General features: G+C 40.3%; 4 protein-coding genes and 1 pseudogene across 7 annotated transcripts; 3 read left to right on the forward strand and 2 right to left on the reverse strand.

Annotated features, from left to right (window-relative positions):
- The first annotated feature begins 6,640 nt into the window (after positions 1-6,640).
- Positions 6,641-11,825, forward strand: LOC146553546 (alanine aminotransferase 1-like). The gene is made up of 7 exons (XM_085253303.1): positions 6,641-6,783; positions 8,455-8,698; positions 8,805-9,114; positions 10,597-10,768; positions 10,882-11,037; positions 11,150-11,262; positions 11,452-11,825. The coding sequence occupies exons 3-7, from the start codon at positions 8,906-8,908 to the stop codon at positions 11,540-11,542; spliced, it is 741 nt and encodes a 246-aa protein (XP_085109429.1). The 5' UTR covers positions 6,641-6,783; positions 8,455-8,698; positions 8,805-8,905; the 3' UTR covers positions 11,543-11,825.
- dhx30 (DEAH (Asp-Glu-Ala-His) box helicase 30) lies at positions 11,553-18,109 on the reverse strand. The gene is made up of 19 exons (XM_085253296.1): positions 17,917-18,109; positions 17,585-17,721; positions 17,374-17,484; positions 17,032-17,286; positions 16,792-16,941; positions 16,560-16,712; positions 16,005-16,472; positions 15,038-15,421; positions 14,873-14,942; positions 14,668-14,772; positions 14,393-14,568; positions 14,113-14,319; positions 13,932-14,013; positions 13,602-13,795; positions 13,361-13,520; positions 13,098-13,255; positions 12,785-12,888; positions 12,563-12,702; positions 11,553-12,259 (listed from the first exon to the last, which is right to left on the reverse strand). Exons 1-19 carry the CDS (start codon positions 18,086-18,088, stop codon positions 12,012-12,014), a joined length of 3,474 nt encoding a protein of 1,157 aa, XP_085109422.1. The 5' UTR covers positions 18,089-18,109; the 3' UTR covers positions 11,553-12,011.
- A 785-nt stretch (positions 18,110-18,894) lies between these two features.
- Positions 18,895-19,699, forward strand: LOC146553548 (chymotrypsin-like elastase family member 3B; annotated as a pseudogene).
- An 843-nt stretch (positions 19,700-20,542) lies between these two features.
- Positions 20,543-27,869, reverse strand: wrnip1 (WRN helicase interacting protein 1). The gene is made up of 7 exons (XM_085253757.1): positions 27,175-27,869; positions 25,634-25,828; positions 24,596-24,834; positions 23,885-24,102; positions 22,487-22,642; positions 21,447-21,526; positions 20,543-21,341 (listed from the first exon to the last, which is right to left on the reverse strand). The coding sequence occupies exons 1-7, from the start codon at positions 27,814-27,816 to the stop codon at positions 21,060-21,062; spliced, it is 1,812 nt and encodes a 603-aa protein (XP_085109883.1). The 5' UTR covers positions 27,817-27,869; the 3' UTR covers positions 20,543-21,059.
- A 1,780-nt stretch (positions 27,870-29,649) lies between these two features.
- Positions 29,650-47,399, forward strand: mylk4a (myosin light chain kinase family, member 4a). 4 transcript variants are annotated; one of them, XM_085253756.1, is made up of 15 exons: positions 29,650-29,919; positions 40,556-40,693; positions 40,922-41,018; positions 41,326-41,758; positions 42,100-42,422; positions 43,177-43,282; positions 43,789-43,882; positions 44,147-44,256; positions 44,452-44,593; positions 44,703-44,773; positions 44,882-45,010; positions 45,085-45,237; positions 45,340-45,418; positions 45,602-45,656; positions 45,991-47,399. In XM_085253756.1, the coding sequence occupies exons 1-14, from the start codon at positions 29,770-29,772 to the stop codon at positions 45,653-45,655; spliced, it is 2,079 nt and encodes a 692-aa protein (XP_085109882.1). In that variant the 5' UTR covers positions 29,650-29,769; the 3' UTR covers position 45,656; positions 45,991-47,399. The 4 variants fall into 4 exon arrangements, with proteins under 4 accessions (XP_085109882.1, XP_085109879.1, XP_085109880.1 ...); XM_085253753.1 differs by lacking the exon at positions 29,650-29,919 and adding an exon at positions 33,650-38,286; XM_085253754.1 differs by lacking the exon at positions 29,650-29,919 and adding an exon at positions 33,652-38,286 and having other exon boundaries at positions 42,103-42,422.
- The last annotated feature ends 24,028 nt before the right edge of the window (positions 47,400-71,427 follow it).

A 71,427-nucleotide genomic window follows, 5' to 3' on the forward strand; every position in this document is an offset into this window, starting at 1 on the left:
TCCCAGTAGGCTATAAGTTATTTAAGCTTTATGGATGGTAAGACATGGATGTTAACACCCTTTACTAACCCCTTATTAATCCCAGAGTTGGGAAATTCACATTGTTGTAGCAGCATAACAAAGGGTTGAACCTAGTGCAAAACATATAACTTGTTCCAGTTTCTTTGGTTGGATCTATGAAAAATACCAAACATAACATGGTTTGATAGACAAAAAAAAAGAGAGAGTGAAATACTTTTGTACCAGTAAGGTGATTCCCAAAGAGCTGTTAGTCAAAAACCTGACATATCTCGAAACTGTGTGCCTAAAAACAATTTAGGAAACTGGACAAATGGAGGAAAAAAAGAGTGTCGGGCCTAAAAACTATCTAAAACAGTTGAACAGAATCTGAAAGTTATGCCCTTATAAAAATAGGAAACAATCCAGCAAAGACCTAATACAGGACCTGAGACATGCATCTGGGCCTTCAGCTAAATTCATGCTGTTCACTGAAACCTCATCGGATATGGTCTCAGTGGAGGAGTGGCTGTCAAGAAGCCATTGTTAATGAAGGGAAAGATGTTTTCTCCTCTTTGTGGCTGAGGTATGCCACATTTCACATGAACTGATCTGATGGAGTAATGAATCCAAACTGAAACGTGTAGTTCAAATTATCAACGTATACAGAGAAAATCAGTGAAGATGTACAACAGTGAGTGTCTACAGCCATCTGTAAAACACAGTGGAGGATGTTTTGGGTTTTGTCTGGGGTCCGCATTTCAGCCAGTGGGAATCATGTCAAAATTGATAGAATTATTAATGCAGAACAGTACCACCAGATTTTGATCATCCATGAAACACTATTTCTAAAACATCTGATTTCCAAGGGTTTCGTTTTTCAGCATGGCAGTGATCCCAAATACACTGCCAATGCAGTAAAAGCATACCACACAATGGAGCACTGACAGTCATGGATCAGCCTGCCAAGAGCCCGGACCTCAACATTTATTGAAGCAGTGTGGGATCATCTTGACTTAGAACAGAACAAAAAGGAAGCCAACATTCAAAGAAGAGCTTTGGATGTTCTTCAAGAAGGAAGAACTATTCCTTAAGACTACTTAAAGAAATGATCAGAAAGCTTGGCTAAGAGATGTCAGACTGTGCTGAAGAATAAAGGTGGTCAAACACAATATCGACTTTCAAGCACATTTGAACTATAAAAGCTCAATTTTACCTTGTATTCTGTATTTCCATGTATATTTTCACATTTCAATAAATTGATGCACTTATTTTTTCATTTTGTGAGCAAAATATAAAGAAATGAGGGTGGATCAAAACTTCTGCGTGGTACTGCAAACGTAGATGAACGTACAAGCACTGATAACCTTGAACAGCAGAGAGGGAGAGTCTTTCTTAGACATTTTCTTCTAAGGAAAGTATTAACCTCCTTCTAACCTTTGTGCCATAATGAAAGCTGTTCAATGGCACATACCACATGGCACATAAGTTGTTTATTCCTATTTATGGAGATCTAAATAAATACATAAATAAATAAATAAAAACAAATCATAATTATTTGTTTAAAACTTCTCTCTAAATAAGACTGACAGATCGCACACAGAGGCACTAAGAGAAGATACTTTAATGGGCTCTGTCATGCATGGTCATGACCAAAAGTTTATACACAATGCAGAAGTAAAGCATCGAATTGTGCACTGGAGTCAATTCAAGAAGTCTGTCCTTCCAGCACAGGGTCTGTTAATAAGGCACATATTGCCTAATTCTGTGCACATCTGACTAAAAAACAAGTCCTTTGGTAAATGATTCTTCTCACATCAAGCCGTGAAGGAAGAAAAGACTCAGCTCACCTCCTCCACACTTCTGTTGGTCTGAACAAAGTAAAGAAGGTTACAGTAATATCTGCGTAGCAGGACATCCATCCAAACATGTGGAACATGAAGCAGTTAGAGTATGGAGCCCTGGCAAAACGAGCAAACCAGATCAAGAACGAGCTCAGACAGGCAAGAAAAACTATGTTTACACAGAGTTGTAATAAAGGAAGCATAAACCAGAGTTAGTCATGCTGTCTTTGTTGTAATATCTTTAACCTTTGCTTTCAATTCCTCTTCTACAGGGAGTAAGAAGACCCTACAAAGAAGTGATCGATGTCTTCCAGGGTGATTTACACAAGGCAGGAATGAAACCTCTGACATTTGTCAGACAGGTAAACTTGGACCTTTACACACTGTGTAAACTCATTACGTTTCCTTTGAGTAAGGATTGCCCGTGTTGCGCTTTTTCACAGGTTCTTGCAGCGTGTGTTTACCCGCCGCTTATCAACAGCAGCAATCTGCCACTTGATGTAAGACAGAGGGCCCAGGAGGAGCTGGGGAGATGTGTTGGAGGGAGTGTAGGTGAGGGCAACGTATGCGGTCTAATGACGTGGAAAAAAATGAAAATGCTTGTAGTGCAGGACCCCCAAGGTGGAGCGCATAAACTCCACCTACCACAGTAGTAGTTGTCACACAATAAAGATTGTGTGACAACTACTACTGTGGTTTCGGCCCTTGGCTCCGGACACAGGCACCCCATCTCGCTGCCACACCTTCCCAGCTAGCTTTCCCTGACAAAAAGCAGACACACAGTCAATTGATGCACCTGCGCACCTATTCTCCCCGCCTCAGCACCGCCCCATGAGCTCACTGTGACGTTTTCTCCGCTGCAGCAGGCCAGAGACCATGCCCCTGCCAAAAGGCTTTATCTGCAGTAACCGTGTGGTGGCAGAAATAGCAAAAGACTAAAAACCCCAAAACAGGGCAGATGGCATCAAAACTATCTACAGATACAGATCTAGAGAGCTTCAACTGGTAAAAATGGAACTGGAGAATACCTTTAAGGTTCTTAGGGTTACTACAATCAAACAAGTCAAATCAAACTTTATTGTCAGTTCTGCAATGTACAGGACATACACAGCACTGAAATGCGTTTCGCCCACTGTGTGCAATAGAAAAAAAAATCTAAATTCAATTCAAATCTAAAATAAAATAAGATAGCTGTTTATGTATAAAAAATGAGGTTTGCAAGAATTCTTTTAAAAAAGTTTTTTAATTCATAAAGTTGGGTGAGAATATCTTACTTTCAGTGATTCACTTAAAACAACAGTAACAGGTCTCCACAGATTACAAATAAACTGCGCAGAAATACTGTCATACTCTGGCTTCCATGTTTATCATATACATAAAAGTCTCTATACAGGAAGCATATGTAATAATAGAAGTGTTTAATAAACTATAGGCTCATATAGACAAACATTATAAATACAATGAAATGTATATGTCTTATAAAACATTTTTAAAAAGCCATTTTATGAATTCAAATCTAGGCAGAAATACAAATACAAAAAGTCTGCTTTGTTTTGCCAGATCAAGTTGTAGGTGTGTTTTATAATAATAATAATAATAATAATGGATTGCATTTATATAGCGCTTTTCGAGACCCTCAAAGCGCTTTACAATTCCACTATTCATTCACTCTCACATTCATACACTGGTGGAGGCAGCTACAGTTGTAGCCACAGCTGCCCTGGGGCAGACTGACAGAAGCGAGGCTGCCATATCGCACATCGGCCCCTCTGGCCATCACCAGTAGGCGGTAGGTGAAGTGTCTTGCCCAAGGACACACAGTGTTGGGAAGGTTACTTTTAAAATGTATTCCATTACAGATTACAGATTACATGCCCCAAAATGTATTCTGTAACGTATTCCGTTACGTTACTCAATGAGAGTAACGTATTCTGAATACTTTGGATTACTTAATACATGCTGTTTACAACTACGTGAATGTACTATTGCTGTGATTTATTACTGTTACTGAAGGTTCGCGGCTCTGAACCGTAGTAAAGAGACCTCTGGCTAATACGTCAGGTTTGTGTCGGCTCGTAGCCGAAAAATAGCTTTACTTTGTTGTCTGGGTCAACTTTGCTTGCGAGAGACAGAGAGAGGCGTTGAAAGGCTGCTCCAACGGAACTTGTTGTTTTTGGAGGAAAACACGAACACGGTGTACAGTCGAGTCTTAATAGCTTACTTACAACTGGGCTCGTCAGGCACTCTTCTTGGCTGCAGTGGTTGTTATTATATTTACATGCTTCCAACTCCCGTTTTTCCTCAATGACAACTCGTACTTTTCCTTTTTCTCCCTCCCTCGCTCACAGACACATAACGTGTATGGCAGTCCATTCTCCCTGCAGCACGGACTACACTGCCCATGATGCTACATTCTTTAGAGCTATACAGGGAGTGCAGAATTATTAGGAAAGTGGTATTTTTGAGGAATAATGTTATTATTGAACAACAACCATGTTCTCAATGAACCCAAAAAACTCATTAATATCAAAGCTGAATGTTTTTGGAAGTAGTTTTTAGTTTGTTTTTAGTTTCAGCTATTTTAGGGGGATATCTGTGTGTGCAGGTGACTATTACTGTGCATAATTATTAGGCAACTTAACAAAAAACAAATATATACCAATTTCAATTATTTATTTTTACCAGTGAAACCAATATAACATCTCCACATTCACAAATATACATTTCTGACATTCGAAAACAAAACAAAAACAAATCAGCGACCAATATAGCCACCTTTCTTTGCAAGGACACTCAAAAGCCTGCCATCCATGGATTCTATCAGTGTTTTGATCTGTTCACCATCAACATTGCGTGCAGCAGCAACCACAGCCTCCCAGACACTGTTCAGAGAGGTGTACTGTTTTCCCTCCTTGTAAATCTCACATTTGATGATGGACCACAGGTTCTCAATGGGGTTCAGATCAGGTGAACAAGGTGGCCATGTCATTAGTTTTTCTTCTTTTATACCCTTTCTTGCCAGCCACGCTGTGGAGTACTTGGACGCGTGTGATGGAGCATTGTCCTGCATGAAAATCATGTTTTTCTTGAAGGATGCAGACTTCTTCCTGTACCACTGCTTGAAGAAGGTGTCTTCCAGAAACTGGCAGTAGGACTGGGAGTTGAGCTTGACTCCATCCTCAACCCGAAAAGGCCCCACAAGCTCATCTTTGATGATACCAGCCCAAACCAGTACTCCACCTCCACCTTGCTGGCGTCTGAGTCGGACTGGAGCTCTCTGCCCTTTACCAATCCAGCCACGGGCCCATCCATCTGGCCCATCAAGACTCACTCTCATTTCATCAGTCCATAAAACCTTAGAAAAATCAGTCTTGAGATATTTCTTGGCCCAGTCTTAACGTTTCAGCTTGTGTGTCTTGTTCAGTGGTGGTCGTCTTTCAGCCTTTCTTACCTTGTCCATGTCTCTGAGTATTGCACACCTTGTGCTTTTGGGCACTTCAGTAATGTTGCAGCTCTGAAATATGGCCAAACTGGTGGCAAGTGGCATCTTGGCAGCTGCACGCTTGACTTTTCTCAGTTCATGGGCAGTTATTTTGCGCCTTGGTTTTTCCACACACTTCTTGCGACCCTGTTGACTATTTTGAATGAAACGCTTGATTGTTCGATGATCACGCTTCAGAAGCTTTGCAATTTTGAGACTGCTGCATCCCTCTGCAAGATATCTCACTATTTTTGACTTTTCTGAGCCTGTCAAGTCCTTCTTTTGACCCATTTTGCCAAAGGAAAGGATGTTGCCTAATAATTATGCACACCTGATATAGGGTGTTGATGTCATTAGACCACACCCCTTCTCATTACAGAGATGCACATCACCTAATATGCTTAATTGGTAGTAGGCTTTCAATCCTATACAGCTTGGAGTAAGACAACATGCATGAAGAGGAAGATGTGGACAAAATACTCATTTGCCTAATAATTCTCCACTCCCTGTACCTGTAGCATTCTGCCTATTAGCTTAGCACAACAACAAAAAGGCGCTCTCTCACCCAGGAAACAGCAGAGAGAGCGTCACCCTGTAACCATGGCAACCGTAACGCTGCCGCCTGGAACAACAGAACATAGCTGTCAAACAAAACCCAAACAGTCCTGACCCGCCACAATATGAAATAGGGAAGTACCGCCGTGTAATCCATTTATTTCAACAAAGTAACTGTATTCTAAATACCACCTTTTTAAACGGTAACGGAATATAGTTACTCATATTTTGTATTTTAAATACGTAACGGCGGTACATGTATTCCGTTACTCCCCAACACTGAGGACACAACAACCGAGACTGTCCAAGCTGGGGCTCGAACCGGCAACCTTCCGATTACAAGACAAACTGCCAACTCTTGAGCCACGATCGCCCCCAATGTATGTGAGTTAAAGTCTGTTTTCAATCTCTTCAGGTTCATATTCTGCTGCACCTGGGATACCAGAAATCATCCACAGCATCTCTGAATTCATAAAGAGACGAGACTCTGGCATCTATGCTTATTATATACATAAAAGTCTCTATACGAGAAGCAGGAAGCAATAATAAAAAAGAAAAATTATTCCAATATAGTGTTTAATGAACTATAGGCTCATATAGACAAACATTATAAATACAATGAAATGTATATGTCTTATAAAATGGTTTAAAAAAGCCATTTTATGAATTCAAATCTAGGCAGAAATAATAATACCGAAAGTCTGCTTTGTTTTGCAGGATCAAGTTGTTGGTGTGTTTTATGTGAGTTAAAGTCTGTTTTCAATCTCTTCAGGTTCATATTCTGCTGCACCTGGCATACCAGAAATCATCCACAGCATCTCTGAATTCATAAAGAGACGAGACGGAGGAATTCCATCTCACCCCGAGAACATTTACATCAGCCCTGGCTCACAGTGGTCAATCTCGGTAACTCCATGATTACCGACATCCTGCATACATGTTCAATTCAATTCAATTCAATTTTATTTATATAGCGCCAAATCACAACATAAGTTGCCTCAAGGCGCTTCATAGATACAGAGAAAAACCCAACAATCATATGACCCCCTATGAGCAAGCACTTTGGCAACAGTGGGAAGGAAAAACTCCCTTTTAACAGGAAGAAACCTCCGGCAGAACCAGGCTCAGGGAGGGGCGGCCATCTGCTGCGACCGGTTGGGGTGAGAGAAGGAAGACAGGATAAAAGACATGCTGTGGAAGAGAGACAGAGGTTAATAACAGATATGATTCAATGCAGAGAGGTCTGTTAATACATAGTGAGCGAGAAAGGTGAATGGAAAGGAAAAACTCAATGCATCATGGGAATCTCCCAGCAGCCTACGTCTATTGCAGCATAACTAAGGGAGGATTCAGGGTCACCTGGTCCAGCCCTAACTATATGCTTTAGCAAAAAGGAAAGTTTTAAGCCTAATCTTAAAAGTAGAGATAGTGTCTGTCTCCCGAATCCAAACTGGAAGCTGGTTCCACAGAAGAGGGGCCTGAAAACTGAAGGCTCTCCCTCCCATTCTACTTTTAAATACTCTAGGAACAGCAAGTAGGCCTGCAGAGTGAGAGCGAAGTGCTCTAATAGGGTGATATGGTGCTACAAGGTCATTAAGATAAGATGGGGCCTGATTACTGTATGTGAGGAGCAGGATTTTGAATTCAATTCTGGATTTAACAGGAAGCCAATGAAGGGAAGCCAAAACAAGAGAAATATGCTCTCTCTTTCTAGTCCCTGTCAGGACTCTTGCTGCAGCATTTTGGATTAACTGAAGGCTTTTCAGTGAGTTTTTTGGACTTCCTGATAATAATGAATTACAGTAGTCCAGCCTGGAAGTACTAAATGCATGAACTAGTTTTTCAGCGTCACTCTGAGACAGGATATTTCTAATTTTAGAGATGTTGCGCAAATGGAAGAACGCAGTCTTACATATTTGTTTAATATGTGCGTTGAAGGACATATCTTGGTCAAAAATGACTCCAAGGTTCCTCACAGCGTTACTGGAGGCCAAGGTAATGCCATCCAGAGTAAGAATCTGGTTAGATACCATATTTCTAAGCTTTTCAGGGCCGAGTACAATAACCTCAGTTTTATCTGAATTAAGAAGCAGAAAGTTAGCGGCCATCCAGGTCTTTATGTCTTTAAGACATTCCTGCAGTTTAACTAATTGGTGTGTGTTATCTGGCTTCATGGACAGATAGAGCTGGGTGTCATCTGCATAGCAGTGAAAATGTATGCTATGTCTTCTAATGATGCTGCCTAAGGGAAGCGTGTATAATGTAAACAGAATTGGTCCTAGCACTGAACCCTGTGGAACTCCATAATTAACCTCAGTGTGTGAAGAGGACTCTCCATTTACATGCACAAATTGGAGTCTATTAGATAGATATGATACAAAACACTGCAGTGCAGTACCTGTAATACCTACAGCATGTTCTAATCGCTCTAATAGGATATTATGGTCAACAGTATTGAACGCTGCACTAAGGTCTACCAGGACAAGCACAGAGATGAGTTCACTGTCAGAGGCCATAAGGCCATGTGTATGTGCTTTCTAATGGATCATCACAATCTCTCTTTTCTGTGCTTTCTAGAACATTCTCAGTGTCTTAGTGAACCGTGAGGCTTCACCAAGAACAGGTGTGTTGATTCCAGTGCCATGCCACAACAAAACCGTGTTGTCCATAACGCAGTTGGGTGCAGTCGCCGTCCCTTATTACCTGAGTGAGGAGCAGGGATGGGCGCTGCAGGTGGAAGAGCTGCAGCGAGCGCACGAATCTGCAAAGGGAGTCTGTAATCCTGTGGCTCTGTACGTCATCAACCCTGGAAATCCAGCAGGTATTTATTCCAGCCAGTGTGGGGATCATCTACTGTAAGTGTTTGTTCTTTGTGTTACAGGATGAATATTATACCCTTACTTGTTTTTATGCCACACTGCCTGTAGGTTATGTTCAGAGTCAAAAATCAGTGCTAGAGGTGATCCGGTTTGCTTGGGAAAAGAGGCTCTTTCTTCTGGTTGATGAGGTGGAGAAGCTATTATCATCCATGCAAGCATATTTTAAAAACCAAATGCATCTGTATAAAGGAACTTATGGATGTTTACATGTTGCATTGCAGCTCTATCAGGACTGTGTTTATGGGGAAAACTGTGAGTTTGTCTCCTACAAAAGGGCTGTGAGCGAGATGGGGCCTCCTTTCTCAGGCACAGTGGAGCTGGCGTCCTTTCACTCAGTGTCCAAAGGCTTCTCGGGAGAGTATGTGTTCAGTCCAGATATGTATCTGGTTTGTAATGGATGATTCTCACAAAGCTTGAGGCAAAAATTTAACTGAAATTTAAAGAAATAAAGCAGTCAAATAAGCAATCTCACTACAAGATCAAAAAGATGAAGACGTTAGTTTGCTCACTGATACTTATAAGTGCTATTGTGCATTATTTGCACAACTACAAAGATGATCAGGATTTTTAAAAACTTATACACCAAACTTCTCAAGTTTGTTAACTGCATTACAAATATTATTTCTCTGTATTGTTGAGTTTTAAGAAATCTTATCTTGAAAAACACAAATGTGACATAAGCTACTCTCTACAGTTTATGCTTTTTTCAGAAGAGAAATCTGAACACTGGATATACTAGTGAAAAAAAAAAACAAGTTCTGAGGAGATTTTTGGGTACCTTAGCGTCACTGCGTGAGATACACCCTAGTCAGGCTGGCAGGCTGTTATTGGACCAGCACAGAGAGACAGTCATTTATAAACACATTCACACTTAAAGTCACCAATTAACCTAACATGCAATCTTTGGACTCTGAAAGGTTGCCAGATAACCTGGACAAATCCCACATATGCACAGGGAGAGACTCCAGCTGGTCAGCAGGTTTGACCCCTGAACCTCCTTGCAGCCAAGTTAATATGCTAACCAGTGCAATGGTTACCCTGATACTGGCGGCAGTTAGTGGCACCTCGCAGCCTTCTAGTAGATACACCTATGATGTAATTTAAAACTCCTACATCAGTTTGTTCTCGAGTTATCACATTCACAAACTTGGGTGCCCATGTTGTCTGTCAGTCTTTTATGGCTGTCAGGTAAAATCTTCCAAAGTTGATTGCATTGCACAACTTGCATCGTGACAATTACACTTTTGTGTTTAACATATATTTTCGGTGTTAATTGTAGAAATGTCTTTTTGAAATTCATGCAAATTAGTGCCAAGTGTGCTAAAATAGCTTTGGACATTTTCTTTAGACTGGTATGAACAAAGAGATCATTGACCAGAGTCTCATTGTAAGTTTAAACACTTCTTATACAAGCTAAAATGCGGAACTTAAAAGTATCACAGGTGTAGCAGTGATATTTTTAAGAGTGCAAGCAGGGTGGAGAGGATAGGGATGCATTTCATGGCAAGAGTGAAAAGGAAGGTTGTGTGTCCAGTATATCCACTATCCTTCCTCTGCACATGTCCAAACCATCTTGGTCTCAAACTATGTCTCCAACCTGCTCAACCTGAGCTTTGATGTACCAGTCCCCTTGAGCTGGCAGGCAAGAAGTAAAGAAGAAATCTTCATAGGATGTCGTAAAGAAGGGCGTGCAGAGGGTTGGTAGGAATAGTGTGAAATGAAAAAAACAAAACAATGAAATTCAGTGATAAACTGGTCATCCACTGAGAGTGATCATGAGAAGCAAAGCTCCAGAACAGCTACATTTTTGTTGTTTCTACATGCAAGTCTCTTTCATTAGGTGTGGTCTCCGTGCTGGATATGTCGAGCTGGTAAATCTGGATCCTGCTGTCATGAAATACATCCACACACTGTTCTCCAAAGATTGTGCACCAGTTTTAGGTCAGATTGCCCTGGATCTGATGACGGACCCTCCAAAGCCAGGAGACCCCTCGTACCTGCTCTATAAACAGGTTGGACCTGAGAACTGTACTCTTGTTTAGCTGAGGATGACCAACTACATGTAGCGCTGTAGCTGTTTTTGATAAAGAATTTGCCATTTTCTACAAGCTGATGTCTTCTGCAGGAAATTGAGCAGATCAGGACTGTGCTGGTTCATAGCGTGAAGAAAGTCCACGAGGTTGTCAACAGCCTACCGGGATTCAGCTGCCCACCCATTGAAGGAGGATTGTTTGCGTTCCCCAGACTGCACCTCACACCAAAAGCTATTCAGAAAGCCAAGGTTACAGCAGAAATGCAAGAGGATGTAGTACATAATCTGTGTTGAAGCCCTTTGAACTTTCTCCTGGTTCATTTTCCTGAAATGTGTTTGTTGTTTTCCTTGGATATTTCAGGAATTAGGACTGCAGCCAGACACATTCTACTGTACGAGACTGCTAGAAGAAGGTGGAGTGTTTACCGGTCCTGGTTGGGAGTACGGACAAAAGGAGGGCACCTACCACATCAGGTACAACACAAGTCGGGCACTCTTCAAAGTACATCATTAGGAAATTATAGATATTATATAAAGCAATTTTATTTTTGGTATAAAACAAAAAATAATTTCTATTGTTAAAAGAAGTCTGTGTTTAGACTGCAGATGGATTCATTTCATGGTCCAAGTCTCAAAGTCTTTTTTTTTTTTTTGTCTCTGCAGATTTTGCATCGCGGTCCCTCAGGACGTCATGGAGGAATTACTGAGACGCCTGAGCAGCTTCCACATGACATTTATGAAGGATTTTTCTTAAAGACAAAGTTCCCATTGGAGTCTCTTTTTTCTGTAATCCCATAACTCTATATAGAAAATCAAACCAATTTTTGAAACAGCGATGTTGATTTTAATAAATATGACATTTATTGCATACAATCTTTGGTCAGCCATCTTTTGTCACTACCCATTAGAGTAAGATACAGCTTCAGCTTTTCAGAAAGCAACTAACCATCTATTACAAGTTCCAAATTCAAATGAGGCCTTACATCAGCAATCATTAAAAATTAAATAAAAAAAAAAAAAAAAAAAAAAAAAAAAAATAGTAGTGTGTTCTTTAAAGAGTTCCTGATAAATTCCGTGCTTTCACAATGGAATCCAGCACTAAAATAGGGGGGGGAAAAAAAAAAAAAGAAAAAAAGAAAAGAAAAAAAGTGATGTCAAAACAGCAAATCATTAGCCACTTAATCTGTCTGAGCCAGCAGACATGTAGAAAACCCTCAGTCTTATCAATCCACCTCACTGTCACTGCTGTGAACAAGAGGGTTTGAATCTGTATTGTTCAGCAGCTGTACTAGTAAAGAGATGAGCTTTCCATCTTGAGAAGCGTTTGTGTTACTGGGGCTGTTGAGGTTTCGGTGCAGCATGGTCTGAATGGAAGTGCGTAGCTCCCAGAGCAGCTCCCACGTCTCAACCTGCAGCTCACAGCGCACCAGAGATCGTCCAGAAAATGATACTTCTATTTTGTCGCCATGCACTGGTCACAAGAAAAAGAAGAGTAGTATTCAAGTCTGCTAATGCAGAGGGATGATTTCATTTTTGGTGCTTGTCTAAAATGCAAACTACAAACATGTAGACAGACTTGCACAGTTGAAATAATTTCATTTTTACTGTAGCACTCCATAACATTCCAAAAGCATTAGTCAGCACTTGAACACATCTAAACCAACAAGATTTTCAGCTGATCAGAGACGTGCACAAACAACGGACTTCAGTCAGATTACCATCCTCCAACCTGTGCTACAAATGCATTCTTTAGGGAGAGCAGAAAACATCTTACCCATCTCTGTGATATCGCAGTCTGTAAGCAGCAACAGAGCGAGTGGATGGACTGTAGAAGAGTCTCTGATGAAAACATTCCCGTTGGACTTGATGGCACTGAAGAATGTCAACCACCGACTAGGGAGGTCTTCTTTCCCACTACAATATAAAATGAAAACAAACTTTACATGCACATCAAGTCTGTTTGTGATGCAACTCAATATTTAGGGCATGCTCTGACCGGTTCACTGAGGAGCGGTGAAGCAGCACTGGCCCACTGAGTGTTCGCAAAGAAATGCTGTTGGGACGAAAGCGTCCTCCTTTAGTCACAACACCTTTCTTCACCTAAAAACAAAAGAACAAAACAAACCAGGTCTAATTTAAATGCAATGCAATGTCAGATTCAACACAAACACCTATACAGCTTTAACCTAGAAAAGCTCAAGTAGATTTATAGAACCGTTACATCACTGTTATGAGTTAATTATGAGTCCCTGGGGGGGATTATAGCAGGATATAGGCAATGAAAGTCAGTCTGGGTAGCTGCCATGTACCTGAATGAGGTTGGGATACAGCCCAGCCAGCAGCACAGCTTTAAGCAGCTCATCCTGGTTGCTGTGCTCATTGTAGAGAGAGGTGTAACGCTGGCAGTCACTGGGATGAGAAACAAGCCCGGCGTCATGCAGATTATCACTGAACTGCGATATAAGACCTGCAATAGGATCAGATGACAGAAATATTTGAATTTAGCAAAAAACAAGAGGGCAGGGATTTTTAACTTCCAAAAGTGGACTGAGACAGGGTGTAAAAGACTGACCGTTTATAAAACGAAGGCTGGCCTTGGACAGGGTGTGTCTCTCCAGAAAGTCATCCCTGTCCTCTCGGTTGCCGTCGTGCTGAACTTTCCTCCAGCCCAGAACAGCTCTACTGACCACCAGATAGTCACTGTAGCTTGAGCCACTCAGAGCCTCTTTGGCCTGAACAAACAAAGCAGACGACTCAGTAACAGCTTAGCAAACAAAAATATGGCAAAATTTATTATGGTGAAGACATCTCACCTTGTTGACTAGTGCTCTGTTCTGCAAGCTGTTGTGGAAAGGGTCTCTAGTGAGACAGGCAGCTACAGACAACATAGGCATAACACATCTAAACATGCTACTCAGGACTAATATTTTGCCCAGCCGTGGGTCACATGACATGCAGGCGACACGATCCCCTAATGGAGTCAGTGTTTCGGTCCTGTCCAGGACTCCTGCAAAACAAAAGTGCATCAAAATGACGAGTAAAGACAAGTAAAGACGAGTAAAGACGAGCAAAGACGAGTAAAGACGAGCAAAGACGAGCAAAGACGAGTAAAGACGAGTAAAGACGAGTAAAGACGCGCTTACCTATATCTTGTAGATTACGGACAGCGTCTCTCACAGACTCTGGCTCTGGGCTGTCCAATACTTGGGATAAGAAATCTACAGCCTACAAGCACCAAAAATGATAAGCCATTAATAAATATAAAATAGAAGAAAAATGTAAATACAGATACAAGAAAGAACAGGGAAAAAATTATTCCTGTACCTTTGAGTTTGGACTGTGGATTTTAGCCTGCACTACTAAACTCTCAAGTGGGATGCGCAGGATCTCAGGGATGGGAAAGGGAGGCATGGATTCCAGCTGTTTTCTTGAGAAAAGGTGGTAGGACTGTCCCGGCTGACACCGGCCTGCTCTCCCTTTTCTTTGTGTAACATTTGAACGGGAAATCCAAACTGTATCCAGACAGGACACCTGGGGCGAAATAAATAAATGAGATTACTTTTGCTGACATTTTCCTGGAATAAAATCAAATGTCAATACTAACCTTAGTCCTTGGGTCATAATTCTGTTCTTTGTGAGTTCCTGCATCCACCACGTGAACAATGTCATCTATTGTAACTGAGGTCTCAGCAATGTTTGTGGCCAGGACAATCTTTCTTTGTCCCACTTGGGGGCGCTGGAACACAGCCTGCTGGTCAGCCACTGATAAACTTGAGTGCACTAAAAGAAAAGCAGAACCAATTATAAACTGGTTATAGGTGGGGAACCTTTTTCCAGAGGCCTCCTTTTTGGCCTCTGGAAATCCATCGCCTTACTTACAGGGCAGGATCATCTGGGAGCCAGAGGAGAAGCGCGGTTTTTCCTCGAGCTTCTCTTGAACAGCCTTTATGTCCTGCCATCCCGGGAGGAAACACAGCACTGCACCTGAAGAACGAGGGGAGAGGAGTTGTTGTAAAATATGACTCTGCCCAAAATTTCAAACACTATTATTTAAAGTGAATTAACAGCTTGGTAAAATAGGCACCTGGTTCTCCACATCTGTCAATGTGTTCGATGACATCAGCGACTAAATCGAGATCCGGTGTGGCATCGTTCTAAACAAGAAGAAGACGCAGAGCAACTCATCAGTTTGGAAAAAAAAGAAAAAGAAAATGTGTGAAAAAAAAAATGTGGCAGATGTGAGTTCCACCTCTTTGTCCGTCTTCGCCCTTTCTGGGACCTGAGACCGACGCCCCATCTCTTTTAGTACATCTTCCAGGTACTTGTCTCGTACTGGGTGCATGAACCCTGGCACCTTTACGATCGGGCAGCCGCCAAAGTACTGTGCCAGCCTCTGGTTGTCCCCAGTGGCACTCATGAGAACGACCCTCAGGTCAGGGTTCTCATTCAGGCTTGTGCGCAGCAGAGCCAGCAGCAGGTCTGTGTTTATGTCTCTCTCGTGGACCTCGTCAACCACCACGTGGCTGATTCCCTTCAGGGTTGGGTTTGACTGCAGCTTCCTCAGCAGGACACCCACTGTGAGGAAGAGCAACGCTCCTCCACTGTGCTCTGGGAGTCGGCTCTCGAGTCTCACCTACAGGAGAAAGATAATACAAATATTATGCATTACTATGGAAAAGATTACTCAACCCTTCATATCCTTGCGATGCTACCAGCCACAATTCAAGGGTTCAGTTACAAAACCAATGTGGTAGAATGAGAAAACTGCCAGTTTATTTTATTCTACTTTTTACTCTTTATGTCAGAAAATAGTTAAAAACAATAGATATGAGGAAGGCCCTCAAAAATTAGAACTTTAATATAAATCTGTAGTCATTGCATGAGCTGCAACGCTCAAGTTTTCTAGAGAGAGGTGCAGGCAGATCAAACATTTTACTGTAATCTAGATAGCTTCATAAAATCAAAAATAACAAAAACACCTATGACATAATTTTATGTCCCGGTGATGACTGAAATTAAAGTTAGAGCACTTTGTTGTGTGAGCCCTAAAACAGCTTTGCCGAGAGGAATTTCAAATACGTTTACTGAATAAAAAGTTTTAAAAGCACAAGACGAAGTTTTGAAGTTGTGCAAATACATTTCTCTTATTAGAGAAATCAAAACAAATCGTTTTGTGTTCAACTAAGATATTGTATAATCTATGCAGCTGTCCTAACCTGATATCCTACAGACTGTTTCAGAGCTGGACCCATCTCCTGAGCAACACGGTGGGCCACCGACACAGCACTGATCCGGCGAGGCTGGGTTACCAAGATGTTGCACTCAGCCCCGCTGCCCCCTCTCACGCGATCCTCCAGCAGAAAACGAGGGACCCGAGTTGTCTTGCCACATCCTGTTTCTCCAGCAATCACAACTACCCTGGAGGCCTGCACAGCTGAGATCACACGCTGACGGTGGGCGTCGACCGGGAGCTCGAGGCTCAGTTCGGGGTTCGCTCTGTTCCATCTCTCCTGCAGGTGGATGCTGAGCTGCTGAGCCTCAGATTCAGAAAGAGGCCTGTACGGCCTGCCTGTGATGGCATCTGTTATAAAATCCTCCTCTTCCTCATCATTCCGGTTTATTGTCTGCTGTTCTTTTGCCTCTTCCTCTTCCCATAGTTTCTGTACCTCTGTTGTCACTGGGTACTGTTAGAAAAATGCGCAAACTCAGAAACTTACATTTTTGTCAAAACTCAGTCAAACACCACTAATCCTCCTTGTACCAAGACTCACCTGGGTGAGGTACTCTCTCACGCTTTGCTCCAGATATTTTGGAATCTCCAATGGAAGTGGGCGCCTCTCCCTCTCTCCAGCCTCCCTCACCTTTTCTCGATGATACTTGGCATGTGTCAGTGGGTTGTTGTCCTTATCCAGCAGCTCCAATTCCTGTAACCAGCAGGTGAGATGCATATATTAAGTACAATCTTGACTTGTTAAGATACAGTAGTTCTCGACAAATACTCACCTTTAGCTTCATGCAGGCAAGTGCAGCAGCTCTCGCCTCTGCTGCCGCCCGGCTGCCTGCTTTGGCTGTGAATGTCATCTCCTCGGGCCAGAGCAGAGTCAGTTCACACGTCTTTAGCTTCCCTCCTGTTGTTCTGAACTGCAGTAGCTCCTGCAGTAATAAGTCACATGGTAGCTTACAATGCACATTGAGTTTAAAGAGGATAGATTGTTACCGCCCAAAACAAAGTGAACTACAAACCCAGATATTGTTGGACGATGTGGCCACCTGGATAACCCTATTCAACAGAGATTTAGGTTGTGGAAACAAGGAAAGAGCTTCTGACACATTGGAGTCATCCTCTTTAGCAGGTGCCCGGTCATTTGCTCTGCCTCTGTAGATATCACCTGTCCAGGAATTATCCTCATTATCATGAAGAGGTGTATGCAGCCCTCCTCTCCCTCGGCCAGCTCTCCTCCTGGGGAGCTGGTTGTTTGGCCCTATCACACCCATTTCCTGTAAACAAACACAATCAAAGAACGGTGAGAGGGGAGAAAGAGACATATCATATACTGCAAACTCACATGCTGGTTTTCAGCTTACTCTGAGCTTCTGACAAGCGGCAGCTGCTGCAAATTGCTCTGCCTCGCTCTTCTTTGAGCCGTAACCCTCCTCTTCTATCTTGCAGGGCCACTGCAGCGTGACAGTGGCCTTCTACAGAGGAGCCACAACACAAAGCTTAACACCATCAACGGATTTTGTCACATGTACAGTGAAAGCAATAATGCTGTCTCGCTCTGACTTTAGCGCTGACCTTAACACCAGCATGTTCCATGCAACTGTACTGGATGAGCTGAGAGAGGTCGCTGACTCCCAGTGACCGTGAGATGGTGTTGTGCAGGAGGCTTTTAGGATCTGGAAACTCCTTCAGGAGGTGGCGTCTGCTATCGACTAAATAGTAAATATAATAAAAATTGTAAAAGGTGACTGTCGGCAGTGGATACATGGGAGTCCAAATATGAGATAAAAGAAGCAAGACTGCGAAATACAAGCACAAACCAAAACCTTTTAAATGACGTGCCCTTGAGTTTTTAGCGCCGCTGCTGGCGAGCTGTCACCCGTTAGCTAACCGGCATCTTCACTCACCTCGTTTACTCTGGAAATAAGATGTCGCATTCATCTGAAAGCTTGGAGATTTGGTCCCATACCACCGCATTTCTTTACTCAAGTCAGACGCCGTTTTACAGCCACTGTGAACGCATTTGCCAATGTTGCATAGCGCTCTCAAACGCACGAGTAAAACACCGGGTAGCGCCATCTTTAAATTAAAGTTTCTTCTTCGGCTCCTCTACAAGCTGTTTTCATGAAACGCCCTCTTGTGGCAGGGAGTATAACTGCATCTTTTAGAGTGCCTCGTAAAAACATGAGCAGATCAGAATAAGAATCAGAAAAACTTTATTAATCCCAGAGGGAAATTGAGTTGTCATAGCAGCAGATATACAACAAACATCAAGCACTCATACAAAATGAGTGTAGAAACGGCGATATTAATAAATAAACATTAAGACATATAGATAAATATAGAGATATAGGTATAAATATAAATATACATATAAATATAATAGGACAAGTATGTGTGAAAATATATGTTGTGGTGCACAAAAGTGACCCACGGGGATAAATTAAAGAGTCTGATAGCAACAGGAAGGAACAACCTCCTGTAACGTTCCCTCAGATAGCAAAGTTGAAGGAACCCATTACTGAAACTGCTCTTCAGATTGTCCAGTGTGTTATGGAGGCGTGGGAGTCATTGTCCATGATTGCCAGCAGTCTTGCCAGCATTCTGTCACTGTTCACCTCCTCCAGGGTGGCGAGCTTCATGCCAAAAACAGACTCTGCCTTCCAGATGAGTTTGTACAGTCTGTTTGTGTCCTTTGCCTTGATGCCTGGACTCCAGCATGCTACAGCAAAGAAGACGGTTCTTGCAACAGCAGACTGATAAAACATATAGAGCATCTTGCTGCTAACACTGAAGGATCTGAGCCTTGTGAATGTGATTTCTGATCCAAATCAATCAAAGTTTTCCTTTACTTTCAGGTTTCTTTGCGGTCCTTCTAACCCACTTGTGGAGGGACAATAATTGCACCTAACTGGGTCTTGACAGCAGCACACTGCATCACACGAGAGCGAATTTGTTCTTGGTGTTTTCGTGGCCAGATCACATATAAGCAGCTGTTTTGAATACTAAAAAAAAGTGTCATGAAGATGAACTGAAAGCCTTTTTCGTTTCAATTCCAGTTTCTACACATACAGGGTGGTTCTTGCTGAGCATGACATGAACAAAGAGGAGGGACCTGAATAGTTCATTATCATTGAAAAATTCATACACCCCAAATGGAACTGTGTGTCGTGTGGATATGGTGTTGCTTTCTACTCTTTAACTTGTAGGAAAACAATGACACAGTCTATTTTTTTCCTCATCCTTGTTCACAGGAATGACATTGCCCTACTAAAACTGGAGAAGAGAACCACTATCAGGGATGAGGTTCAGCTGGCTTGCCTGATGCTACTCTCACCCACAACCAGCCCTGCTACATCACAGGGTGGGGTCGTCTCTACAGTAAGACCCACTGCTATTGTCAAGTGTGGCACATCTTTGTTAAATTCTAAATACTCAGTTATTATGCATTCGATTTGATTGGTGTTGTGATCTTTAGCCCCCTGCTACACCACAGCAGGTGGTGGATCACAGCGTCTGCAGTTAAAGTGACTGGTGGGGTGGTTCAGTAAAGACAACAATGGTCTGTGCAGGAGGTGAAAGCAAGTCAGCATGCCATGTGAAAAACAACAACAGAACTTTGTTATATTTTTGCAAAATAAACTGTTCAGTGTATGTGTTACGGTTCAGGGTGACTCTGGAGGCCAGTAGTGGTTTTAACCTTTGAACTCCCCCATGGATGCCATTTTTGCCTGGCCTCTTTCTTATTATTGAATCATGAACTCTGACCTTAACTGAGGCAAGTGAAGCCTGCTGTTTTTTAGATGTTGTCCTGCGTTCATTTGTGATCTGGATGAGGTGCTGATGTATTCTTGGGAGTAATTTTGGTAGGCTGTCTACTCTCTGGAGTCCCAAAGCCTTAGATGTGACGTAACCTTTACAGACAGATAGATGTCATCCACTTGTATCAATCTGGAAACTTAACAGTTTCTCATTTGTTCTCGAGTTTCTTTAGATCGTGGCATGATCTTTAAGCATACTTCACTTTGTTATACAGGTTCTGTTAAAGTAATCTTTTTGATTCAACAGGCCTGGCAGTAATCAGGTCAGTGTGTGGTTAGTGAAATTGAACTCTGTTTTCTAAGTTAATTCATAATTTAAGTGGGCCATTTACCTTTTCACACAGGGCCAGGTAGGGTTGTATAGCTTTATTCCCTTAAATTATTTAAAAACTGCATTCTGTATTTACCTGGGTTATCTTTATCTGACATTAAATTTTGTTTTATCTGGAATATTTCATATTCATATTTCATATGTGAAAAAGAACAAATCAGGAAGTCGATGACAGGAATCTGTTTCACTGCCCTGTAAAGAAAATTCTCTCCGAGACAGGTACAAACTCTGGTGATGTTTCTTTGCAGACAACGGCCCAAAACTGATTTAGACTTCATAACATGTGAAGAAACTGAACATTAAAGTGTATAATAAAATGTTTGTATTATGTCTGACTTGCATTTCCTTTAAGCATCTACACATTATAAGAAACATGCAGGATTGAACAGATAAGGAAATGCATTTATTCATTTTAAACAATATATACATGTTTTACAAAGATAAATCCAAACATGGACAGTTTTAAAAAGTCTGAATTAGCATTATGAAAATACAAAGGTGAGTTGGGTGTATTTAGTTACTGTGTCATTGATCTATTTGTATAACTACAAAGCAAATGTAAAAACTATAACATGAGAAATGACCGTTTATAGAATGAGTGCAGTTTTTTATTATTTTTTTCTAACCTTTGTAATTAACAAGTTTGTGACACAAACAAAAAATCTTAACTGCCAGCGTAAATACACAGCTTATATAATAAGCCTTAACTGGTCCTTGTAGCAGCCTCAGTTTTAAAGAACATGACAGCAGTGGTTTTCAAACTGTGGTTCAGTGTGTCAGTACAGCAGGGTAGCTGGACAACTACAGAATAATATGCAGTGAAGCAGAGCTGAGTGGATATAACTTATGTGGAGAAAATAAATTTGCTGTGTTTACTTTTGTGTTTTTACAAAAGTACTCATGAGTCTGAGGGCTTCCAGGTGAAGAAGTTGATTCCTTGCAGCTCCTCAGGTAAGTACTCCTGCTCTACGGGGTCGCTGAAGGCTGGGTTGTATTTGTAGCCTTTCGAGTATCCCAGCTGTTTCATAAGCCTGGTTGGGGCATTGCGGAGGTGCAAGGGGACGGGAGGCAGGGGACCTTTGTGGCTTCTCAAACAGGTCTTCACATTATCATAGGCCTTGTAGATCGAAACAGACTTGGGTGCTCGTGCCAGATAGACCACACACTGAGCGAGGATCACCTGTTGATCAGCAGATGAAACAAAAGGAAGAAAACTGAGGTGAAGACAACTTTAGGGTTGACAAGACAGGAGACTTCCAGTCACTGATTGGTCCACTGAGCTTACCTCACATTCAGGCATCCCAATGAAATGACAGGCTTGGAAGGCAGAAACAGCCTGAGTAAGAGCGGCGGGATCTGCCATACCTGAAAGACAAGAAGGATGCAACGCTGCAGAATAAGAAGCACTTTTTAAAAAAACATTATGACTACTTTGTCAAGCTTCCTCTCTCTCTCTGGCATTTCAGTCCAGTCAGTAGTTTCTGAACTATTTTCGCAGACAGCGATTTATAGAAGTGTTCCTGAGCTCGTGCTGTGGTTTCCATGACAACGGCGTGCCCGGTTTTAATGCAGCATCACGGGAATCTGATGTTGATTTTCAGCCTTCTCCATTATGCACAGAGATTTCTTTAATCATCAATCTTTTGATAATGTTATGTACTATAGATGATGAGATATTTAAAGTCTTTGTTACATTGAGGAAAATTAGTTCATTTTTTTAACAATTTGTAGATGCAGTTTTTGGCAGATTGCTGAACCTCTGCGCTTTACTTCTGAGAAACTCTCTGCTTCTCTAAGATGCTTTTTTATATCTAATCTTGTTGCTGTAATATTGCCAATTACACTAATTAGTTGCAACATGTTCCTCCAGCTGTTTCTTTGTAGTACCTCTTACTTTTCCAGCCTTTTGTTGCCATGTCCCAACTTTTCTGAGACATATTGTTGCCACCAAATTCAAAATTGCCTTATTTTGTCTTAAAATTGTACAATAAAAAAGTATAAATGGCTCTACTGACATAATAAAGCCAAATGTGGTTAGGATTGTAGAGAAGAAAAACTGGAAAAAAGTGTAAGAAGCCTTTAACTTAGGGATGAACTGATAATGTTTAAAAAAATTATTGGGCTGATAGCAGTGCCCGTATCTTTTTTTTTCTGTGTGTATTTTGATTTTCTTGCTATTTATTAACCCTTTGTGCCAGGGGAAAAAAAAAAAAGGTCAATACACACCGGACGATTGCAGCTGGAAAATTCTAAAATATATAAATATATATATATATATATATATATATATAGAGGTGAGATAATGCAATAATTAAATTCACCTACCCACATCTTCACTGGCAAAGCGGACCAATCTGCGAGCCACGTAGAGCGGATCCTCGCCACCCTCAAGCATACGGCCCAGCCAGTATAGAGACGCATTCTCATGGGAGCCTCTCATAGACTTATGTAACGCTGATATGCAGTTGTAATGCTCTTCACCTTTAAGTAACACACACACACACACACACACACACACACACACACACACACACACACACACACGCGCACACGCGCACACACGCGCACACACGCACACACACACGAAATGTTTCAAACAGATAAGAAGATTTTTCTTCAGGTGGCATTCCATCAGCAATTTTCAAACCAAGAGATTGAAGGACATTACATACTGAAAAAAACGACCTTATCTAAAAAAACAAAGACTGATCAGGCAAAAATAGATGAATACCGTCTCCATTAAAGTCATTAGTCAAGCTGAATGATGGCTTCATCTCCCAGTGAAGCAGGGAACAGTAAATCTCCATCTTTTGGGACAGCTGCGTGTTGTGTAACAGGACAGTGTGGAGGACTAATGAGTCTGAGGAGTTCTGTGCATGATGAGCAAAGGTGATAAGAACAGCTAAAACTACAGCAGACTAAAAAAAAAGCACTGATTATAGGTAAACGCGGGCCTTATAAGTTATTGTAATGAGCAAAAACATTAAAATATCAGTTAGCTATGAATGCAATAAAAAAAAAAAGTCTCAAAGCGCTTCGTTTTATGAATCTGGTATGAACGAATAGCACACGCTGCTCTGACGCTCAGCTAAAATACCTGCACTGCACTCACAAGAAACACACAGCACACTTAAATACCTAGCAGGGGCGAAGAAACGCAAGAAATAAGGTTTGTCCCCGTTATATAACGGTGATCAAAGACACTGGGGCGTAATATGATAGAGCTGTTAAGCTCAAAGCATGAAAGTACTCATGACGAGTGCTATAAATGACGCTGCCGAGAGGAATTTAAAAAATGTGGATTTGTAAAGTATGGAGCGATTTGTGCTGCCTAGTGCTGCCCACATCCTTAAAGACAAAGCCTCTTCTTTTATTGAAACAACCGTTATCCCAGGACCTCTGGTGACGTTTTCCAGCAAAACAGACGTAAAAAATTAACAGTTTCAATAAGAAATTAGAGGCAAGAGGCCGGTAATTTCTGCCTCTTGGTCCCACCTGCAAAAACATTTTCCACATAAACAGGATTCCATGTAAGAGTATTGGAAATACAATTGAAAACAGAGGGTGAGGATGATGCAAGCATGGGTCACAGTGTTATGAGCTGGAATATTTATTCAGGCCTAGTTGCACATAGTGACACCCAAAAGACCAGCTTTGATAAAAGGAACTTAAAAGAAAGGAGCGTCGATGCTAAAATGACAATGTGAGTACATCTGCGCTTACCAGCTTTATCATAGAGAATGTGGGACCTTTGGAGACCTTCTTTGACATGCTCTTCTGTCACTAGTATCTCTTGAGGAGAATCGTCGGGTGCTAAGAGGTTTGTTTTGGACATCTGAGCCTGAACAGCCAGCTGGAGACTATTGAGTCCGACTCTTGCGTCGCCATCACAAAGGTAGGCCATGGTGTCCAGGGCTTTTTGCTGAATGTAAATCTTTGGTCTAAAAACATTAAAAATATACACTGTATCAGTGCCTCTACTGTTTAATATGGAATAAAATTGAAAAAATAAAAAACAGATAAATGCTTAAATGCCTTTCATCATGAATATTCTCAGTCTTATGCTCTTCCGTTTTAACCAGCACTCATCTCAAAAACATCTTGATATAAGTCACTCTGACTGGCAGCAAAATGATTTCATCAGTTTTGTCAAAATGTTGTTTTTTATTTTCCCCCATAAAAAAATAATTAACTAAAACGATGGATTTGTGTAATCTACCTTAAACAGATAGTAGATTATATGCAATCATCGGCTGGCAGCTAACAGGTGATTATAGCTCGTGCTGAACCTCATCTGTCAAACTATCAAACAAAACCAAAGCTGAGACTATTGCTGTGGCTCCATCTTCCGATACCCACTATGTGAGGATTACAAAGATAGTGAGGTTTTTGGTCACGTGTGACACTACAGTCGAGAAGCTTGTGGGAACCTACCTGTGTCCATCTGTTTGGTCTTCATATTTGGGGTTTGTCGAATCTTGTCCCTGGATTCTGATCCCAAGTGTGGCCACAGCTCTGTTCAGGATCGAGCCCATCGCCTCCACAGACAGCTTCTCCAGAACCAGCACCTTGCACCTGCTCAGTAGGGCAGCATTCACCTGGAAGGATGGATTCTCAGTGGTCGCTCCAATCAAAGTGACTGTGCCACACTCCACATGTGGAAGGAAGGTGTCCTACAGACGCAAACACATACAGATTCAAGTGAGACTAATTTTACTGGGCATTCAATAAGGATCTGGACCAATCCTTGTTTCTATTAGACATGGCTGTTATATTACTGTTACACATAATACAGGATTTCACAGGATGCTAGAATTTAAAGCTTCAGTTTTCAGAATAAATACAGTATAGTGCCAAAAGTAGTAATTGGATGTCACCCATCCAAAGCATTGAATTCATGTGTTCTAATCCCTTCCATGGCCACAAGTCTATAAATTCAAGCACATAGGCATGCAGACTGCTTCTACAAACATTTGTGAAAGCTGCAAGGCTGAGTCGTTATCATGTTAAACCCTATAGATTAAGAATAGGATGCTACTCAAGTTCATATGCATCTGAAGGCAGACAAGTGAATACTTTTGGCAATATTTGGTACCAGTAGTGAAGCAGACCTCTGAATAAACTACTGCAAATAAAGGACAATGGATTATATTGATTGATAGAACCATTTAAGATTTCTGTAAAACATAAACATGAACCATTTAGTTACCAATGAATTAGGAGACAAAATGTAAATAAATCGTTTCTACTTATTATTATCAGTCAAAACCCCAAAAATGTATGTTTCCAATAGATCAAAGACATGAGCTGGAGAACTCGTGCTGTTTTTGAAGGGATAAAGATGGTCCCGTAAGCTGTTTATACATACATATACACTCGTGCTGATATACAATCTTATTAGCAGGGGGAAGAACATAAAAAAAAGTTTGCAACAAGCAGAGTACAACTTTCTGCTCTAAAATACCTCCACACCTGTTGGGATTTATTGAAGCGGTGAATTTCATCGATGAACAGGATGGTCTTCCTCTTGCACAGTCGGAGCTCGTTTTGCGCTTGCTTTATCACTTCTCTGACCTCATTGGTGGATGTACTGGTGGCGGACAGAGTTACAAAGCGAGCCGTCCCCTTCTTCTTACTGGTGCTGGCAATGATGTGGGCTAGAGTGGTCTGAAATACAGCGAGCCACATGGAGAGTAATTTAACGTAAACTCACAGGCAGAACATGTAATGCAGCTTTCATCGAGAAGTTTCTGTGATGTGTAATCAAGTTAAATGAGCTGATTTTGTGACTCGTCTATTCAATGAGGAAACCTGACTGCGGCAAAGCAGTCGACAGGAGGGTCAAAGAAGAGATAAAGTGTCAGAAAAGCATGCCGACAAAGTCTGGGAATGGCTAGTGACTGCTCAATGAGCCACGCTGGCAGCTCAACATGCCTAAGGAGTCATTAACAAGCTGTACCACCAACCGAGCAGCCACAGATGCCATCATTCACTCTTTCAACACGACAGTTCTACTTGAATACAACAAAGAGTACCACAGCTGAAAATTCACTTAAATCCACTGTATTGGATATTCAGCATTAATCTAGACAATAATTATTTAAAAACATACAAGAAAAAAGGTGCAAAATGGACAAGCCCCAAGTTTCATGCCAAAACTGAGACTGTAATTATTAGAATATAAGAAATTTGCACTCGAATAATTAATCACAATCATTTTTTTTCTCTTACCCACAATAATTTCAGCAATTTGTGGATTATTAATTCAACAGAAAATTGCCATATTACTAAAAGAAAACTGATAAAAGCTTCTTAAATTAAAATATTTTTTGTGTGAACAATCAGAGTAGAGCTTTAAGAATCACTGAATAGATGAAACTTTATAAGTTATATTTAAAAAAACACCTTTAAAGCACTATATGGATGAGGTAGAGTGTTAAATATTTATATGGTTATACTGTACATTAACATTTGATAATTTTATATAATGACATTTTTTAAAGTACAAGTTTTTGTTCAATATCCCTGATTTTCTTTTTTTTTTTTTTAGAAATTAGAACTCAGTCGGTTCAAGCATCTTCAATTCTGAGTACTAGTTGCCGAGAGCAGATGATGACTTATTGTCATCATCTGCATATCATTAATGACAAATTAAAGGAAAACTCGGTTGGTGTTTGGAGAGCGTGGCATAGGACAAGGACAAAACAGCACAGCACGTGATTCACTTAATTTTGAAACTCATCGCCTCCTTTACAATAAGACATAAAACGTGATCATGCCGAAATACTTTGCATTGATTTATAGTGACCTTTGGAATTGACCCAATAATACCGCCCGGTTATCATCTTAGGGGTGAAGGATACAGGTTTTTCCTTTAATTTGTCCCCCACAAATAAAGTGAGGGGAGCTGAATCAGTGGCAATAAGGTGTTTTAACCATCACATATCAAACAGCAGGAAAATACTAAGCAAAGCTGGGGAGAGATGCAGCATCATACTGGGTCACCTCCACACCTTTCCGCATCCCGGGGGTCCCCAGAGGATCAGCGACGGTATTTCCTGGGAGTCAAGAAGTGGCCGGAAGAGACTTTGCTCTCCTACAACTTTATTTTGCCCAAAGTATTCCTCCAGTGTTTCTGGTCTCAGCACCTCCGCCAGAGGTTTGTCTACTGCAAGCAACGTCCGCGGTGACAGACGTTTCGCCGTTTTCAAGCCCTGCCCGCTGGATGCAGGCGCGGGCTGCTGACTCCTCAAAGTCTCTGTACCTGCCGCTCCAAGATCCGCCTCCTCGTTCAGTAAACGTTTCACCCCCTTGCTGGCAGCACTGCCAGGACTTTGTTTACCGACAAACAAACCGTTCCGTTCAGTCTGGACCGGAGGTTTCCCCCTGTTGCTCTGAAACAGCGAAAACATCCCCGGTGACTGCGCGCTGGCCACGGAGGAGGAGCTGGCTGCAGGTTTGATGATAGCCTCGGGACCAGTGCGGGATTTCTTTACGGGAGGTCCGCTCTCGTCTGCTGTGGACGGGCTGCTGTCGGTAACGCCTTTCAGCAGACATATATCCAGATGTCCGTTGATTGTGGCGGACGTGAAGTCTTTAAAACAAACGGGACATTGCACCGAGTCTGGTGCTGCAGCTGTCTTCTCGTTCGCCATGTTGGTTCCCGCTAAACGTTGGACCTTTGATCACGTGACCAAAACAAGGCGTTGACCTTTTGACGTTTTCATTTTTAATGGTTAATTTTTTCTTTTTAACCAGCTGTGGTGTGGTGTGTAGATTTAAAAACATTTTTAATGAACATTTTGCCTTTCTAGACGAGTTTTCGGATTACGTTCCTGTGTGCGTTTACGTGCCGATTAGACAGTCCGTCACCAGGAAAGCACATTGTGTCGATAGGTTTAAAAAAAAAAGTCAGAACCTAATTATAAAAAAAAATAAAATAAAATAAAATTGGGACTTAAAAGGTGAACCACACAGTTTTTTTTAGCTTCTCTATCCCTCTTTATTTCTAATTATTTTTTAATTGTTTTGTAAGAGTTCAGGGTGAAAGGTATCTGTGCCAGGATGTTTGTAAGTAGCTTTATGTCAAAGTAAAAGAACCTCGGTGAAGTTAATCATATAGTCTTGTGGAGCTGTTTGTTTGAAAGTGTGAATTCCTCTGAAAAGTCGGGAGGACCTGTATGCCCCCAGGCATGCAAGTTGTGGCTGTGGTTTTGCAAGACTGTGGGAACAAGCATTTTAAGTTTTCAGCAAGTTTTCGCTATTCAAATAATTCTCTAATAATTTCTCTATTGTAAATTCTGAATGTGCTTTCTTTATTTCCAGTTAAATGTCTTTTAAATGACCCATTTAACTGTTCTTCATCTTTATCTAATTGTTTATATCTATAATGGAGAAAATGTTTATTGAACTGTATCAGTAAAAATACACCACTGCGAAAATTCACAGTTCATAAGTTTAAATGATAAACTTCTAAGATCTCATATTCAGGATCAATGTCTATCAGTATCCAGAAATAACATAATCAGCAACACTTGTTATAATTTTACAAAACATTTGAAATACATTGGGGGGAAAAAGAAACTTAAATCTGACCTCAGTAAATTGAGGAATTCCAGTTGATCAAATATTAAAAATAAAACACAATATTAATAATAGTAATAATATTTAAAAAAAAAACCCAAAAAAACAAACCAATAACTAATGTGCCTCAACACTTCTCTGTCTTGTCTGTAAGAAGCAATCTTAGACATGCCTCCACCCAGAAGCCAAAAGTGAGCTCTGTGTTGTGTTTGGCAGAATGACTGGTCAAGTCAGAGGAGGTTTCCAGACATGCTACACATAGCTGTGTAGCTGTGACTGACCACTCTTAGCCAGATAATACATTCTTGGGATTGTGGTTATATATATTCACACACCTTTCACACACGTCTTTATTGCACAATATACTGAAGATATGGTGCTGAGCTTAAAGCTCTTCAGAGCCACCATGAAGTACTGATTAGAAGTTCATTTGTAGTGTCATTTAATAATTATTATATATGAAACTGATACAGCTGGAATCATTGAGTCTAATCCTTCATGTAATAGTCTTTGTGACATTTGCAGTGGGAATTGCATAGCACAGGCTATTGGTTTACACTGGGTCTGTGTTGACAGCGAGCTGGAAACCCATAACAATTCTCTCACTCTTCAGAGTCAATGCTGTGCTGATTTAATTTAGTTTTTCTTCATTCTGTGATTCTCAGTTTTAAAGTGGAGATCAATGGGACAAAAGTGATATAGAAAATTTAAAAAAGGTCGATTCCTAATACAGCTGGAGTGACTGGACAGCGTGAGAGAGAGCTTATCTCCCAGACACCCTTTGCTGGCACCTGTCACTCTTTTGTCATGAGGACACACTGCCCTTCCTTTAGCTGCAAGTGCTGATTGAAGTAGGACCCTTGGCTGAATTAAAAGAGGCTGCGGGAGGTAAAGTAGCATTAATGTCCTGCCAGCGCTTATCCTGAGAAAGTATACGCTCATCAGCTTCACTTGAGAGACTCCTCCTTGAGCTTTCAAAGGCCGTTTGTAGTTAAATATAGGCAAAGCGAGGCGGAAAGGGAAGGATGAAGGGTAAAGTGAAAGCCATGGACAACTTTGTCACATTCTGGGATATCTGGCTAGTCAACAGCATGTGTCTGATTCTTTCCTACCTCTGGCACAGCCTGTATGATTTATTCTACTACAGGAGGCAGCAAAGAGCGTTCACCATTCAGGTACATACAAAACCTTCTGATATGTGGGACAATATTTACACGTTAATCGTAAAAAGCTAAAATATCTTTGTGTTTTTAAACAATGGTTATCAGTATTTTACATTTTTTCATTGTATGGGTTTCAATGTAAGCATTTGAATAGTCAGCAGTTGTTCTGTGAAGAGTTTGATTGTCTTAATGCTTTGATGAGCTAGCAGATGGGACAAAGAAAACTTTCTACCTTTGCAAACAAAAACATTATATTCAGATCCAGTCTTTTCATCATGGGGATCATTTTGTTGTTATAAGTCCTAATGAGACAGCACAGAATACTAAAACATATTTGTTTAACTGCATTTTTTTTGGATCTGTGTAAGATGCTATGCCATGTTGTTTTAAAATCTAATTAGAAGAAGACATCTTTGATTTATTGAGGTATTAATAAGTGAATGTTAATGGCCCTATTACGTACACATATAACAATACTGTTGCACTGTGAGTTATGTTTTCTTTTACTCTGAAACACTAATTGTGTTTTTGCTTGCTGGCAATCATTAAAAAGGGCCTACAACAAATAGTATCAATCCTACCAAAAACTCTGTGTTAAGAAGAGGTGACAGCAGCAGCGTTTAAAGCAACATCTAATACCAGCTCTTACCTGGTAATCACCGTCCACATTGCTATGTCCTTCAAGAAGGGCAGAACAGTGTTTACTGTCACATCAGGACTGTATTTTTCTTGCAGAATAGAATTATTCCCTCCACTAAGGAAGTTATGCTTTGTCAGTTTTGCGTGCGTGCACGAGTGTCATTCTGTCTGTAAACACGATGGCTCGAGAAATTTTCAATGAATTCTGCTAAAACTTTAAAGAGTCGCCGAGTGGGGGCATGTTAACAACCTATGAAAATTTGGCGCACATCCACCAAAGTCATCAAGGTCAACTTCACGATTTATGAGTCATAAATTGACCAAAAAACCCTTATAACGTATAAACTACGATTCCTACATGTGTGGTATGTATCATTAACATATAAAAAGTACCATATAAAGATTTAAGATATCATGTTACATCTGACCTCTGACCTCTCCTTCAAGGTTAATAAATTGATCTGAAGGTCAAAGTGATAATAATGCTATACAGAGCTATTTAAAATTGTGTTTCTTACTTCCATTGTTTATGTCGACAGCATATAGGCATATAGGGAAGGATTTATGAGGATTCTTAATGTCATGTTGCTTTGGACCACTGATGTTTTCTTTAAGTAAACTTTAATTAGGTCAAGCTTTCATAATATGTCTTTTATCTTTTAAAAAAAATGTTTATATTGGCAATATTAGAGTGATTTATGGGGATTCTAAATATTACATTATAGTTTGCATCCAAATATCATGTCACATTTGACCTGTCATATCTGTCTGTTTTTTTTTTTCAATTTTGCCCCAAAACGTGTTATATCTTTGACGAAAGTATGTCAAGAGCAAGAGAATGAGCTGCCTAATCAGTTAGACAAATAAACAATAACTATAATCAAAATAATGTCAAGTACATTAAAATGGGTTTCCACAGGGTGAATAATAAAAGCCGGCACTTTGCACTTCTTTTTACGGAAATAAAAACGTACAATTTCCAAAGTATGTTTAAAAAGAACAAATGAAATATATGTACCATAAAGAAAATGAGCTGCCTTGGTGGAGGTTTGCACTTTTTGAGTGTTCATGTTTCTAGTGGTGATTTTTAAGTTAGTAGTATTATTAGTATTATTATTTAAATGAAAGGACATTACACCACTGTATGTGTTAAAATCAATATTCTTGGATAGTGATATACAGTGTTTTAACCCTACAGCTATGTCTTGCTGCATGTATCTATTGGTATTAAGTGTGGTTTTTTTTGTTTTTTTTATTGTACAGTGCATTGAGACTTTTATGTCTATGAAAAGCTCTATAAAGTATAAATAAACTTTACTTACTTAGTTTACTATGTCAAAAGAACCGCTGTTTTCTGCAGATATCCCCTTACTTGAACATAATCACCTCTCTTCTGCTCTTAGTCTTCTTCAGTTCCTTGGAATAGACTAAAGATTCACTGCTGGGATCAAAATACATAAATATTACCTGATGCATAATAAAAGTTTTTATTCTACAGGTGAAGTCCAGTTCAAGTTGTATACTACACAGGAAAATGATGTTGTGCTCTATTGTACCCTTAGGTTTCATGGAAAGTCTGGCCTCAGCAAGTCTGTATGACACTTCAGACAACACAAGTGCCACAGATGTAAACTATATTTGCCTGTAATTCATTACAACAAGACAAACTTATGTACCCAATTGGCCTAAATCCTGTTACATACAATGCCACAGTACATCACAAGTAAGTAGTTTAACTAAAAATCCGCTGTCAGTGTCAATAGCAGATGAAGATTAATAACTTTGTAAATGCAGAATTTATAGTTGAGCTAGATTATTTGTGTAGTTTAGTACTTGCTTTGTTCTTCTTGTGTTTTAACAGTTACTGCCACAAGGGAATGTCAGCACAATCTTTGGCTTCCTCTTATGCTTATTAGAAGTTGGAAAGTTCTTTGCACAACATTCAGTTTGTTGGGACTGATTTAGGACTGTAGCTGGTGGCGTTTGTGGGAGCACATTAGAGAATCACCTGTAAAGGTACAGTGTACTCTAGTGGCAGAGCATGACAGACACAATAATGTAGTGTCTCTGCTGAATGATGAAACAGACAGGAGATTCTGGCTTTGCTGCCATCTAGCGACTTAGTGATTTTTGGCAGCCTTGATTTAGTGTAGTACATTCAGGGGCTGACATCAGAGCAAAAAATGTTTTCTGCAACTCAACAGTTTTGTCTTTTGTTGTTTGCAGCTCAACAGTTCAGTTCACTTTGTCTCCTATGTGTTTTTGTTTCCATCAGAACTCTTACATGGCATTTTATTTTGAAGAAAGCTCATGTATACTGAGGGAAATCTGACTGAGAGTAAATATATACACTGCCTATATACACCGCTGCTTATAAATACACGCATCCTCTAGTTATCTTTAATACTGTGGCAGTATACCATAGAGACAAGCTGAAGACTTCTCACCCTCTCTTGTTTCCATTCCTTGGCATTTAGGAGACACACACTGACATTTACTCTAGGAGAGTGGCACGTATTTGACCAAGCTTTCTTTGCAGTCTGTCACTAACGTTGATATCTCTTGTGTAAAACGCTCCTTACATTTCCATACTGGTAATAATAGTGCCTTAGGGAATATATTCCTCAGTGGGACTGCACTTGATGTTAATGGGAGTGAATTAGGATTACAATAAGGATTATTGTGCTATGTAGAAGCAAATGAATGAAATTATTCTGAGCAGTGCTTAGATTAAAAAACAACAACAAACAACTGTGACAGTATGCAGGTAATTTTACTGTTCTCTTTGTATGGGTCGTTGCCTATGAATTTTTGTTTAAGCAATTTAAATTGGATGGGTACAATTTAAGGCATACGTTAAATCTAAAGATGCACAATATTGAACCATAAGAAGTTTTTGTGTGAAATATGGAAGCAGTTTAAATGTGGAATTAAAGCAATGTTTAAAGATAAAAAAAAATTATTTTCAAGAGATACAGAAATTTTGAGGGTGTATTGTGTTTATAGACTTGCATACAGTTGTAGATGTATATTGTCTGATTATATGTTATGTGGAGGAACATTGAAGCAGCATTCAGTCAGTCATTTTTTATAATCTCTGTAACTTTATGTGATGCACTATAAGGCAGAAGTCACCACAATATAAGAAAATTACAAGATGATGTAAAAAAAATGTATCCAGCTTGTAGAATTTGCAGCTTGTAGAATTAGGAAGAAATGGAACCACTGTACAGTTGTCATTGGCGTGGACAATATGCTATAAAAGGGAAAATATTTTTTGTACCAAGCTGTAAGTATGTTTATTTCTACCCTGATGTTGGAAATTATAACACAGGAGTCTATCAGGATTAGCTTCCTTTTTGGAGTGACCCTCAGGTGGTCGTGTATGAAAGTTTTCTGGCACTTTGTTGGTTTTATTTGAAGCACTCCTTGTGGTATATGACTAACAATATAATGGGAAATCACAACACCTTCTATTTGAAAAATTAAACCAGTGAAAGCACCCAAAAAATGACTGTATTTTCTTAAATGGTCATTGGATGGAGGATCCAAAAGCTGCTTTCAAAATATGTACATATTTCAGTTTGCATACAGAAATGTGCACACAATGCGTCCTCGTGACAATTGCATTTAACAAGACAGACATATTTGTATGCAACGAGAGGGTGAGGGTGAAGTTGGAGTGTGTGCGTCTCACTATATTGAATCATCAGGACGCTGTGTAGTGTGGTTTCATGACATTAAATAAACAGAACCAGAAAGTCTGTCAAAGTGCAGCAGCAAAACGTGTTTGCATGCCAAGACAAAATCTGAGATGACAGCGGGAGAAAAGAAGAGGCTTCTTAGACATTAGCATGAGGAGTTGAGTTTCATGGTTGCCAGTCACATTTAAGCCCACAAGTTTCCAAGAGAAAGTATAGCCAGAGCTGGCAGACAGAGCGGTGTGTGAGCGGAGTCGGAGAGGTGACTGGATGGTGGCCATAGCACACATCCCCAGAGCTTCCCAGGACATTGTGTTCTCTGTAAGGGCAGCCCATTTTTAATCTTGTCTCAGTGCCAAACAAATAACCTAATGCAGAGGGTCATGCCACAATATTCACACACTGACCCTTTAAAAAATGCTGTCTAAACAAGCAAGCAAGCAAGCAAACAAACACATTTGTAGGGCATTTAGGTAAACTTTTTTACATTTTTGTATCTTCTTTTCATTTTTTATATTCTTCCACTGCTGTCAACAGAAGCTTAAATGAATAAACAGACAAACAAAAAAAACCATACTATGCTGCATGTACACAGTATGTGTAGATGGATGTATGCATACAGGTGAGGACAATGAGGGGTACATAGTTTCATCGGAAATTTGAAGCAACATGTAAGTCTTTCAGCAATTATTTGTGCAGAAAAATGCCTCTAAGCATTCATTTTCCAAAAGCATGTCCCTTGAATGTATAATAAATAACCAAAATAATGTGACAATTTATTGAAGCTTAAAAAAATGAGGTCAGTGACAAAAATCTATGCACAGTTAGTTCATAATTATGAATTCGCAGAGGATTTTTCTGCAATTTACCAGGGAAAATAAATATATTTGGGCTTTTGAATGGTTGTAGAAGAAATAAGACATTCAAAAACATCATCTGTTTTCTGGGGGTTTTTTTGCAACACGGCAAAGAACTTATTCACTGAGTGATAAATCAGCTTCATCAGTTGCAACCAAGTGATTGTGGCATAAACTAGATTGATTCTTCTTAGTGCTTTTATTACGTATGACTTTGGGGATACAAAGGGTACACGGTGATCTCAAAAGTTCTAAGTTCTACTATTTAAAGGTGTTGTCCCCTGTGCTGTATATCAATTTACCTTCACATGTTTTCCACTCTAGAAGTCACTCGAGAACTACAAGTTCAACTGGGATACGCACCCGTAAATATAACAAAGAATTATTTTGAATAATTTATAAAGCATTCATCATTTATGCATTACACAATGCCGCTAAACATCCCAGTGATTTTGCTGTCACATTAACGTAACAACTTTTAACCACGCAGCAGCAGACCGGGCAAAGATTTCACAGCTTCCACATTGTGTGTACACATACTCGCTCTTGGCAGAGATGGTGAGAGACGACTTTGAGCCCTGGCCGTGATGCTGTTACTTTCTTTGGTATTAGTTTCACTGTAAAGTGTAAGTGATATAAACTTGACATTTGCTTTATGTCATAAGTCTAATGTCTCTTTATATCTCCTGCTGGGTTTCGTAACCTCCCACCGCTGACCACTGACAGATCTACCGAGATTGTGCCAGGATGTTGCAAGGTTGCGTTTAATGTCCACTGATATGACAACAACACCATGTTGCAGAATCATTTGCTCTGTCTTGTCTTTAATATTTGTGTTTGTTACATGCACATGCACACTGTAAGAAAGCAAAGTGTCCGAGCTCATTAAATTGACACAACATGCTGTTAATTCCCATGCTGTCTGTCATCTGCTGGCATTCAAAGACAGGTGTGAGCACTGGTGTCTTACCCTGAGTGACTGATGGTCCATTTCATTCCATCTGTTTCTGCCCTGTCACAGTTACTTGGTCTTCCCGCTGCAGCTGTCTTGCTTTAGCGAGACACGAGACAATACAAATACAAGGGGAAGCAGTGGTTCGGTTCACTCTCTGGTCTCACTGGTGTAGAAGGATTTGTGAAGGCTTTGTTCAACATAGCGTATCTACACCAAAAAAAAAAAAAAAAAAAAAAAAATTAGACAAATGTTCAACCCGGTGTGGTGACTTGTCATGAAACATAAGCCGACAGGTAAACTCTTTTTGTCCCACTTCACTTGCTTGCACTTTCCTTTGCAGAGTTCAGAACCTTCCCTGGTCCTTTGCACCAGTGAGGTCAGACTTTGGCTCGAGTCACAACGAGTTTGGCTAAGGTCACCGTGGCTCAATTTGTGCTCTGTGCCTCTGTTGTCAAAATAATTTCATGGTAGCTTGAGCAAAGCTGGATCCTTCCTTCATTTTGGCATCCGTGTACTTATGGGTACAGAATGAACTCAGAAAGGCAAAAAACAAAACGAAACAAAAACCCGACCGACAGCGAGGCTGCATTTGTGTTTATATTTTTTCTCTGATTTGTTGGTAGAATACATCATGCCTATTTTGATATATAGTGAACCTGGATTGCGGTCATATTACAGCAGCTCAGTTAAAATGGATCCTTTGCTGTCTTAAGGATGGTTATCGGTGGATGTTTCTGTCAGTGAGTAAGCATCATATAACTCGCCCATGTTACCCATCTCTTATTTCAGGTCAGGGATAAACATTTTAATCTATCTCCACCCAACCAAGAAACACAGACCTCTTCAGGTTGCCCTGACACTGAATGCGAGTTTTAGGCATTCAAAAGATAAGGAGGGAATCTGCATTGCAACATGGTTCTCATTCACAACAGTACACGCACAGTCACATACATCAGTGCCAAATATCTTACAGCCCAGTCCTTCCCTTGATGTCACAAACATTTCAATACAACAAATAAACACTCGAACGGAACATTTTCTCTTTTGAAATGATCTCAAACGTACTCTTGCGTTGCCTAAAAAGCCACACATGGACTTCACATTCAGCTCTCTGTCTTTTTTTAGTGCAGTTGATTCAAAAATGTGAACCACATGTATCCGTCTCTTGGAACAAGTTAATACCTCCGTCAGTTAAATAGGATAAATTGTGCAAATTAATGAGCATTGTCCTTAGAAGCAGAAATGTGTACAGTGAACGTTTTGACAGCCAGCAGGCGAGTGACGGTGGTGGGCTTAACACTTAAAGACTCTCAAACGTCTCATATGTCCCAAGCATTGCCAAGCTCCCACCCCAATCACTTAAACCCTGCTGACGTAGGCTGGCCGTTTACATTTAGGGACACCTGCTCACTCCATTCTAGATACCAATTCTAGAAGAGAGGAGCAGCCGCTCAGGGATAAGGTTTGGGAGGAACAGAAGTCTGACTCAGTAGTAACTGAGATAAACACAAATTGAGCTTTATAGTTTATTTGATCTGTCACCTGGCAGTTTTCGATGTAGAATATTTTTTCTGAATTTTATTTCATTTTCTGTAGAGCTGGCTAAGATTTTTGCAGAAGTATTTTTGAGGGCATTCTTGGTCCTATTCTTGTCTCAAGTTGGTGTCTTAACGTGAATTTTACATCACTGGAAACCATGAGTTCCCTGGTAATAAATGCAGTGGGTGATGGCGAGAACGCAGGCTTTGATATCATCCAAAATCGCATAGAGACACTGAGCAGCAAGATGGACAAGCTCATCAATATTCAGGAAAAAGTCCTCAGCCGACTAGATGGGATGTCTCACGACATTGACGACATTGAGAAGGATATGGAGAATTTGAAGGTCGACAAGGAGGAGATCCATCTCCCGCCCAGGGTAATGAATCAGACCCAAGTCATGGGACGAGAGGTGGGGCAGATTTGCCAGGAGATGAGCTCCATCATGTCGGTGGTGAACCAGCGGTCCGAGCAGCAGGCTCAGAAGCTGGAAGGAATGGAAAAATTGGTCCTAAGCATGCAACAGGTGATCAGCTTCATCGGGGAGACGGTGAAACATTCGAAGATAATGGAGCTGATGCTCAAAGGCCCGACGGCTAAGAAGGGCTCGAGGTCAAAAGACAGTAAAGGGAAGCAAGCTATAAAGAGGAAATCATCTTCAGATACTGTATCGAAAAAGCCTGACAAGGTGAGACAAGCTGAAGTAAGACACTGCACATATAGGCTGAAGTGTGCACCTGCTCTATACTGCAAAAGGACTGTAAGATGTTTGGTCATGAATGAGGTTTTGGAGAAAAAGGGGACAACCTTTATTACTGATCCAATTTAGATTCACAAGCATTTGTTTTGATGTATATAAAGGTGGCCCAGGCATCATAGCCCATGCATCACCATGAGCATCAAGTCTTGTATTTTCCATGCTGACTTTGATTTTTAAGATCTCACTGGGATCTTGTTGTTCTTGGCAGGACATATGAAAATGATCATAGCAGCAAATGCGACTTGGCTTGTGTGTGAAATTCCACATATAATGGACTGGTGTAGTGTCTGAGTTTTGGCGTGTACAAACTTGCCAACTGCTGATTAAAGGTAAAGTAAGCAAGAAGACTAGTTTTATAGTGTTGGGTAAGCTACTGGACAGTATGTCACTTATTCCATATATAAACTCCCAGTTTAACTCACACGTGTCGATGTTGGATCTCCGAGTGTAACTTGAGGGTCTCCTTCGCATGAAGCGTGCGGGGGGACCTCCAGCAGGGCACGAGAGGGCCAGTGCAAGGTCTGCGGTGAAATACGAGTGGCCTGGTTTAGAAATGCTGTCTTTGGATGCGGGCTACAGTGTTTGTGGTCCAAATAGTCTTGCATCCCTTCAGCTTACCAGGTGTTAACAAACTGTAGAGTTTTCTTTCCTTTTCTGTCATGCAGTCCATTTCTTTCATTTCCATTTCATTTCTGCGGCTCTCTTGTGCAGACCTATTAGTGTTACTATCCAAGTCATATCTTTGCCATTATTGCTTTGTTGATGAACAGTCATTGTCTGAAGTCTTTGTCATTGTGATTCCTTGCAATCTTCTAAACTTCTTGCAGCACATAAAATGTAAAACTTAGGTGAGAGTTCTTGTTACAATGCTGCCAAGGTATTTTTGAATTACAGCTTCCAGTAATTGTCTTTATTTTAAACTGCAGATAGTGTTTCAGAAGTCTGCTACAAGTTCATGGAAGTAATACAGTCCCATTGAGGCAATGCCCCCAAGTCTACCAAGATTCAAAATGTTGAACTTATTGAAGAAAAAGAAAAAATCTAATATGCATTTTTATATGACTTTTTTTTTAAAGGAAAAACAATTCACCAACTGAAAACTTAGGATCCACTCACATCCAGTTAAACCTCACTAAAGGTCACTGAGTGCTGCTTGACATCTTACACCACACTCCTATCAGTTCGCCACACAGCTTGTATCTCTCTTGATGTATGACGTACAAGCAAATCGCAAACTCACTTAAATGGCTCTGACGTAACATGATAACGATATCACATACTTGGAAAAAATACCTACGTAACAGTGCACATTGTGCAGTGGTGCACTCTTAGGTTTTATATGCCCATACTTGGTTACGTTAAAATCAGACTCAACGATATCAAGCCCGTTAAAAGTTTGTGTCACATTTTATGGCTTAATTATACCCTGATGATTAATGACCAAATACCAATGTGATGTTTTCACCGTGACTCACGTTTCAGGGAATTTCTGTTGTTGTCAGAGCACTTGCCAGGTGGCTGCTCCGTCTTCCTCCACCTCCACAGGTGTGACATACTTGAAAGTAATTCGGGCTACTGCGGCATCTGCATTCACTTCCTCACCCTCCAATCACCGTGGTCACTGGGGAGACGCTGCACTTGAAATAGCTCCCCTGTTGTTTATGTCCCAACAGCATACAGAAAACAAATGTGAGACACCTGATGTTCAAGGCAGGCTTTTTTCCATGCTAAGGTGATCAGAGAGTGTTTAGTGAGTTTCCTTAGCTGAGAAATTTGAACTACAGCCTGCAGTCACTTGCAATATTTTCCATTCAGGGTCGACATTGCATTCCATCGCTGAGTGTGACCAGTGATAAGCTATAAATTCACTGCCCTGCTCCTGTCTATCCAAGTCTGCCACAAATAATCAAAGGCATGCAATTCTACCAGTGCAATAAAGATGTGCACTAACTGTGCTAATTTGTGTGCTGAGAACAGAGAAAATGCTTCGTATTTTATCCTTCATTCACCTGTCATCAAATTACTCAACGTTTTATTAACTTCTTGTTGCGTTTTACGTGTGACACTAAATCCAACATGTCTTTGATTTTTGATTCATCCTGTGCATTAACGTGTGAATCTAACTTACCAAAATGCCACCAATTCTGTGTGCATTCATGTAACCCTTCTAAGCATTGTCTTCTTGTCTTTTTACTAGAAAACTACCTCTAATAAAGGGAAAAAAGGGAAACAAGAGATAACGCCTGCATGCAAGCCCAGTACTCTGCAGTCTTCTCCCAAGATAAAGCTTCACGGACCAAAGCATTTCCTCACCTCTCGCAAATGTGGAAACTTTGTACGTTTATGTGCTTAGAGAACATGTGAAATATTTGCATCGCCACTCCAGAGATACGAAAAAAAAGAAGACCATTTGTATTTTATAATCGCTCTGGGACAAGAAATAGTACCAGGGCGACACAACTGCTTTGTTTATTTTCTAATAAAGCTTTGATCATGCATTCATTTCATATTAACGTACTCGTCTGGGTCTCTGGTTTGACAGTTTCTGTTTTGCATTTCACAGTTGAAAGACCACAAAGGCAAAGATGGGACAGATACACCCCGTTTGAGCCCTAAGGGTCTGAAAGCACAAAAGAAGATGAAGCCTCCAGATACAGCAGGTGCTGAGATCAACACACTGTTACTTCTACAAACTCCAGTGTCTCTTTGCAAGTCAAAATAATCTGAGACACAGCAGCAGCAAAATGTAAATAAATACTCTAAAATACCTTCTATGAGTGGAACATGTGGCTGTATTACAGTGTTATTACACGTAGCTGTTGCTTGCTAGCGTTTAATTGGGATAGAAACTACGTTTAAAGATCGGAGTGGAATTTTTCAGAGTGAAAATGTTAATTCTTCTTAAAGTGATGAATATTAACCAGATCCTAAGAGACTAAATCTAACTTCTCTTTGGTATTCTTGTAGAACATATCTCACTGAAGAAGCAGATTTTGCTCCTTGAGGAGGTTCAGAAACTCAACAGGGAGAACGCTGAGAAATCAGGTCAGCAGATCACCCTTGGTTTTCGGGATCTAGAAGCTGGAGTGCCCCTTAAAGATCAAGAACCCGATGCCTCTGCCAGCAGCTTGGTGGACTACCTGCAAGAAGACTCCCAAGTGGATATTGCTGAGAAAAATGAGGATGTTGAGGCAGTTAGTGAGGAGGAAAGTGGAGAGAAGGTGCCTGAGGATGTTACAGAGAAGGAGCTCAAGCCTAGTGTGGAGAATCTAGGGAAGCAAAAAGAAGAAGAAAAGCTTGAAGTCCAAGAGGACAAAGAGGAAAAAGGTGTTTCTGCAGCTGAAGAAGACTCAGGTCTTTCTACCTCCCCTGACAAGAAGAAGGAAGCAACTCCAATCAGGTAGTCCATTATTACATTTAAGGACTAAAACAATCTGTAATAATTTATTATTATTACAATTATAATACTAAACATTTTAGTGTCTGTTAAAAATTGCTGAACAAAACATGATATTTCATGAACGTCCTGTATGGTGTCACATTGCGACTGTATAGTATATATTTAAGATCTAAAACATTTCATTAATTCAATAACAATTCATAACAGTGTTAGATATGTTATTACATTATTTTTGTTTGTTTGTGTTTTTTCTATTTTTTGGTCAAATTTATGCACAAAAACATAACAAATTTTTTTTTTAAAAATGCAAAAAACATACTAATACATCGACTTTCATTCAGTAGAGATGACCACAAAGATGCAGCACCATCTCCTGAGGCTGAACAGGACACCATATCACAGGTCAGCAGCACCAAGTCCTTTGTCACCCAGGAACACTTTATTGTAGAGGAACACCCAAAGAGCCAGCTGCTGGAAAAGAAGGTGGAAGAGGAGGAAGAAAACAAAAATAAGGACGAGAAGAAGGCTGAGTCAGAGGGTTGGGGTGTCTTCAAGGCAGATGGAATTGAACTCCAGCTGAACCTGAAACAACAGGTGGAGAAGGAGAGAGAAAAAGATGATGCAGGAAAGGAGGATGACGATGGTCCTGAGCAGTACTTTATCGGTGAGAGCACCAGTAAATTATTATATACTTATCTTTGTAGCATTATACATTTTTTAAACTGAAAATGTGTTTGCTTTTTCAAGGTAGCAACAAATTCTGTATGTATCATTTATAGTACACTGTATAGTAGAAGTCTTTGTAATGGCTTGACTGGAACTGCTCAAATATCTGTAAAGAGTCTTTATATAGCTTTATATATCAGTACATACATTTATATGCGTTCCCACTCTTTTTATTGGGACTCTGAGCATAGTTAGTCGCAGACTTCATTCAATTCAGTTCAGTTTATTTATATAGTGCCAAATCACAGTCACCTCAAGTTGCTTTACACTGTAAGGTAAAGACTGCAATAACAGAGATAAAACCCCAGTTATCAAAAGAACTTCTGAGCAAGCACTTGGCGACAGTGGGAAGGACAAACTCCCATTTAACAGGAAGAAACCGCAGGTACAGCCAGACCATCTGGTATGACTGGTTCTTGGTGAGGGGAGGGAGGATAAAAAAAGAAAAATAATTACAAATGGAATACTACAAAATGAAGTGAAATGGTAACCTGTTATATTAAAGCGGCAACTCTGTAGCTGTTGATTATCATAGCACTTTAGTACACAATGTGCTAACTTGATTATGACAGCTATCTACACTCTCCAAAGGCTCACTGTAGCTAATTATCAGTGAAGCTTGTATGTTCTCACATTCCTCAACTTATTAAAACAGATTACATCTTTTTTCTTGTGCCCCCATCCGACTTTAGACACCGCTCCACCTCCAGTGGCTCCTTTTAATCACCGCATTGTGTCAGCCAAGCCCAACCTGATTACAAACTTCTATACCATCAGCTGGCAGGAGATCCTGGGCGGGTGAGTGCTGTACTTCTCCTCAAATCTCCATGAAATGCAAAATAAGTAAAAGATATCGACAAGTTGATCTATCACAGATCAAAGATGGTAAGAACAGGTTTTAATTACCCGTAAAATGTAACCGCGTAAAGTCCCCCCAACCCCCGCCTTTCTGATGTTTCATAACTTCAGAGTCACGGCAGTTATTTTTACTTTAGAACCGACTGGCATGTGAAACTGTATCCCCGGTGCCAGCTGGTAGCTAATCACAAAGTGTTAATCCAAGTCTTCAAAGTGGAGACACAGCTTGGCTCACATTTAATGAAATAACAGATTAAGCACAAGACTCTCCAGAAACATCCCCGTATGAAGGAAGATCAGTTTTTGATTCGTCGTGGGAAAATACATCTATCACAGCACCATCTTTCCCAACTGCTGGATCGTCTGACTTGATGTGATAATGGAACTGACACGTTTCTCTCCAGCTACAGAAATCTGACTTTTGTCTTTGCTTTCTCTCCTCAAAGGGGTCGTTTCGGCCAGGTGCACAAATGTGTGGAGAATTCATCCGGTCTCACTTTGGCAGCGAAAGTCATCAAAGCCAGGAGTCAGAAAGAAAGGGTATGACACCTCTCATGTACTGTCACGACTACAAAGTACAGTGACAGCTACATCACATGATATAAAAAGCAGAGTCCTGGTTTCGAATTTTAAACACTCGCTAGTACAAAACAAGATCGCTCTTGGAACAGAGATAGAGGGAAATACTTGTCACCGAGGTGACAAGTATTTGACCTAGAAGAGAAGAAGCATTGTCTGTCCTAGCAGAGAACAGCTGACACCTCTCATCGCATCCGTGTGTCTGTGTTTCTGTCTCTTTGGTAGGAGGTCGTGAAGAATGAGATCCAAGTCATGAATAATCTCGACCATGCCAACCTGATCAAGCTGTATGCGGCCTATGAGTCAAGAAATGACATCATCCTTGTACTTGAATAGTACGTTCCTTTATTAAAAAACATGTTTATTTATTTCAGAAGGGATTTTGGTTTACTTATAGCTTATTATTTACCTTTTTTCTAATTTGGTTTCATATGCAGCTTACTTTGCTTACGTATTTTATCTAACCTGCCTTTTTTTTTTCTTTTTTAAATTTCTTTTAATGCTTTTCATGTGCTCGTCTTTGCCTTCAGCGTTGCCGGAGGCGAGCTGTTTGACAGGATTATTGATGAAAACCACACTTTGATGGAGTTGGATGCTGTGCTGTTCATCAGACAGATCTGCGATGGCCTGCAACACATGCACAAAATGTCCATCCTGCATCTCGACTTGAAGGTAACAAAGTCACACATGTTTGCAGTGATTACTTTGTAGATATATTGCATAACAGGATTATCCCATTCAAAAAGTCAAATGGTAATACTTTGTTGTTGCTGAATTTCAGCCAGAAAACATCCTGTGTGTGAGCAGAATCACAAATAAGGTCAAGATCATTGACTTTGGTCTTGCCAGGATGTAAGTACTGGTATTTACTTCTGTTTTATTCCCACTTGGATGAACTGCTGTGGTCGTACAACATGCAACATGTCATTTTTGTGAATTTCAATCATATTTCAAACTTAGATATAAACCAAGGGAGAAACTCCGAGTGAATTTTGGGACTCCAGAGTTTCTCGCTCCTGAAGTCATCAACTATGACTTTGTGTCATTCAACACAGACATGTGGAGCCTTGGTGTAATTACATATATGCTGTAAGTAAACACACAGAAGCATGCATGCACATCCACAAACCTTTGCTGATCATCCGTTCCCTTTTCCCTGCTAGTCTGAGCGGTCTGTGTCCCTTCCTCGGCGATGATGACAATGAGACTCTGAATAACATCTTGGCCTGTCAGTGGAACTTTGAGGAACAAGAGTTTGTAGATACATCAGAAGAAGCCAAAGACTTCATCTCCAGACTCCTGATTGTAAATAAAAGGTATTTGGATTTTGTACACATACACTGACCTCTGATCTTACGAAAGCTAATAATACATGAAGTGTGTAAAAACAAATATTGTGATTTTGTGTTTCCCATTAGTTGGAGGATGGGGGCATGTGAGGCTCTGAGGCATCCTTGGCTTGCCGACCCTGCTCTTCATCATCGTCTTCACACAAAGGTAAAGCATGCGTTTGTGAGGGTAAAGGCTTTTTATGCTGGAAAAGTACTTAAATTTGTAAAATATGTGAACCTAGTAAAGAAAATTATTTGAATGCATCTTATTGTGCTTTACATTTGTTGTGGATATTTATTCCTGTCTTACCGTTGTACTGGTGATTATTGTTTTTTGTCTGTTTCACAGAAAACTATGTGCAGATCACGGAGATCATCATGTGTGCCCAATACTGAAAGCTGAGGTGGGTCTGAAAGTATTGCTCTATATTTAAATCTGTTCCCTTCTTATATGCACACACCTCCTTATACTCACCCTGGGCAGGATGCCAGTGTATCAGGGCAAACACAGAGAAACACACCCTCACATGCACGCCCAATTTAGAATCATGAGTTAACTGAACCGACGTGTTTTTTTTGGGCTGTGGGACGACATCTTAAAAATTCAGTGTCAGAGTTATGCTTTCAAATCATCCACAAGAGGGAAGCATGTCTCAAATTTTGTTTGGAGTAGCAGAATGGATGCTGCGATACAGATGTGGTTCTCTCACAGTAAACCATCGCAATGTTTCTTTCCAGGGTGCTACACTGAGGTGACGCTCCACCTGTGGCCACTTGGACCAACCCTTCTGTCCCTGTAAATTACCTAGATTTTAGTCAGTGTACTCATGACACTGACTGAAAATCTGTCTACACCGCAAACCTCTTCCTGACATGTGATCCACTGTGTTGTGTTATTGTAAGCAACACCCTGATGAAATATATAAAGGAAAATAGCTCAGTTTAGGTATAACAGTAGCTAGTTCTGTGTGTTAAATACTGGTGATGATGTCACAAAAAAACAGGGTAAATAAAAAAAAAACAGACCATCACATAACACTAAAAAATCCAGTAGAATTACTATGTGACGTGTGATTACTGTGCTATCATTGTGAAGCTACTACTGTTCAGTTATTGTTGAAACTGTGACAGGGGAAGTATACATGTTCAACTGGTGGTTTGCAATATTCTTTTATTTGGCATTTCAAAATGGTGCTGAAGTCATAATCTGATGTAGTTTTAATAGAAACATATTAATACTTATTATTATTATTATTATTACAAATTGCTATTACACATATTGTATGATAGTGTTTGCTTGTGGAAAGCACAAAAATTCGCATTTTCTTCTCTTTTATTTCACTATAAAATTCTCGCTTGGACTCATCCTTATTTATCTCTAACCAAAAACACTGTACTGCCTTTCCTTGCTGATTTTTTTGTCCTTTTGAGAACAACAACTTTATGCATTTAGAAATATACCTCAGCTGCTACTGCTTGAAGGCTACAGCAACAGTTGTAATATAAATGTAATTATGTGCGCTGCCCTCTTGGTTATAAACACGGTAAGCTGTAAATAGGTGCTAATAATTCAAATTAGAATCTGTTGGATGTGCATTGTGCTTATTGGAGACAATGAAATTTGTGTGTTTGGCTTAACAAGCTGTAGTATGTGCGCTTTATGACCTAATATCACACAATGCTGCTGAGGTTCCACTGGACAGACTAGTCGGCAACACATGTCACCTTAAAATAAACACCATGACAACACAGTATATGTCTTATTAGCAAAGTATATACATTTTTTTTTGCATGTCTTTGCAGCTAAAGTTTGAACTTGGTACGTAGTTATAATTTACATTAGTTTTTTTTTAACTGTACCTTGTGCTTCAGAGCCTCTCTTTCTGCATATTCATCGCACTAAAATCGCTAATAAAGAAAACAAGTGTTTATTTGAAACGCCTTCTGTGAAGGTTCACTAACTGAGAGTGACACACCGTCTACCTGTTGCTGCCTCTCTAGTTAGAGCTACGTTTTCATCTACCTTCGTGTTAAATGCCAGATTATTGTAGTTCTGGTAAAATAAGTCGTTCTCACTGATTGCTAACATATTTAGCATGTATTTTTGAAGTGTGCACACACTCATTAAACTGAAATTGTATCTTCAAGCGTTTGTTGTCCTTTCTTCTTTTGAATTTTAAGTATACTGCATGTTGTCAAAAACTAAATCCATTTAGTAAGATAATATTACAGAGACCTTTATAGCTTTCTTTGTGTGTTTATAAACTTTGCAATATTCTATTTTTGGCAGAGTTATTTTTTTTTAAACCTTGGCTCAGTTTATGTAATAAACATAATAAGTGAAACACAGGAGCACACACTTTCACTCAGAATGAAAGTAGAGCAGATTCCAGGAGCAAAATCAGGAGAATCTGAAGGGGTCAGTTTGTGCAATACAGTCACTTGAGAAAATAAACTGAGTGTGTGGGGTGACGATGCTGTTGCAGTAATGGGATTCAGGGTATCAGGGATTGTACCGACAACAAAAAACAGGCTAAGAGTCTTAAAAAAGGAGAATGACAGTGAGGAAAAGTAGAACTTTCCCACAAAGCAAGCATTATACGCACTTATTGTACAGAACCCAGGGGTTTAATCAGGGATAAGTAAAGACTTTATGGGAGAGTACAACAGGAAAACATGTATTCAGTTGTAGAGAAATACCAGAAATTCAAACTGCCCCCAAAGCCTTAGGAACCCAGTATTTGAGTACAATTACAGTGTGAAATTGTTATGCTACAGAATCGTAAGAGTTGAGAAAATAAACTATTTTGATTTATATAGCAATTCTGCTTTGCGTAGCATGCATTAGACAGTTACGGGTTTTCTTCCATCTGTAAAACCTGGAATCTGCTGAAGCTTGAATTATTTTGGTTGAATTTCTTCTTAGGAAATGAACATGATGTGAAAAGTGCAGTTGAACATGGAAAATAACTAAAAATCATCTCATATCGAAACTGAATACAAAGAAAACATGATAGCTATAATGAAATGTTCTGTAGTTGTAATGGAAGGTTTGATGATTTTTAAGAATGAGGCACAACCATAGGAAAAGAAGATTTTTCATATTTGTTCGACTCTTGATATCTTGCTGGAAAATTCTATGATTTATCTTCAGTTTGTGAATCTTATTGTTCTTCATTAAGAACGGGTATTTCAGGATGTTCTTTAACTGCCCTTTCTACACCACAGCCTGATCCTTTAGTTCCAGTTTGGCTTTGTCCATAAAACCAGACTCTCAGAATTAACAGGCCTATGCAAATTTCTTGCATATTAAAATGGATTTTTATTTGACAGGTTTCTTCATGAAAATCTGCTGGACTGAATATCTAATATATGTCAAAAACATGGTAAATACTGGCAGATAAACATTTTACAATATGGGACCCTATAATGTCCCATACCTCCATTTGTACCAAAATCAGTCAATCAATAAATGCATTTATGCAAAACTATGCTTGTTAGCATACCCAAACATGTAATTTTTTTTTATCATGAATAAGTGCACTTCAAAAACAAACACTAAGAAAAACAAATAATTTTCAAGCTTTTTATTCCAATATATATTGGAAAAGTGAGTATATAAGGTAAATATGTGGCAATAATATATATATTAAGGATGGTAAATGTTCATCATTGTTCTTATTGTTGTTCTTGTTCTTAAAATAAATGAAACTTTAAGACAAAAACTTGAATATATGCACTCTGCAAAAGAGAACAATAAGAATCATAAATAAAACTTGTTAAAGAGAACCATTAAATCCACTTTTTATTCAATTAAATACTCTTAAATGTAAAGATTTGGTTGACTTTGAACTGCACAAATAATGTATAAAGCAGCATATTGTCGCACATGGAGTCTAAGGAAGTAAGTTTATGAGCATTTCTGTAAATGAAAAATGACAAACCACTGCAGTGTATTTGTATGCTTTGTTTTCAGTGAACACATTTCTTTATGCATTCTATTGGACTGCAATCCTAATGTCTGGAGTGACCAAGTGTCACTTCTGAACTTCATTAAATGGCTATTTGAAGCTGGCTTTAAAGGCAACCCCACAGACACTCAATTTTACAGTAAAGTTAAACAACCTGGGAGAAAAACAGTTTGGATGCCTTTTTTCTGCTTTTTCAGATTTTTAAAAACTTAATAGACATAAACCAAGAAGCACAAATGTCTCCTTTAAGCTGAATTGACTAATTTATTTTCAATTATAAATGTTCAGAACATAAATGAAAAAAAAATTGATTATATCATTAAACTCCCCTGAATCTGAAATGATAATTATATAATAATTAAAGTCAATAATTATAAAAAACTGTAACACACACTTCCTTACATAGGCCACCTTAGTGGGTTATTATAATAATCTTTCTTCCAACAACAGCTGTTTTCCTGTGGGCTACTGAACACGTGCAATTGACAGTATTGTATAAATATTACAGATGCTTGAACCGAACTAGAATATTGGCAACTGATTTATAACCAATTTTGAGGGGAAAAATCAAAATGAAAATCAAAAAAACTTTTACATAAAGCGTCCTAAAAATACATTTCAAATAGTTTCCAATCTGAGGCTGACAGTCTTGTTTAGTCTACTATTTGTTTACTTTCACACATCATTTCATCCCACTAAAAGTTTCATGTCAGGAACGGTTCAGAGAGAGTTCATACATTCCTCTATTGCAAACACAGGCAGAGAGACTCTGAGTCGCTTAATAACCATTACTCTGAACATGCGAGTCATTTGGCAAAACAGGTGATACTGATTTGGGCCAAGGATTTTTCCCTACCTTTTCTCTTTTTTTGAATAGCTTTTCAGGAGCCTGAGGGCTGGAAGCCAAATGCAAGCTCTCGCTCTATCCCTGGTCCAAGGCCCAGGTTGGAATGGTGAGAAATTCAATTTAGGAGAAGAAAAAAGGCTCCAAGAACTGCCCCTCCACTACCCCACCTCACCCCTAAGTCCCCTCCATCCACATCTCCAGGGGCGATCTTGAGGAGCCAAACCAAAACCAGATGTACTTATTGGACCTAAAGATAACAAATAGCGCCTCAGTTCCTGTCAGTTAGAGACCACCAGAGCAAAAAATCTGAGAATTGAAAAAGCTTATTGACATGTCTAACTCTTTGTCTGGCAATATAAAATATTGTTAAGACTGACAAGTATTTTAATCCAGGATACACGAACAAGGAAATAAGACAGAAGGTGCTACAGAGGCAGCTTTCTCTGCTAGATCAGGTGCTTGTAAAAGTGAAGACAATAGCTGTACATGTAGTTTTGCTGTTGGTGTCTTTAAGAAGCATGTTGCATTCAAGCACCTGGTGCCTTCTTGGCTTTGAGAAAGTGGATCCGAATTTCTAGGTTGCACACTCTCCAGTTTGTTAGTCAATACCACCCACACACAATCAATTAGACAGGGAGAGGTGACCCCAGCACTTCTCACAGCCCGCCATTAGATTGACTATGAAAGTGTCCTTTGTAACAGGAGTTTCCTGTATGTAATTAAAAAATATTGGGCTCTGTGCAACGGGGTGGAGAGGAAGCCTGGAGTTGAAGGAGGCTACACGAAGGCTAAGATTCTCTTTTCTCCACTATTCGTTTCATGTAGGAGGCCGCTGGACCGGCTCTGACGTTTGTCCAAACAAGAGGTGCTCTCTCTCTCGCTCTCTCAAAGGAGGTCCGGAGAGAGGACCAGCTAGTTCTCAGGGCCCGAGGGCAGGTGGTTCTGATTTGTGCAGGGGAGGAACAGACCATGTTTATGTTCAGTTAATAGCAGTACACGTGTCGTCACGTCCAGCGGTGGGAACATGCTGGGTGAGTGATCTGTTTTTTACTCTGCTGAAGTCTGACACCAATAAGAACACAATGTCCAATTATTCCTTCACAGTTTTCACCCTGAACAGCCACACCTGCAAACTACTGTTCTCCTGTTAAACCGAGACGATCTAAGTTTGAAAGAAAAAAGCAATGTGTAACTCACAAGCAATAAAACACACTTGTTTTTAGTTCAGTGCACTCAGTGGTTTTACACCTACTGCTTTAAATCTGGCACGACCAGATGCTTTTAGAGACTTTTCTAAAAGCTCTAATGACACTGAAGTATCCTGTGTTATATCATCTACTGTTGCTCTTTAATTGCCATCTTTGGTCACTCTTAGCAGAAACATAATTAATACATTCAAGAAAATATGGACGATGTCCCTCAAAAATAATGAAACCTGATTTTACCTGGTTTGTTGCCTATGCTTTTGGATAATGAGCTGCTAATAGTGATCAGGATCTCTAACAGGCAGCTAAAATGCTATAATTTCAATGAGAAGTTCACTTACAGTTAATAGAGCTTTAGCTAGAAATGATCAGGGACGTTGATGTTCTAAAGTATGCCAAAATCAAATTAGTCTGATATTAACAATAATTTTCCAGATACTATTTGGAACTTGACGTCCCATATGGTTGACAGATATTTACAGTAAAATTTTGTTTTCAGTGAGAGTGCATCATGACTTGGAATGAAAATAGCTCCCACCCACAGGCAGATTGATTTCCAGACGAGGGAGAAACATGGCAGCTTGCTGCGTCCGGTGTTTTCACTTAGTGGTTTCAGCTTCGATCAAATGGTCACGCTCAAACCTTAAATGATCTTGGCGGTTCCCCGCTGTTGGGTCATCAGCTTGGCTCCATGTCATCTCCAGGTTGGGCCCTACTGCTGGTTAGGCGGTCCCTTTCCATCAGATTTGTATTTACTCATCCCTCCGACTCACCCCTCAGCCTGCATGGGGTCTCTGTTCATCCTGCCAGCCCCGCTGAGAGGCCTCTGTGGCCGAAAGAGCCGCAATCTATCAGGCCTCTGTATGTATGTGTTTCGCGCTTTTATGCCTTAGCTCTTGCTGAGGAGTTTTTGCTGAAGTGACTAAATGGAGCCGATCATCTTGTTCAAGCAGGGCGAAGGCGCATGTTCTTGGTGTCTGAGGTTTGTGTGCTAACTTGAGCTCGTGTGCAGGCGTGGGTGTCTGAACACGCTGCTTGTGCGCATGTTTTAACTCTTTGGATTTTTCCAGGGACACAAATGATTCCCTTCTTGACCCTTTCACCCCCCCCAAACTTCTACTTATCCTTCCCACAACATACCCCTGTCATGTTTTATTGGATTCCTCTTCATCTAGTCCAATGAACTGTGTGTGTGTGAGTGTGTGACTTGCCTGCGCACACATAAAACTTGTAGAGCTCTCATATGTTACAGGATACAGCATACTAGATGTATGTAAGCTTCTTACATCCATATTGTACATGTCTCTGTTATGTTCCCCCATCCCACCCACAGAGTTTGTCCTCCCTCCCAGTGCACAGTGATCGATGAGCTGCACTCTCTGCAGCAGGGACCGTACAGAGGGGAAAAGACCCTTAGCCTGTTCTCCGTCTGACTCCCAAAAACAGCCATCATGGCCAACAAAAACACAGCACGAGGCAACCAAATGGCAACCCGTACAGCCGCTCCTATTGTAGTATGAAATATTTCCCACGATGAAGCTCAGGATGGGACAGGAGAATTATATGGATGACACAACAATGAAACTGAGAGATAAGGGTCACTCTGAGGTGAAGCAAAAGATTTAATGATTTAATGGGTGTCAGCTTAGTTTGTGTCTTGTTGAAACATTTAGTACAGCGCAAAAGATGGATCCAACATTTGCAATACTGCATATTTTGAGAAACACTATACAGCTACAGCAGCCAGATATCCTCATATTACTGTCCACCGCTGCTGACTGCATTTAATAACATCCATTTGGGTGTTGATCGTAGATTGGCGGTCACTGCTGGGGGATCACTGATACCTGACCTAAGCTAAAAATTCCTCCCTGGTTTGTTCTTGGTTTGGCATTTTTGTGCCTGCCTTCATTTTCAGGGCAGTCTGCTTTTAGACGGGGGGAAACAGGAAAAGAATCACAGCACTGCGGTTCATTCTTCGGGCTATATTCACTTGACCACACAAAGAGCCCATTTTGAGGGAGACATTTTATGTGTTGTGTGGCAGGCAGCGCAAGCAGAAAAAAGATTTACTGTGTCTATTCAGGGGTGTTTTGGATGATGTTCATGCTCTTACTGGTAGAGGCTGGAGATTTATTGCAGCTGGAAAATACTATCAGGTGGATGTTTCTGACAACGGTGACACTCTTTTCTTCCAGCAGTTAAATTCACCCAAAAAATCATTCATATATAGCTAAAGTTTAAGAAATAATGACGTGTTCGATGCCTTTTTATATTATTTTGTGACGGTTTTTATTGAAACACTAACCTAGCTTTTATTTCTTGTACTTTTACTCTTATGTTATTTATTCAGTCTTGTCTGAATCAACACTTTGTATCTGTTGGGTAAATGTAAATGAAATGCAACTGCAGGAAAAGTCTTTAACCTTATCTGAAACTTACCAAAAAGTAAAAAACAACAACTTGTGATAGTAATATGGAAAGTTGTGTGTAATGGCATGTAAATGTGTGTCTGAGTGTGTGTGGGTGCATGGAAGTTGGTGGGAGAGGAGGAAGCTGTACCACCGAGGTAGCACTTGGAGTGACTAACAATGGCCCACACATATCCTGTGGCTGTCAAAATGTTGAGGACCCTACACAAACACTTTAGAGTCAGCCCCCCCCAAGTGCATTTTCCAGAACTGCTTCAGGTTTGGTGAGATTTTTCAGGAATATAGCTGGAAACAAATAATTGTTTTTAGAATCAATAACTAGAGCTTCCCTTTCAGACTGTAAAGGGAACACGAAACGACACATATGCACTGTCCAGTTAAGAAGCTGCTTACAATAATTCGCAAACAAGTTTTTCATTTCCTAAAATTTTGCTTAATCACTGACCACTGCAAGCCACACTCTTTACCTATATGTGCTGTCTCAGCAGACCCCCCCCCTCTTTTCTGAAAGAACTCAGGGGGCCACAAGAAACTTGTAGGCCCACAGAGCTCACGTCAGCACACCAGTGTGGGGAAAACACACACTTTTAACTCAGAGCTGGGACCTGCTTTCCAAAACCTCAGCAGAAAATTAATGCAGAATGCCTTGATGTCACACACACACACACACACACACACACACACACACACACACACACACACACACACACACACACCTGTATCCTCTTCCAGCCTCCTTTTTTCATCTCTTTCTATTCCAGAGTCTAGCCCTGAACACCTCATATATATCGCATCCAAACTAGAAACCCATATTTCCTTCACTCCTTCATCATTCCACCATGGCAGGCCTTCCTGAAGAGAATACGATGTCCTGCCAGTGAACGTTTTGAGAAAACCTTCAATATGCTGTTTGGCCCGTGCTGTTTGCTTTAATGGGTCGCTGACGGACTGACCTAAGCGGAGCTCCGTTTTTTTACTGCCTAAAATTGGACCCGAGCTGTCTTTTTAGATTTGTAAGAGCTTGCTGTCACTGAGTTCAACAATGTAAAGGGGACCACCCATGCAAATATAAATGTCATAATGGAGCTTGCTGTGGCTGCTTTTGTGGTAGGCCGTAGGTTTTGTGCAAACACACCACATTATTGCTGACAAGGACAAGATTGTAGACTCTGACCAGCAGAGGGCGACCAATGCTCTGGAAAGAATCCCAGGACATTAGCAGGCCAGCATAACTCCCTCCCGTTTTCTCAGAGTGTCAAAAATAACATCTCTTATTACTTTCATGGCAATAGAGGAAAGTTAAGAAGGATGGTATGAAAGCCTCCTGCCAACCAGAGCCGAGACTGAATGTAATGGTAGAATCTGAGAGAAGACATTCGAACTGGAACTTTTAACATCTTTATAGTTTCTCCAACGATAATCTGAAATCCCCTTTCTTTTTCATAATGGTTTTTATGGTTTTGAAATAGTCATTAGCCAGTGTAAAGATAAAAAAAAATCTCCAGTGCAGCAGAGGAGCATTATAAAAGGTCACCTGGCCACACAATGCAACATCCTACCTATATATTTTGAATGTCAAGGACCGGCCACATGTAATCATATCTTCACCCTCTGGCCTGGTCCGCAGCATGAAAAATCCCCACCACTAAGCCACTGTCCGTGCCACTCCCCCACCCACTCCAGCACCTCTCCCTGCAGTTCCCATGGTGAGGGCCGTCACCAACCAATCCAAGGAGGCCGCCAGGGCCTTGGTGGTCTGGAGAGTCTCCGAGGTGGTATGGCCACAGGGCTACAGAGAGTAAACAGGACACTGGGGGATGGAGGGATGGAGGAAAAGGGATAGAGGGATGAGAATGTGGAGTCAGCAGCCTCTCCGCCCTGCCCGGGGAAGAGGAAAGCCTGCAAAGCCTGCAGATTCAGAGCTCACACAAACTGTGGACTGCCCTGAGATTCAGCTTAGTGGATAAGGCTTTGGCCAGACAGAGGGAGTATTCAAATAACTGCAGAATTAATAATCCTGTGACGGGAAAAAAATATACATTTTAAATTTTTTTTACAAACTCAATAATTAGATTTTTTTTTAATTTAAAGCAAACTATATATAGTTACATAAATATATTTAACCTTTTTTTAAGATAATCAATCCAGAAAATGAGTTTATTATTTAGTCACCTTCAAATCTCTCTGTTTTGAACTGAACTATTACAAAGTTTTTATTTTACTTGAGATTATACATTGATTTGAAATTATTTTTGCTTAATACAGTATTAAATTAACAACAATATATATTTAAATATTACTGTTTGATTATTAACACAACTAAACTATAATCTGATCTTAAACTTTTATTATCATTATTGATGATTTATCATTAACACATTCCTGTTTTGTTTAGCTTGTTGTTAGCACAGGGCAGGTATAACAGTGTCTTAGTTTGTGTATATATGCTTAATTTAAGATTAATATAAAATTCTGAGTGACATTTCTGAGACATTTACTACAAGGTGGGATTTTCTTTGCTAGTTGGGTCTATGCACAAAAAAGTGAACTTTAAAAAATGAGGAAAAAAAACATCAATATTTGATGATAATTCACAAAGAAGTGTTGAATTCAACAGTGCCCAAGTCATAAGGGACCATGAAATCAGTTGCCAGCATCCACATGCTATACACACCGCCTGTTTCCAATAATATTACCCTTGTGGGTGATGACAGGTTGAAAATTGATTTACCTGTGCAGGCTTTTATTACAAATCTTTCTTGCACCATTCCCTCTGCTACTTAAGGAATCAAACTGGCTTCACTGTGGAAGTGAAACCCAGTACTAAATAGCAAAAAATGGCTTCCGACTATTTGAGTCCCTTGATGAAGAAAGATGAGGTGAAGTAGCACTGTGAGCATTTGCAACTGGCACTGTTTGAAAAAAAAAAAAATAGAATTATTGCGTTTGGAAAAAAAGTAAATAAACACACGTTTTCTTTCAGTACAGCACAAAATGCATGAAACAAACTCGTGAAAAAAAAGAGCAAGCAGGTAAACAAAGCACGACAATGCACTTGGGATTGTAGCTAACCATGACACCAAACTGTCTTCTCAGGGGAATTGTCATTTGAGAAGCATTTTTTTTTTTCCACCAGTGGCTTTTTCATTATTTTCTTTCGGAATCCACATCCAAAGCAGTGTACTTAGTTCATGTTTTCATAGATTTGGACCCAGTCATCTGGGTTTTGTCTTTCTCTTCCACGTGCCAAAAGAGAAGGCAGCGATGGAGGCTGCTCTACTAGGAAATATAGGTATCTAATATGCTTACTGCCCACTCATATTTTGACAGCAATGGCAGGTCTGGTGAACCAATGGCATGCTTCTCTTTCTGCCATAGGGGAGAAATACACCGGCAACAGGGAAGCCACAATCCTAATAGGCAGCTGGAAAAAGAAAGGTAGAAATAAACTGCTACACTGGCTGCCCACGGGGAAAAGAAGACGCTCCATGTAACAAATAATGCACACAGAATTAGGGTAGACTTTTATATGATTCATTTTATGTGAGAGGTTAAAATGGGGCAAAAATATCCACAGATAATCTAAATTTGATCATATTTCACTGAGACATGTGCTTCCCCTTTCCTGGATTGCTGAGGCATGTAATAAAACCCACACTATTTGACTTCGCTTCCTCTGAACCCTTAAGCTCACAGAAATGCTGCTCAAGGTGAATGCTCGCAGACTGCAGCATTTTCTCAAAAATAAAGTGGTGGATCGGAGGATTTGTAGCCAACGTTACGTGTGAGAACCACTCCACAGAGCTAACGTTAATCACTGTAATTGAAGCAAGCGTCATTAGAAGATTCATACAGTTAATTTGATGAATGGCACGCAGGCAAAAGTGTGACAGCAGTGATTTAAAAATCCAGACATCTGAAATTCAGGCAGGCCATCACAAACACTTGATCAATAAAAGTGTCAAAACATATTACCTTTGTAATTCTTTATAATACAATTAGTGCTATATGAACGCGATGAATTTAAGTGCCAGAGTAGTTTTTGACTTTTAATAGAGTTGCCATTATTTTGGGAGGTTGACAGAAAGATAAAGAACATCTGTGCTTCATAAGAGAAAGACCAGAATTTAAAACATGTTTGATTTGAGACCCCATGAATGACTTTTCTCTGGTGTGTGTGTGGGCCTCCATGCCGACCTCTCATATGCTGGAGCCCAGAGCATGAAATGGCTCTAGATTGGCTATGTTTGCCCTCAGAGGAGCGCTCTTTTGAGATCATATCCTAATCCCTCAGAGAGGCGGTCCACAGGGTCGCTGCTTATTCAATTAGTCTGAAGCCATGGCTCTAAACATGGGGTAGGGCAATAGAGAGTGTGAGAAAGTGTACAGATAGACTGTGGTGGTCTGCACATGCGGGAGGTGGTGGTGTGAGGCATATGTGATAAAACTCCACCCCAAATGTTTTCTGATCTGGCAATGATTATGTTTTTTTGTTTTTTTTTTGTTTTTTTGCCAAACAGGACAGGAGAAGACACAAACTTTAAAGAGGACTGATAACGCTGGATAATGTTAATTTTTTCTTAAGTGTAGATGAGGCTTCCCGCCAGAGGGTGGCGCCTATATGACATCTCATAAGCAGGCGTAAATAACTACAGGAGCTTGATTAAAGATACAAAATAGGCTGTGACTCATTCCTGATGGGTCATCAGTAAGCTGCTTTGAACAAAGGTGTCAAAAGTACAGACTTTCTTTACTTAAGTAGAAATAGAAATACCTAGGTTAAAAAATACCATAGGTACTGAATTAACTTTTACTCAAGTAAAAGTGAAAAAGTAAGAAAGCACAAAGTAGCTCCTTGAAGGACAATTCTTCTAACAATTTTTGTACAAAGCAACCCTTTGGTTATATGAATATAACAATAAAATAATATTAGTACATGAAAAGAAAAAATGTTCAAATTTATATTCTAATTCTAATGACTGCACTTGAATCTGTTATGTAGGACAAAAGCAGTGAAAGAGAATAAAAAAACAACTATTTTCTGTTGGCTATGTTATAGAGGGTGACTTGCCTCCACACCTATAACCTATAACCTGAGATTCAGCAGGTCGGAAAACGCTAAGATGCTGCTCTTTGTGGATTTACACAACTGAATTCAAGTAGTTTCACAAGCTATAATGGCTGACGTCTATCCTACACTGGCACTATACTGTTTGTACTGTCTTGTGTATTTACACTACACAGTGTAAAGTTGGAATTCAGTGAATTAATCTAAGCATCATCAGCTTAAACCCAAATTCATCTCTGCTACACTTGATGTAACCTACCTCTGGTCATGAGCACCACAGGCACCGTGCACCAATCCAACACAGTGCTTTACTGTGAACTCACCACATTAATGCAAGCTAACCTGTTTATCCTGGACAAAGCTACCCAGTATTTTCATGCAACATTTGAATAACACAAAGTTAGCGCAGCTTAGTTTGTGTTAGTTTATTTAGCTTTAAATTTGGAGTTTATCAGGTGTCAATGAGCAGACCTTACCTTTAAATCAAACCTCTCTTCTTCCTTTCCTGTCCTGTCTGTGTTCCTACATCTTTCTCCATCTCTCACTTTAGTTATGTCGCACTCTTTTCTCTTCCTGTTAAATACAGCAGCTAGACCTTTAGCTAGCAACACACTATGCGACAAACTGCACACAAACAGTTTTCAGTCTGATAGAAATGTTGAATTTTAAATTACCTACCACTTAAAAAACATCACTCCCTCCACCTCTTCTGTAGTGCTGGCTAGATAAATAAGTACCGCAAACACAATATACGGACACCTGCAGTCCATCCGGCCCACTTTAACTTCCGAGTATAAACGCTGTGAACGTTGACCCTAAAGCAACAAGGGTGTTTTGAAAATGTAACGAGTAGAAAGCACAGATATTTGTTTAAAAATGTAGGGAGTGAAAGTAAAAAGTTGTCAGAAAGATAAATACGACAATAAAGTACAAATTAAGCACAGTATTTGTACCTATTCGCTCCCTACCAGTTCAAGACAGATTACACTTGAAGCCATGATTTTGTGATTTTGGCCATTATTACGAAAATAAAAATCTGTCTAATGCTAAAAATTCTCCTGTAAACATCTCTTTTATTTCTCACTTCTGGATCTGATTTTCAAAGCATTGCCTCTTCTGTGTTAGGTGAGCTGATAGACAGAGACACTTAGACTAAACAAGGTAGCGGTGATGACAGGTGCTGTGGAATCCAAGTGTGGAAAGCTAACGCTGCATGTCACTCTGGAGGTTTACTCGCTATGACATTATTTTCAACGTGTACCACAAAATCATACAATGTGAGCATCAACATTATCGCCCTTTTCTCTCAGCAGAACCAGGCTCACGGAGGGCAGCCATCTGCCACGACCAGTTGGTGGTGAGGGAAGGAAGACAGGACAAACCACATGCTGTGGAAGAGAGCCAGAGTCAAATAATAACTAATGATTAAATGCAAAGTGGCATATAAACACAGTGAGTAAAAAAAGGCGACTGAATAAGAAACGCTAAGTACATCATGGTAAGCCCAAGTAGCCTAGACCTACAGCAGCATAACTAAACGATGATTCATGCTCACTGGATCTAACCTTAACTGTATGGAAAGTTTTAAACCAAATCTTTAAGACTGTATTTATATCTGTATACATATGTAGCTTTGTTTCAGATGACATATTATGTCAGGGATGTGGTATAAAAGGAAATCATCTCTGGAATCTTAGATGCCAGTCAATGAGAAGATGCTAGAGCGTCATTGGTTAAACACGGTAGAGGGAATGCTAATGACATGGGCATGAAAGGCTGCCAGAGGAAGTGGGTCACTAGTGTTTATTGATGATCTGAATGCTGATAGAAGTAGCAGGATAAACTCTGACATGTGCAGGGCTATACTCGCTGCTCAGATTCAGCCAAATGCTGCAAAACTGATTGGGTGGAGTATCACAGTGCAAATGGATAATAACCCAACACGTATTGCAAAAGCAGCCCAAGAGTCGGAAAAGAAATATGATATTCTTCAATTGCCAAGACAGTCACCTGATCTCAACCCAACACAACATGTTTTCCAATTCCTAAATATAAAACGCAGAGACCCACAGACCAGCAGCAATTAAAGATGGCTGCAGTAAACGCATCTCAAGGGGGTAAAGGCATCAGCTCGTGACGTCCATGGTTTCGAGACATTCTGCTGATCAGTATTGTACACACTCACACCACTATTTATGTGAAACTTCTGTTTCCACAAATGTTCCTTTTCTAGCACATGTTGTTTATCCTGCAAACAGAATAACTCAGATCAGGTTACAGTAAATTGACTTGTGACAAGTCATATATGTTTCTGACAATGACTTTCTTTTGCAGTATACGGCATAAAACACAAAAACCTCACTGAGATTAGGTACAAATGAGTGTGGCACACACAACAGAGCCAACTGAGTGCACTCTGTGCTGCGGTGGGGGCCAACCTGCTGCCAACAGTATTTCTGCAAGCCAGCCCCTGTCAGACCAGGCAGTCCAGAGTACATAGCTTGCCGGAAACCAGGGCAGTTTGATTGAGTTCCTGTTATTGACTACTTTTTTTGTGGATTGCAAACTTCTGCCAAGTTATTTTTTTCCCCTCTACCAGCTGTCAGAACACAGACTGTATAGAACCACACACCCAAGCTTTCAAGGCCCCAAGGCTTTCAACTCCAAATAGTCATTAGTCATCCAGTGGAAACCATACAAAACTTGATAACCAATTAAATGTATGAATGTTCCCTTTTATTCTTCATTTGTGCCATTGTGTTAAAGGCTATTTGTCTACATGCTGTGTTCTACAGCAGCTCCTCAGCTACTCTGGAGCAGGGAAACCCATAGCATCCCTCGGACAGTAAATCAACCTGGGGATTGGTATGCTCCTGTTCAGTGGAGGGCTAACTATGTGAAATGGAAGCGGTGGAGGTTAGGCGGTGAGAGGTAATGCATTGTTTGGCCCTTGTCCCAGCCCATATTGAGGCCAGTGCTGGCTGGAGACTTGAAAGTTGTGTTTGTTGTACAATAAGTTGTAGCACCATTGCCATCTGGGCATAGACCTTCAGTCAGTGCTACACAGGCGTGTGTGTGGTGCTCCGTGCCAGAAATAATAATAATAACACAAGAGGCCCATTCATTCTTCCCGCTCCAAGATGAATTTATCAACGTAATGATATTAGAGATTGAGAGAGGATTAGTAAAGTGGCAGACTTTAATTTATTTTTTAAATTAAATGCCACTTACGAGGGCATCCAGCATCCTTTAATCCACATAAAAACCAATGGGCAGAAATTAAACATGCATCATGCGCGTCATCATTTAAAGCCATGCATTATAATTTTAACAGCAGCGTAAGGAGAGCTGCAATTTTAAAAAGAAAATCTTCCTTATGTGTCTTTGAAAATGGAAAACATTTTCATGTTTTTCCCTAAAGCTGTGATTTTACTCATTAAGCACCTTGTGCATTTCAATAGGGGATTTTATAAATGTAAGCTGTAATTATAATTGTTATAATTATAGAAGTTTAATATTTCAAATCCAAGTGAGGTAGACAAATAGTTAAAGGGTGTTAAAAATCTTAGCTGTTAACAAGACCACCTGTTTGTTTATTTCTTTTAAAAGCGCGTCTCTCCGCACTTGTATCCCAGGGTCAGATACACCCTATGCTCATTCCTGGTATTCGTATCAATGTCCACACAAACAACCCTTTGCAGTGTGTAGCTCGACTACTCTATCCCTCCACCCATATCCACATCCTCTTCCGGCTACCTTCCGTAGTGAGCCTGAAGTGAAGCATGATATGAACACATATACAAACTGCCATGACCTCAGGTGGATGAAAGCAGGATTTTTTTTTTTAAACTCAGGCTCTTTGCTCTCCAGATTTTTTGTGCAAGTGGAAAGGATTACATGGGATTCAACAACAAAGGGGCCTAAAACGTTTATCACATTACTTAAAGCTAAACATATAACACAATGCAGTGATTCACCTTTGCGCCTGAACCTACAGATACACAAGTTACAGCTGCACAAGATGTTTGCAGGGAAGCGAAGCACTGATGATAAAAAAATTATGAAGTTACCAAACTGTTGCTATTTATTAGTGAAATAATAAATGAAAACAAGCCCAAGAAGAATAAGGGGAACGAATAAACAATTTGCTGGTGCGATACATCTCATTTATTTTCACTGGTCTTACTTTGGATCAAAGTGAGAGTCGTTAGGCTGCAAATTGCTAAAATTTACAGTAAGACTGATTTCTCCTTTTCTCCTCCTTGCACACAGGTGTGGAGCTGACAGCAGTCACCTGAAGTGAAATAGTACTTTACAATGTTGACAACAAGGTATTATGTTACCATAAGTATAATAGAAGGTCAACAGCAAGTGTTAGAGGAGATTTATGCTCCTGTGTTAAACCTACCCTGTAACCTGAGCTACACCTCCCTGGAGATGTAACAACACGTAGCATCAACACAGCCCACAACTATTGTGACTGGCATGCTCACTATCATGGAGTCCTCCTGTGTATTTCTGGATACTTTTACACCGTAGTGTTTGAAGTGAACTCACAGATGTTGTGCACAAAAGTAATTGGAATGGATGCGAGGGAATGTACAAAGAAATGGAAAAACTCGAGGGACAAATATGTTTGACTCATAGTCTCTATGAAGACCCAATACAGAAGTCTCCAAAGTCTTGGTTGGGCTGCGCAGGTGAAGGTTTCCCTGAGTTTCCGCTCTTTGGTCGTCACACCAACTGATCATCAACTCTCACTGTCAGCCAGTATTTAAGGACCAGCTCTTAAGTCCATTCTACACCTGATCATCTGCTACGTTACTGTGGTGATCAGGACTTTCCATCATATTCCTGTAAACCTTTCTTGTTTAATGTCTGCATTTCTCTGTTTCCTATTGTTCCTCTTTGGATTGAAGAGCACATCAACTCACTTGCTGACCCACCGTCCTATGACTCTTTTGTCAGGACTAAATGAAGCCAAAGCCCGCCTCCTAAGAATCCTCCTCCGATTACCTAAATATACAATTTTACTCACATCTAATGCAATACTGTGTACAATACATTTCAGGAGTGTACATACACAATACATTCCTGTGGAAGCCTTATCTGAGGATTCACCTAGATCAACTCACGTCTCCTCTCTCTCGTAGACACTGGTCCCCATAAACTTAACTGTCCTCTAGAATCCTGTTGGCTGCTTTTGATTCCACTTTGCTAACTGCCCTTTGTCCCATGATAGGTCGAGCACTTGCGCGTTTTACATCTCAAGAGACTTCAATAAAATTTTTGACCTTCACTTATAGGAAAATGCTACAGGTATGTATTCAGATGAAAATGCATCTATTAGCATATTATCAACACAAAATGTAGATTTGATTAATTTGTGGTCCCTACATTTGAAAATGCATTTGTCATTCACTGTTACCTAAGTAAGCCATGTAAATCCACATATGTAGGGATAACGATGAATAAGAGAACAAGACTAGAGAAAATTTTGGCTCAGTGGAAAATAGCGAATTAAATTCAAAGATTTTTATCACACTTTAACGTCTAATATTGTTATTAAATACTGCACCACCTGCACCTCCTGCAATAACAGCAATAACAGTGTTATTGTTATTAGCATGAGCCACGTAACATACATACATATTGGTCTTACAACACATCCCAAAACCTGCCTCTACTGAGTCCATATTGATTTCAAAGTGCCACCAAACCACCTGTCAGCAAACACAGCAATCCATTAAGAGCTACCCAGTGGTGCTGATTGCTTTGCCCCTGACCCCAGCTGCTTGTTTACACAGGGCATGGTTGCCAGTTGGGGGTGAGGGTGGAGAGGAATAATTAGAATTCCACAGAGTGGAGCTGTGGTGAAGGGTCCCCTCCACCTACAATGCACACAAACAGTCAGTCTCCATGTGATGGGCTGAAGCCAGGCTCCTGACACACTGCCGGCCCACTGCCTGCCTGCCTGTACGGGTAGAGCAGGGATGTGTTGTTACAGCTGGGGGAGGCTGAGGTGCCGAGAAGTCAAGTGACTTGACCGGGGTCATAGCACCCCTGTCAGCCACACACCCATGATTGCATGCGCACAGACTAAGAACTCAAAGTCGTATGCAGATACACACACTGTCCATCATCTTTTCTTTTCAGGGAAAGACTTGAATGTCAACTTAGACAAATTTATTGTCTGCACTGCCTCAGCTTTGAACAGGAATGTATTTATGAAACACCCTCAGATTGCCTGTTCTTCCTTCCTCTTGTGGATTATACCAGTCTTTCAATAAGGGTGCACTTTAAAGTCTACCTCACCTCAGGTCTCACCTTTCTTGTTTCATAGTTGACTTAATCTCTCTGAGTGCCAAGAACAGCTAAGAAAGGCAAACAGGCCACAAAGCAAGCCAATATCCTTCTCACTGCTGGGCGTTTTGATGTTTTTCTTCTACTTTCAGCCAGTAGGAGGCTGAATGCATACTGAGTCATCAACTTATCATCAATGAGCAAAGGTTTTGGTTGTTCCTGGTATATAGTTCTTCCCCCCCCCCCCAGAGATTTATTATGAGTTTTAACAAAGAGGTTCACATGCTGTCTTTCTCTGTCTATTCTTTCCATTAGTTGCTCTGGAAGAAGATATAATATGTCAGACATCTCCCAGAGCACCACACCACCAGTCTCACCCTGCCCATGTGTGCCCATCTGTGTGAGGCTGTGTTAAACTGACCACTATTTGGTTTCTGACAGGGTATAGGAGCATGTTTCCACCTCATGAGTCAGTCTGGCGAGACCCAGGTGTTTTTAATCCAAACTCCGAACAGTCCCTGAAGAAGATTGATGAGCCTTGTTATATATGTCCAGACAAATAGTAACAGGGACTACACTCAGCTGTGCCAGACAGCAAACACACACACACACACACACACACACACACACACACACACACACACACACACACACACACACACACACACGTTCTTTCAATAGGTGTGCTCTTAAGTGAATTATTGGCTGAATCAGTGAGAGGATGAGTTATGGGTTGTATGTATCTTTTGGAGAAGCTGGAGGGCGTGTGCCTCCTTGTTTAAGCGTTGGCCTGTGGCAGCAAGGAGACAAATAGATTTTACTCACTGTCTCAGGTCAAGCAACTTCATTAAAAATCCAAAATAGAGAAAGGAAAAGAATTTGAGTGATGAACTGCTGCAACTGCTGCATAATTGAGCTAAAAGCAAACTTAATCATGTTAACATGGTGACAATAACCTTTTAGCACATGAACTCAAGACAGTGCTGGTTCCAAACAGCTTTCCTAGCATGTAGTGCATAACAGGAGATTGTCTGCTTCACACATGTTCCCAGTTGGAAATAGGCCTGCTCTGTTAGGCCTAGAAGGGTTTGGTGCTTGATAAAAGTCACAAGATACACACTCACTCATTGTGAATGTGCTGTTCTCGCACTGCTGCAGTTGTACATCCATGGTAGGTTGATCATGACCACTGGTTGGTGTAATCACTTTTTTCAGTAACTCAGTAATGCAACATGCTACTGTAGTAAATTCAGTAATTACATTACAGTTGCTACTTTCATTTAAGAAGTTCTTTAGTTATCTGCACACTGGGCAGATAGAACAAGGATGCTTTTTTCTTCCTGGGCACTTCTGCAACAGCTTGTGTGCAGGAGGAGGACAATGGTGGAGCGGTCTAGAACTTTTCAGGAGTGGAGATATGGACATGACTTTTGTTTTTATTGCCAAAAGGACTAGAGCACAGAAACTTCATCCAAGTCAGAAACAGTTATACTGCTAACAGAACTTTGGCTCTTTGCGAGCGTCTGCACAGACAGCATGCTAACGCTAAGCTAGCTAAGAACCCAGAGTGATTTTAAGCTTGACCCAGCCCAGCAGCCTGAGCCTGATCCTCAACAGATAACAAAAGCAGTGATGTGCAAGCAGACTAGAAGCCTCTGTTTGTACTTATTCATGTTTCTACAGTAGAATCACTGTGGTGATTGCTCTGAGGGCTGGTTTCATGCTTTGTGTTTTCGACTTTGTGTTTAACCTAACAGAAAGATTGTATGTGTCCTTTTTGGATATGGATTTGTGTTGGTGTGTGGAACTATAGCCCGAGACCCTAGACCGGTGTGTGCATTACACGTTTTGCTGTGATGCTGACGGTCTATTGTATAACTGGTAATTATGAGACAGTGTGTTGCAAGTTATTTTATGTAGTAATGACAAAGTAATGTAATGAGTAGTGTAACTAATTACTTTCTCTGGTAAATAATTACGTAACATACTATATTGCTTTTAAGACAAGTAACGAGTAATGTATAACACGTTTCTTTTTTTGAGTAATGACCCCAACACTGATGATGACTGAATTGGGTATGGGCACACCTGGCAGGTTAAAGAAAGTTTTGTTATGTTCTCACAGCAGATCCTTTGGGCAATGAGTAGAAATACTCTGATACAGTTCTTCAGTGCCATGCTAATGTCTGTTTGCATCTTGTTTCTGCTCCACACTGGCGAACAAAACAGCTGTTGCACATTTAGTCAAATATAATATTTGCCATGTTAACAATAATAGTTTAGCATTGCATCATGCTAACAAGTGCCATTTAGCATTAAGCATGGAGTATAGCTGTGGCACATGAGAATGTAATTAATTGTGCTTACACTTGGTCACAAACCAAAGGAACTATTGGATAAAATGAAACTGAAATCTCTTCTGGTGAGAAAGTTGCTACATGCTGCCATATCAGCAAAACCCTATTGTTTTACAGTATTTGGTCTTTGCTAAGGAGGGCTGCTGCTTTTGATCACCCATAACATCTGTGACACAGCGGGACTGACTTTGTATGAGAGGAAAGTGCTGGCACCAGGAGCTGGGCACTGTGGGGGCCCCTGGTCTTATCAGCAATGCAGTCATAAGGCAGACTGATGGGGCTTATGGGCAGGGACACAGTGGGAGACAGAGTGGGAGAGAGGAGGAGGGAGAGGGGTGACTGTGTGACTGCTCCATACCCTTGAGTTTGGGTTTGTTCTCCCGGGGAAACCCTGCTGTGCTGAACAGGCATGCAGAGAACCGATAACCATGATAGAGGATGAATAGATGTGAGAAAAAAATGAAAGGGGAATAACAATCCATGGCAGTCATACTTACCCAATATGGTATTTTTTTTTTTTTTTTTAAAAGAGTGACTCTCCCATTGTTTTTTGGCGTATGCTTGGACGACCACACCTTGTTGAAAACATGTCTGTGGACTCCAATCCTTGATAGCTGGGAACACATTTCAAAACAAGATAGAAATACACTCATCAGCCACAACAGCGACAAGTTAAGTGAATAACACTGATTATCTCATTAAAATGCAATATTACACCGGCTCCAAGCATTCATGCGGTCCTACTTTGACGCCTAACACCCACCTAAACATGGTTAAGACCATGAATGGTTCCTAAAATAAAGCTGCATGTCCTGACAGCCCGCAGAAGGACAATGTGCAATGCCACACTGCAAAGCCGACTTTTGAATGGCTCAAGGAATCTGGATCCAACCTCCAGAACCCAATGTGCTTGAGCATCTGTGGATGCAGAACCTAACAAGTCTCAAGACCAAAACAATTTGTGTCAAAGTCCTGGTGTCAAAAACCCGAGGCCCACCCCAGAAGTTGCACACCCATGTCAGACATAGTCAGATGTGCTTTGCCAACACAGGATTGGACAAACACTTACTTTCTGCCTGGTGTGTCTATGTAATAAAATGAAATCTATAAACTATGACTTAAACTGCACAACAACTTGCTGGATTAATGTGTATATTGCTTGCTTTTGTGTGTTTGCAGAGTACATATTTTACTGGCACAGTCTGGTTCTCTTCTGGTCTCACTCTTTATTTTCCAGCCTTTTTTCTTTAAGAGCCTGCAATTCCTCAGGTTGCTGCTGCAGTGGAGGACAGGCCCGTGGGGAGTCACCACTGTAATGCTAAACTGAGCCGTTTACCACTGTGTGTCTGGTGCCAGCAGGCCTGGTGCACACACACACACACACACACACACACACACACACACACACACACACACACACACACACACACACACACACACACACACACAACAAAATATTCTTTCCAGTTCAACTCACTGTGCTGCTTAACTGCATCAGCCACCTTATTCAATTAGAGCTTCGTTAGAAGCCATTTGGGCAGCAATTAGCTTGATTGACTGAATAGTGATTTATGGAGCTGGGAGCAAGATTTTCCCTATGCTTGCTCTCCTGCATGTCTGGTGGATATCTGCAGTTGTTTGGTATATGATATCCACATAAAATCATGACAAGCAGGTGTGGGGAATAAGTGATGTGGCGAGTGGAAAGGAAGGGAAAGGGGAAAGGTTGATTGAAATTGTGGAAAAAGAGCCAGACTGTAGAAAAGAGACAATGGTGGGAGCAAAAAAGGCAGGAAAACTGAATAGATATAGTATAGATACCAAGATATCTAGACAGACGGAAAGCCTTTTTGGTAGGCTGCTCTCTATTGAGTTCAATATAAAAATAAATAACAAAAGTGAGTTGGAACTGGAGGAAAAGCGGAAGGGAAAGTGTTAATAAGCATTATTTGGCTCACTCCGATGACCCGTTGGAGGAGCTCGTCTCTCTGGGATTGCAGCCGAGGGGCCGGAGCAACATAGCTTCCTCCTCAGGATGTCAGTAAGGAAGGGCCACGCCATGTTCGTCTGGGCTGCTGCCTACTTCTTATCTCAGTTTCTTTCTCTTCCTTTTTTGAGCTCAGCCTCAATATCATATTATTATATCTCTGTGTTATCTATGTTTCAAAAAATCTGGAAAGCCTGGAAACTGTCACTCCTTCATGGGCATAAATATAAAAAGTGCAGGACACTTGGTAATAAAATGTTAAAAAGAAAAACAGAGAAACTATATTTAAAAGCAAAACACTGCTATAAAATGTTTAAAAAGAAATATTCAGCTCCGCTGCCTCATTTGTAAAAAGCTTGTGCATATACTGTATACATATGACTGATAAGGGATAACTTTGCATTATACTTAGCAACTCATGGACCCTGACTAATCTGAGCTGTGGGTTTACAAAGAGCCACAGTATTTCCACCAGATAACTATCTTTGGCTTTTTCCACACAGAATGTGAAACTTGTGCTATGTTTACACATTGTGTCCACACACAAATCTGATATTTTTGCTGACCGAGTTTTACACTGAAAACTGTGGACCTTTTTAAATCTGGGTAGGCAGAAAAGAAGACTTCATGTGGTCAAGATGCCCACATTCACTACCTGACTGTGTCATTTATATATATAAAATTCCACAATTTATTCTTTGTGCTATTGCGGCGTCAGGCATGTCTACAAAGGTGCTCTGACACACAGATAATGGATTAAATTACATGGAATGAAATGATCTACACTCCCAGTTTGTAGAGACATTACATTTTATTGATAAAAGTAGACTGGGTTGTGATATATTACAAGTAGTAGCTAAAAACATATTGTATATTGAGGGAACGTGCACAGTTGTTCATCATTCTTTGGGGGGACACCTCAGATGTTGTTCCCCAAACAGTTTCTAAGGAGTTTATCTAGTTTTGGGCAAATACTTTATCTTCAAGACTTATATTTTGAAACAGAAAAAGCCAATTGAACATAGTGATAGCAAAATAATGAAACTTTACTGAATAAAATGTTTTAAGAATATAACAACAGCTCTCTTTAGTATCTACAGTAATTAAAGTAATATGCATCTGCTGGTAAATATTGCTATTAGTGTCAAAATGTGCTGCGTTATCAACATTTGAACCAAACTGTTAAAAATAACTGGGTTATTTTATTCCTGAGCATCATACTGCAGATTCACTTTCTGACACTTCTGGTCTCCCTGAAAAGGTTTGCGAACAGGAAACACTCCAGTCAAGTGTAGTCAAGTGGTGCAGGTGTATCAAGCAATCAATCACCCAGTATGGACCAGTGCAGGCACCAGTATTTTGGCCTAAAACAGTTTGTTTTTCCAGGAAGGTCAGATAGATAACAACACATATGGTGCACCACCATCCTGCAGATGAACATCAGTTGAATTGTTAATTGTTGAATTGTTAACGTGGACTTGAACTGCCATTTAGCCTTTACTTGTGACACTTTAGACTGTGGTTTGTCAGATAAATAATACTGACATATTAAACAGACTTATTATACACCCAGAAGGTGTCTAGTACTCCCGATGCCTCCTTCTGGTCTCTTTATCAATCGGCAAACAAGTAAAAATGGGTGTCTGCCCCTCGTTCTATGGAATTCCAGTCTTTCCCCAGTGTCCCATTTTCCTGCCTGCTAATGTAATCGGAGGGAAACAGAGTCAGCTTCCCAACACCACAACTTCCAGATAAGGTCCATTTATCATATGTCATTCCTATCTCTGGAATGACCAGATTGAGTTTTAGACCCTGTAAAATCACTGAACAACGCTCCAAAGGAGCAAGTGGAATTGGTTGGTGTCTAGCTGAGGTCTAGCTTTTGGCTATGGTGGGAATGATAGCATGTCATTCAGGCACTGAATGCCACTGACATGGTTTTAGAAATCGTGGAGATGACATTTATAGATTAAGCAGAGAGTTAAAAAAAAAGGAAGAAAAACTT

The sequence above is a fragment of the Mchenga conophoros genome, linkage group LG18, assembly GCF_057382185.1.
Source record: "Mchenga conophoros isolate Kocher_MC1m ecotype Shallow Benthic linkage group LG18, M_conophoros_male_GT1.1, whole genome shotgun sequence".
Lineage (NCBI taxonomy): Eukaryota > Metazoa > Chordata > Actinopteri > Cichliformes > Cichlidae > Mchenga > Mchenga conophoros.

Coding starts and splice junctions, on each gene's coding strand:
- LOC146553546 (XM_085253303.1), top strand. CDS start 8,906: ATGCAAGCATATTTTAAAAACCAAATGCATCTGTATAAAGGAACTTAT. Junction 9,115..10,596: donor TCCAAAGGCTTCTCGGGAGA/GTATGTGTTCAG, acceptor CTCTTTCATTAG/GTGTGGTCTCCGTGCTGGAT. Junction 11,038..11,149: donor AAGCTATTCAGAAAGCCAAG/GTTACAGCAGAA, acceptor TGGATATTTCAG/GAATTAGGACTGCAGCCAGA.
- dhx30 (XM_085253296.1), bottom strand. CDS start 18,088: ATGGCGCTACCCGGTGTTTTACTCGTGCGTTTGAGAGCGCTATGCAAC. Junction 17,485..17,584: donor TGGAACATGCTGGTGTTAAG/GTCAGCGCTAAA, acceptor GCTCCTCTGTAG/AAGGCCACTGTCACGCTGCA. Junction 17,287..17,373: donor CCGCTTGTCAGAAGCTCAGA/GTAAGCTGAAAA, acceptor GTTTGTTTACAG/GAAATGGGTGTGATAGGGCC.
- wrnip1 (XM_085253757.1), bottom strand. CDS start 27,816: ATGGCGAACGAGAAGACAGCTGCAGCACCAGACTCGGTGCAATGTCCC. Junction 24,103..24,595: donor GACCAAACAGATGGACACAG/GTAGGTTCCCAC, acceptor TAATGTTTTTAG/ACCAAAGATTTACATTCAGC. Junction 22,643..23,884: donor CATTCTCTATGATAAAGCTG/GTAAGCGCAGAT, acceptor TGTTACTTAAAG/GTGAAGAGCATTACAACTGC.
- mylk4a (XM_085253753.1), top strand. CDS start 37,756: ATGAGTTCCCTGGTAATAAATGCAGTGGGTGATGGCGAGAACGCAGGC. Junction 38,287..40,555: donor TATCGAAAAAGCCTGACAAG/GTGAGACAAGCT, acceptor TCTTTTTACTAG/AAAACTACCTCTAATAAAGG. Junction 44,774..44,881: donor GACTTTGGTCTTGCCAGGAT/GTAAGTACTGGT, acceptor TTTCAAACTTAG/ATATAAACCAAGGGAGAAAC.